The 71,131-nt window shown below is 45.5% G+C and overlaps 3 protein-coding genes across 6 annotated transcripts; all 3 read right to left on the minus strand.

Moving 5' to 3' along the window:
- Positions 1 to 12,468: 12,468 nt before the first annotated feature.
- HMGN2 (high mobility group nucleosomal binding domain 2) lies at positions 12,469 to 18,204 on the minus strand. Its single transcript, XM_081087221.1, has 8 exons — positions 18,124 to 18,204; positions 16,706 to 17,973; positions 15,988 to 16,104; positions 14,992 to 15,036; positions 14,752 to 14,781; positions 14,403 to 14,453; positions 13,727 to 13,822; positions 12,469 to 13,324 (listed from the first exon to the last, which is right to left on the minus strand). The coding sequence occupies exons 3-8, from the start codon at positions 16,000 to 16,002 to the stop codon at positions 13,289 to 13,291; spliced, it is 273 nt and encodes a 90-aa protein (XP_080943347.1). The 5' UTR covers positions 16,003 to 16,104; positions 16,706 to 17,973; positions 18,124 to 18,204; the 3' UTR covers positions 12,469 to 13,288.
- DHDDS (dehydrodolichyl diphosphate synthase subunit) lies at positions 17,279 to 46,955 on the minus strand. 4 transcript variants are annotated; one of them, XR_013995731.1, is made up of 11 exons: positions 46,839 to 46,955; positions 46,240 to 46,357; positions 43,203 to 43,319; positions 40,379 to 40,521; positions 35,479 to 35,595; positions 33,730 to 33,831; positions 27,146 to 27,260; positions 24,744 to 24,851; positions 19,228 to 19,467; positions 18,124 to 18,204; positions 17,279 to 17,973 (listed from the first exon to the last, which is right to left on the minus strand). XR_013995731.1 is itself a non-coding variant. In XM_081087214.1 (9 exons), exons 2-9 carry the CDS (start codon positions 46,300 to 46,302, stop codon positions 19,228 to 19,230), a joined length of 1,002 nt encoding a protein of 333 aa, XP_080943340.1. In that variant the 5' UTR covers positions 46,303 to 46,357; positions 46,839 to 46,955; the 3' UTR covers positions 19,141 to 19,227. The 4 variants fall into 4 exon arrangements, 3 of the variants coding, with proteins under 3 accessions (XP_080943340.1, XP_080943339.1, XP_080943341.1); XM_081087214.1 differs by lacking the exons at positions 17,279 to 17,973; positions 18,124 to 18,204 and having other exon boundaries at positions 19,141 to 19,464; XM_081087213.1 differs by lacking the exons at positions 17,279 to 17,973; positions 18,124 to 18,204 and having other exon boundaries at positions 19,141 to 19,467.
- A 5,341-nt stretch (positions 46,956 to 52,296) lies between these two features.
- LIN28A (lin-28 homolog A) lies at positions 52,297 to 65,154 on the minus strand (the record flags this gene model as incomplete). Its single annotated transcript, XM_081087216.1, has 4 exons — positions 52,297 to 52,513; positions 53,978 to 54,162; positions 64,474 to 64,658; positions 65,124 to 65,154. The coding sequence occupies 4 exons, from the start codon at positions 65,152 to 65,154 to the stop codon at positions 52,297 to 52,299; spliced, it is 618 nt and encodes a 205-aa protein (XP_080943342.1).
- Between the last annotated feature and the right edge of the window lie 5,977 nt (positions 65,155 to 71,131).

The following is a 71,131-nucleotide window of genomic DNA, read 5'->3' on the forward strand; positions in this document are numbered from 1 at the left end:
AGGTACATGCCCTTGACCGGAATCGAACCTGGGACCCTTCGGTCCGCAGGCCGACGCTCTATCCACTGAGCCAAACCGGTTTCAGCTAATGTGCAAGTTTTATTTTTTGAAATAAATACGTACTACTTTAAAATATCTGGTCATATACCACTAAAACCATCACTAGAGACCCCAGTGGTGGTCCTACCCCATTGTGGAAAGGACTACCAGACGGAATTAGTGAAGTGCCTGGGCAGTAGTATGAGGCCACTGTTGAGCCAGGTTCATCTATGTCCCAAGTAAAGGGCTTGCTGCTTTTCATAATTCTTCTGACCCCTCAGACCTACCAGTGTATCTAATCTTATCTTTTCTGTTTGGCAATCCTTCTGTCTGGATGAAGAGTAAATGCCTTAATATGGCTTGCAAAGTCCTTTGGGACCCTAGGATTGGCCCACCATGGCCCAGTTAGATTGGTGAAGAAAGGAAGATGGGAGACAGGATTTCCTGGAAGAAGTGACATTTGAGCTGAAATCCAACAGATTTATGACAGAGAGCCAGATGATGGTGGTGAAGAGTTTTTCAGATAGAAGAAACAGATATGCAAAATTCCTGAGGCAGGAACAGTGTACATGTGAGCACCTGAGAGAGGCATGAGGCAGAGGCAGGGAGAGGAGCTTGTAGAGGCCAGTTCCTGCCTGTAGTCCCTGGAGGCCTCACAAGGTCTTAATTGCTTGCTGTGCCCTTTGGGGAGCCATTTAGAGTTTCAAGTATAGGAATGACTTCTAGTTAGTTATTCAAATAACAAGTACTCTTTGAGCACCTACTCTGTGCAGAAGGCTGGGAATTTTACAGTAATAAGACTCCTGGTCCCTGCCATCAGGAAGTTTATAGTCTTCTTTTATAAACAAAGTTAAACATACACATAGTTTAAAGAAATAACAAGTATAAGGTTTCCTGTGAAAACAAGGCAGTCCACGACCCTCTGCTCCCATTTCCATTTTCCCAGAAACACCTATTTTCAACTCTTTTAGCTGACTATATAGTTATTTCCATTATCTCTAAGTAACATGTTTTGCCATTTTTGATGTTTCTGTTTTAAGCACTACCTCTTGATTTTCTACTATGGGAGATAAAATTTTAACTCTCTTTCCCCATTACCTGTCCCACCATACACACAATCCCCACCTCCCCAAACTGCCAATATAATTTTGGTTAGTTCAGTAGTCATTGTTGACATGGCTATATGTAAGACACAATTACTTTCCTTTCCTGTACAACTTCTTGTTTCCTCAGAGTTAATAATTGTCCTGTTTTGTCACTTGCTTAATTTTTATGTACTCCATTCTCCACCAGTTATCTAAATCTCTTCTCAAGAAGTTCATACATGAGGTTGAAACGGCCCTGGTGAGGTCGGGACGGCTCCAGTGAGGTCGGGACGGCTCCAGTGAGGTTGGGACAGATAATGGGGACCAGTATAGACTGATGAAAAGGGGTAGATGCAGAGGCAGAGCAGCATTGAACGGACTGTCGAACTTCAGTGGGAAGCCTGGGGAGGGTTTGGGAGGGGGAAGATGATTAGGGGATCAACCCGGGAACTTGTATGCATGCATATGGGAGTAACCAATGGACACAAGACACTGGGGGGTGGGGGCCAGGGGAATGTCAGGGGGGGCGGGGAAAAGGGAGACATATGTAATACTCTTTGTAATACTTCAAGAAATAAAAATTATTTAAAAAAAAAAAAAAAGTTCATACAAGCCCTAACTGGTTTGGCTCAGTGGATAGAGCGTCCGCCTGCGGACTCAAGGGTCACAGGTTCGATTCCGGTCAAGGGCATGTACCTTGGTTACGGGCACATCCCCAGTAGGGAATGTGCAGGAAGCAGCTGACCGATGTCTCTCTCTCTCTCATCGATGTTTCTAACTCTCTATCCCTCTCCCTTCCTCTCTGTAAAAAATCAATAAAATATATTAAAAAAAAAAAGTTCATACAAATCGGGTGTCTCTGGAAGTGGACATGGAGATAAAGATGTTTATTAGGGATCAACACCTGTGAAAGGAATGGGTGAAAGCAGGACTGGGCAAAGGGAGAAGTCCAACTGCAATGAGGCCTGCCAAAGCCTCTGCCAACCTGGCAGAGAGCTCTGGAGCAAGCCTTGCCCATCAGAATGTCCTGAGCCCAGCTGACATGGCCAGGCCCTCGGATTCTGCCTGACTCAGTCACCCAGTGTAGGCTGCCCCAGGGGAGGGTGTGATGTTGGGGGGGGGGGTGTGATGTTGGGGAAGGCAGCTTTCTGCATCTGAGGCTATCCCTGAAGGAGCTGACAGCTGGAGGAGGCTGTCCAAACTCCCCAAGTGGGGCAGCAATCCTTTTTTTTTTTTTTTTTTAATGTATTTTTGTTGATTTCAGAGAGGAAGGGAGGGAGAGAGAGAGAGAGAAACATCAATGATGAGAGTCCTGCATGCCCCCAACTGGGGATCAAGCCCTCAACCCAGGCAGGTGCCCTTGACCGGAATCGAACCTGGAATCTTTCAGTCCCCAGGCCGACGCTCTATCCACTGATCCAAACCAGCCACAGCAGCAATCCTTTCTAATGGGGGCTCTCCATGACTACCACTTCATGTATTCTGTCAATTTCATTTTCTTGAAAAAACTTTTCTTGTTTTCCCTCTGCTCCAGGCTGGAGTGTTTGCTCTCTTTTATTTTTTAAAAAATATATTTTATTGATTTTTTACAGAGAGGAAGGGAGAGGGATAGAGAGTTAGAAACATCGATGAGAGAGAAACATCGATCAGCTGCCTCCTGCACATCCCCCACTGGGGATGTGCCTGCAACCCAGGTACATGCCCTTGACTGGAATCGAACCTGGGACCTTTCAGTCCGCAGGCCAACGCTCTATCCACTGAGCCAAACCGGTTTCGGCAAGTGTTTGTTCTTTATTATAGACAGGGAAACATCCAGATTTTGTTGGGTTTAAAGTTTGTACAAGTTGGGGGCCCTTAAAGAATACAAAATTAGGTATAATTTATTTAAATTGATAAAGCAATAAATTCCTGGAGATTCAGAGCCTTTGGAGTCTCAGGGCCTTTTCTTCTGAGATCTCATTAGGTAATCTGGCAGAAATGCTTTCTGGTTGACTTCTCCTACCCGCCAAGAACCACCTACAATCCCCAGCCCTCACAGGGGCGGGGCAAGTGCGGGAGCCTGAAGACCAGGCTGTAGGAGCTTCTCAAAAAGCCTGCCTCTGACCCTGGGGTCTTCTTCACAATCATCCTAGGGATTCCCCTCGCCTCGCTCCTATGTTGAATTGCCTTTTTCTTGATTTACTCCATCTTTTTGGTGGAGAATCTACTCTAATAGTTTCTTGGGGAAAAGGGTTGGGAAGGTGACTTTTTCCGTTTCTAGAGGAAAGGTGCGGGCATGCTCCTGGGAGGGAGAGCACGCCTTTGAGACTTTGCATGCCAGCAAATGCTCCCTTTTGGGATGGTTTCTCTTGCTGTTTATTTTGATGTAGTCCCATTTATTTACTTTCTCCTTAGTTTCCTTTGCTCTAGGTCCTAGAGTCTAACAGTGGTCGGCAAACTGCGGCTCTTTGGCCCCTCGAGTGTGGCTCTTCCTAAGCCTTAGGAGCACCCTAATTAAGTTAATAACAATGTACCTACCTATATAGTTTAAATTTAAAAAATTTGGCTCTCAAAAGAAATTTCAATCGTTGTACTGTTGATATTTGACTCTGTTGACTAATGAGTTTGCCGGCCACTGGTCTAGGAGATGTATCTGTAAGCAAATTGCTATGAGAGATGTTTGAGATTTTGCTGCCTATGGTTTCTTTTTGGATTTTTATGTTCTCATGACTTACATTTACATCTTTTATCCATTTTAAGTTTATTCTTGTGTATGGTATAAGTTGGTGGTCTAGTTTCATTTTTTTTTTTTTTTGCATGTATCTGTCCAATTTTTTCAACACTATTTTTTTTTTAATGTAAAGGTTTAACATTGCAATCTTTTTTTTTTAATCCTCACCCTACGACATTTTTCCATTGATTTTTAAAGAGAGTGGAAGAGAGGGGGAAAGACAGAGAGAAATATGGGTGAGAGAAACAAATCGATTGGTTGCCTCCTGGCCAAGGCCCATGCAGGGGAGGAGCCTACAACCAAGGTACATGCCCTTGACCAGATTCCAACCTAGGACCTTAGTCCAGCGGTCACCAACCTTTCAGACCTCACAGACTACCAGTGGTCTGCGGACCACCAGTTGGCAATCGCTGCTCCAAAGTTTTCCTTAAATCAGAGGTCACCAACCTTTTGGACCTCACGGACCAGCAGCTGGCGACCACTGCTTTAGTCCGCAAGCCGATGCTCTATCCACTGAGAAAACTGGCTAGGGCTCAGCACCATTTATTGAAGGGACTGTCTTGACTCCATTGAATGCTCTTGCCTCCTTTGTCAAATATTGAGTGTAATGGCTTGGGTCAATTTCTGGGCCTTCTGCTCTGTTCCATTGATCTATATGCCTGTTCTTGTGCCATTACCAGGCTGTTTTGATTACAGTGGCTTTGTAGTATAACTTGATATCTGGTTTTGTGATCCTTCCAATTTTGTTCTTTCTTAAGGTTGCTGCAGCTATTTGGGGTCTTTTTTGGTTTCATATACATTTTTAGAGTGTTTGTTTTAGATCCGTGAAATATGCTGTTATTTCAATAGGGATTGCATTGAACCTGTAGATTACTTTGGGTAATATGGACATTTTAATGATGTCAATTCTACCAATCCATGAACACGGTATATTCTTCCACTTGTTTATATCTTCCTCTCTCACTCTTTTAGTATTTTTTAATTGACTTCAGAGAGGAAGGAAGAGGGTGAGAGATAGAAACAACAATGATGACAGAGAATCAGATTGGCTGCCTCCTGCACACCCCACACTGGGAATCAAGCCTGCAACCCGGGCATGTGCTCCTGACCAGAATTGAACTCAGGACCCTTCAGTCCACAGGCCAATGCTCGATCCACCGAGTCAAACCTGCGAGGGCTTTTATTTTTCCAGCTAGGACTTTAAAAATATCCTATATAGAGGAGAACCAAGATGGCGGCATAAGTTAACGCCGGAGTTTGCTGCCTTGAACAACTACTTCAAAAGTGAAACTAAAAAACGGAACGGACATCACCCAGAATCACAGGAATGCTGGCTGAGTGGAAGTCCTACAACTAGGAGGAAAGAGAAACGCATACGGACACTCAGAGGAGGCCCAGTGCTGAAGTCAAATTCTGAGGTGCGGAGTGTGCGGAGCAGGCTGGCGGCAGAGGGCACGGTTGGCGTTTTCAATCGGGAGGGAGTCGCAGACTCTGAGCTCCAGATACGGGCGCGAGTCTTTAGGGACCCAGACTCAAACGGGAGAAGCGGGACTGTCTGGCTTCGGTCAGAGCGAGTGCAGCTTTCTCTCCGAGCTTTGCAGCAGGTGCTGGGACTCAGAGAGGCAGAGCCCCTGGGGACAGGACTGAGAGCCACCATAACTGCTCTCTCCGGCCCACCCTGTTGATCCTGTGGACCCGCCCCACCCAAGCCCTGCACAGAGGCATTTGCCGGATAGCCTCAGGCAAAGGCTAGATTAGCACCTCCCTAGAGGACAGAAGTTCTCTCACTGCAGACACAGCTGATTCTCATAGCCACTTGGCCTGGAGGTCAAACCCTCCCTGGTATTAACTACAACAATCAAGGTTTAACTATAAGACTGCACACAAGCCGAAACCGGTTTGGCTCGGTGGATAGAGCGTCGGCCTGCGGACTGGGAGGTCCCAGGTTCGATTCCGGTCAAGGGCATGTACCTGGGTTGCGGGCACATCCCCAGTGGGGGATGTGCAGGAGGCAGCTGATCGATGTTTCTCTCTCATCGATGTTTCTGACTCTCTATCTCTCTCCCTTTCTCTCTGTAAAAAATCAATAAAATATGGTTTGTTTAAAAAAAAAAAAAAAAAAAAAAGACTGCACACAAAGACCACTAGGGGGTGCATATCCTACCTCTGTGCACCGAAAAGGCTAGAAACACGACCAACAGCAGCAATGGGCATTCCAAATTCTAGATTTTGGTATCGCAATGCCATTCACGACTACAAGAAACCAGGCACCAGGCCCGGCAACCCCCCCCCCCGCCCCCCCCCCCCCCCCCCCCCCCCCCCCGCTCCTTCCAAATAGTCGACTCCAGATCTGGAGCAGGAAGTGTACAAAGTAAGTAAGGAACATCCTATCATACCTGATAGCAAGGAAGTTACCAAGTACAAAAGGGTTGTATCAAAAGGACTCAGAAGCCAACTTGAAGAGGCCTCCACTGGACAAAAATAAGGACAACTTGAGCATCATTAAATTTTATGACTACAATGAACTAAAAAACAGGATAAAGTTAATTCAGTGATCATGAACACACTAAACACACTAAAAACCCATCCACTGGTCACTTTGGAGGATGCTAGTAAACCAACTTATTACTTTGAAAACTGGCAAAAGACGTGGGCATTTATCTTTCCCAGTAAACTGTAACTCTGGATAAAAATAACAGATGAGTGAAAGTTTCTCTTTTATAGGTATTTCAGGTATTATATGAAGAAGGAATGGAATATTTAAAAGATCACATTTTGCAACCTTTGATTAATGGATCTAGGCATTTAGCTTCAAAGGCTGCAACATATAAAAAGAGACAGACATCATGTGTCTCCTGATGAAAACATACAACACTATAAAGTTTTGCCACTAAATCGGAGTGCAATTACATCTATCTTCTTAATGAACAGAAATACAAAGGATAGAGAAACGTGTTAAATGACACTGTAGAGATATAACAGCAAAATCCAGACTGGGAAAGAGATGAAGCTCAAAGAGATTCCAAGAAACATGCCAACCACTTGCATTATTACTATTTCTTAATTTTTACTGAATGTATTGGGGTGACAATGGTGACTAGCATTTGCATTATTTAGAGCCTGTTTGAATTAAACTTGAGTATTTCATATTAAGGAATATTAATTTTTTGAGTATGCTAATGCTATTGTATATGTGTGTGTGTGTATATATATTGATTTCAGAGAGGAAGGGAGAGGGAGAGATAGAAACATCAGTGATGAGAATCATTGATCGGCTGCCTCCTGCACGCCCCCACTGGGGATCGAGCCCACACCTGGGCATGTGCCCTTGGCATATTTGACCCCGGGACCTTTGTCTGCAGGCCGATGCTCTATCCACTGAGCCAAACCAGCTAGGGCTGTAATTGTTTTCTAAAGGTCCATATATAGTCCTGGCCGGGTAGCTCAGTTGGTTAGAGCATTGTCCCAACACACCAAGGTTGTGGGTTCAATCTCCGGTTAGGGCACAGGTAAAGAGGCAACCAATGAATGCATAAATAAGTGCAACAATTGATGTTTCTCTCTCTCAAATCAATAAAAAACAAAAAACTCAATATAAATAAACATTTATGGATGAAATATGGCAGGTTAAAGGTTTGCCTGGCCTATGTGGCTCAGTGGTTGTGTCCACCTATAAATCAGGTCAGATTTTTTTTTATTGGTTTCAGAGAGGCAGAGAAACATCAGTGATGACAGAGAATCATTGATAGGCTGCCTCCTGCATGCCCCCTGGGATCAAACCCACAGGCAACCCGGGCACATGCCCTTGACCAGAATCAAACATGGGACCCTTCAGTCTGCAGCCCGACACTTGATCCGCGGAGCCAAACCAGCTGGGGCAATACAAATATTTTTAAGAAATTAAATGAAGTTGGCCATGAGTTGGTAATTGCTGAGGCTGTGATACATGGAGGTTCATATTCTTTTCATTCCCCCCCCCCCCCAAGTCAACATGATTTAGGCATTCACTAGAGATGTGTGATCATGAAAAACAAGGTATCTGGGGTAACTTTCAGGTTTCTTGCTTGAGGGATGGAATGGTGCCGAGGAGTGAGGATATTTTTTCCATTGATTTTTGGGAGTGAAGAAGAGAGAGAAACATTGACATTAGAAAGACACATTGATTGGTTGCCTCCTGCTTGCACCTTGGCCAGGGTTGGGGAATTGAACCTGCAACTGAGGTATGTGCCCTTGACCAGAAATCAAACACGGGACCCTTCACTCTGCATGCTGATGCTCTAACCACTGTGCAACTGACTAGGGAGGTAGTGGTGCTTTTCACTAGATCTAGGAAAAGCAGAGAGGCAGATTTGTGAACAAGATGGGTTCCATTTTGGTCATGTTAAATTTGCGTGCTGAGGTGTTAAATTTAAGGTTGGTAGAAATACTGAACTCAAGATGTGGGCAGGAGATGAAAATGTTGTCAATGAGTGACATCACAGGGAGAATCTGTTGAGAAGGGGGTCTCAAAGGGATTTGAGGAAAGATCACAGAGCCTAAAAGTAGACAAATGATGTCTTAGAAAGTGGAAGGCCCAGAAAGCAGTCTAGAACAGTTTTTTTAAAAATACTTTTTATTTTTATTGATTTCGGAGACAAAGGGAGAAGGAGATAGAAACATCCATGATGAGAATCATTGATCGGCTGCCTCCTGCATGCCCTCTACTGGGGATCAAGCCCACAACCCGGGCATGTGGCCTTGACTGGAATCAAACCCAGAACCCTTCAGTCTGCAGGCTGATGCTCTATCCACTGAGCCAAACCGGCTAGGACTAGAACAGTTTATAACAGGAGGAAATGCTTGGAGTCCTACTGCATACCACATAAAAAAACTAATTCAAAATGGTTCAAAGACTTAAATTTAAAAGCTAGTTATTTAAAACTCTTCGAAGACATAGGTATAAATTGTTATGACCCTGGGATAGGCAATGGATTTAGATATGACACCAAAGCACAAGCAACAAAAAATTAAATAAACTGGATTTCATCAAAATTAAAAATTGGCCTGGCCGGTGAGGCTCAGTGGTTGGGTGTTGACCCATGCACCATGAGGTCACTGGTTCGATTCCCAGTTTGGGTACAGGCCTGGGTTGGGGGATTGATCCTCAGTAGGGGGGAATGCAGGAGGCAACTAATCGATGTATCTCTTCTCTTATTGATGTTTTAACTCCCCCTCTCCCTTCCTCTCTGAAATCAATAAAATCATATAAAAAATTAAGAATTGTTGAGTCAAAGGACACTATCAAATTAAGTGAAGAAAACTCACAGAATGGGTGAAAACACTTGAAAATCATATATTTGATAAGGAACTAGTATCCAGAACATATAAAGAACTCCTGTACCTCAACAATAAAAATAACCCAATTTAAACATGAGCAAGGAATTTGATAGTTCTAAAAAAAAAAAAAAAAAGATATACAAATGGTCAATAAGCATATGGTAAGTTGCCCAACATCCAAGTCATTAAGGAAATACAAATCAATACCACAATGAAATATTACTAATAAAAAAACAGGAGAGAAAATGTGTCTCTATGACAGGAAGAAATTAGAACCCTCATATATCGCTGGTGGGAATATAAAATGATATGGAAAAATGGCCTGGCAGTTTCTCAAAATTTAAACACATAAGTACTCTGTTACCCAGCAATTCCACTCTGAGGTCTATGACCACAGGAATTGAAATATGTCCACATGAAAATTATATGTAATACTCATAGTATTTATAAATGTCCCAAAAAGTAGAAATGACTCAAATATCCATCACCTAACTGATCAATGAGTAAATGAAATATTATCCATATTACCAGGCATTTGGCAATAAAAGGAATACATAGTATGACATGGATGAGAAAACATTATGCTAAATCAAAGAAGCCACTTACAAGACTACATATTGTATTTAGATGAAATGTCTAGAAAAGGCCAGTCTATAATAGATTTAATGGCCTAGGATTGGGGGGAGGGACAAGAGTGACTTTTTTAAAAAAAAATTAAGTATATATTTTTATTGACTTCAGAGAAGGCACATGTGATTTCAGAGAAACAAAACCCGGGCATGTGCCCTGACCAGGAATTGAACCTGGGACCCTTCAATCCACCGCTCTATCCAGTGAGCCAAAGCGGCTAGGGCAAGTGACTTTCTTTTTGTGTGGGATTTCTTTTTGGAGTGATGACAATATCCTGGAATTAGTAGTGATACTAAAAACCACTCAACTGTTTGCTTTAAAAGTGAATTTTATGGTGTGAATTATAGCTCAATTTTTAAAAAGGGTGGGGCTTGTGCTCAGCAGTGGGAAAAGAAGCTGAACAAGGTGAGGCCTGGAGAGAGCATGGGATCCAAGCATGGCAGGAAGACTGTCCACTCCGTCAGGGTTAAGATAGCCCTTTCCCTCCTTTATTTAATTCCAATAGCTGAACCCTAAACACTCTGCTTTCATCCCTTTGGCCACGATTGGTTTAGGAGTACACAGGCAACTCAGTTCTGCCCACTGAAACTTGGGTGGCCAAGGGGCTTTTCGGAAATAATTATTTTTTTATTAAGATTTTTAAAATTGCTTTTTAGGGAGGGAGGGAAACATTGATGGGCTGTGGGGCATGTGCCCTGATGGGGAACTAAACCAGCAACCTTTCAGTGCAGAATGACACCCAATGGAGCCACACCGGGCAGGGTTCACTATTCTTGAGAAAAAAAAGTAGAAGTCTTCTGCCTCTGGACATTTTTTGTCAAGCTGAGGCCTGAAGCAGCGGACTTGGTGAGGTGGTTGGACATATTGAGGGCAGCAGAGGACACAGGCTGTAAAGACCCGTAGAACAACCCTACCTCAGAACTTGTCTTGAGATAAATCCTCATTAAGTCTTTCCCCCCCAAAGCATCCTAATGTAGGTTACTGGTGACTCTTCCTGAGATGGGTAAGAATGGGCTTGAGACAGGGCTCAGGGGAAGGGAGTCCACTTTTACAGACAGTCAAATCAGTAAACATTTTCCAGGAAGTGAAAACAAAAAATTAAGCTCAGCCCAGCTGACGTGGCTCAGTGGTTGAGCGTCAACCTATGAACCAGGTCACGGTTCGATTCCCGGTCAGGACACATGCCTGGGTTGTGGGCTTGATCCCGCGTGGAACATGCAGGAAGCAGCTGATCAATGATTCTCTCATCGTTGATGTTTCTCTCTCTCTCCCTTCCTCTCTGTAATCAATAAAAAAAAATATTAAAAAAATTAAGCTCACCCTACCTATCCTAATTTCTAGGTAACAGAAAAAGAGGGTTACTAATGAGTTTAACCTCAGCCAATTATGAGTCTGGTTCTTAATTATAAAATGAGGATAATCTATATAGGACTGACCTAAACATTAAATGAGCACGTAGCAGAGCTTCTAACATAGTCCACAGGCTCACCACGTTTTACTGAATCTGAACTCATACAGATATTGATAAAGTAACCCCCATTTCCTCAAATACCAAGCTATTGAACCCCTACTCCTAACAGCTGTAATGGTTCCACTCTGGAAGATACCCCCTCCCCCAATAAAAATTAATCATTACAACCTGGAACTATTTCAAGAATGAAGGCAAATGGCTAAAAATTACTTAAGTGGACAAATTATACTTTATACAAAAGGGGCCTCCCAAGAAGAAGTCAGAAATTTTTGACACAATTGGGGGTTTGAATCCTGACTACTCATGAGATGTACACATAACCGCTACTCTTTAGATGTACACATAACCTTGAACAAGTTTCTTCATCCGAGCCCGTTTCCTCATCCATAAAAATGGTGTTAACTTACATTACACAATTGTCCCAAGACTGAAGATCAGATAGAAAACCTACCAAGGAAGAGCTTAACTGGTATGACAGTTTTGACTAAGCAGATAAAAAAAAACAACTCAGCAATGTCAAGGTGTTTTTCCCCCCCCCGGTAATGTCCAATTTACTTAATTCCCTCAAAAAAAGAGGCGATTTGTGATGAATTTATTACAAGCTCTATTTCCTAATAGATTAACTTCCTATTTCCCTGGAGGAAAGGGGCTCTCTGCAGAATCTCCAAACTAAAGCAATCAAAGTCTCCATTAATGGCTTCATTTTTGGAGCTACAATTCACCAGTAAGGACAAGAGTTTAATCAATTCACAGAAGACTCTAAGGTCTGCTTGAAAGCAGACTGCCATCTGCCTTCATCTTATGGTCAAGTGTATACAGACACAGAAGCACTTTCTCCTGACACAAGGACTATAATTGGATCTATTAACGTTAATTTTACAGAAATCTTACATGTGAACTGTAGAGGCTATTTTGCTGTTAACTATCAGGCTGAAATCTTAGATCTACCAAGAAAGTACACTGCAGATAATGCTGCACGACCAAGTACAAAAACCACGTCTGGGCTCCCAGCCTTGCACTACTTGTCTACTTACTGCTTCCGGGATCTTCCTAACTCCACCTCAAACTGTATTATCAATAGGACAGAGCTGTTCACTATTACAGATTGACTGTACATGGAACCTTTACACCTCACACCAGAATGGTCCTGTCCTTAGACTTGGAGAAACCAGGCTCCCCCACTAATGGGAAAAGATTAGAGGCAGCATTCCAAGCCAAACTGTATCCAGCTTTATTAAAGATACTTTTCATAAACAATCATGGTATTTCAGGCAGGACATGGGCAGACAATCGTTAACAGTATACAACAACTTCAAACTCCCTTCTTCAATGAACTACCAAAATCAGAAAGCCACTATAAAACCCAATGAAGTCTTCATCTGATGCTCTGAACAGGGAAAGTTTAGAGTGAGGGTTGACATTTCACATTAAGCATGTTGTTTAACAACTTTTCACAAGCCGACCCTGACTTTCAGGAAATGAAATGAAAATGGCAGAGAATATCAATCTGTAGATCCACAATCTAAAAAGGAACTGCTGCTCTTTTGAGGGATGCCATCTCAATAGTGACACTGGAAAGTCCAGATTGCCCAACATACTGGAAATAAATTTTTTTGGGTCAGGTCCCAATAGGTCTCTGGGCTTAAGAGAGCCAAAGTCTATGCTTAAAGTGGAGAGGGAGAAAAGGACATAAAAATGAATTTTAGTTTTCCCACACGACAAGGTGTTTGTGCCACGATGGCTAATGTGTGTCAACATCAAGAGATCCCTCCTCCCAGGAACCAAGAGGAAGTTTCTCAAAACTAGAAGGGAAAGGTATTTCCCCCCCATGTCAGTCCAGCTTTGGAGATATTCTATTAGTACTATATGTCCTTCCCCCCAAAAATAACAATGAAGTGTTCTGTGTGCTAACAACATAGCTTTAAAAAAAAAAAAAAAAGTAAAACAAAATTCTGCATTTTTATAAAACTTGATAAAAAATAGTATTTCAAACTGTACAGTCACCAGAAATACACAGTTATCAAAAATGCACACACTTCACTTGGCATCTCCAGCACCTTCAGCTTTCTGTGCCTAAAAGAAAAATAGACAGATTAGTACAACACATAAGAGTTTGAGACTATCTTCACCCACATCCCATATATAACATTATTTTGCTCCTGGGCCAGCCAAAGCTCAGGTTTCAGATACTCTGAAACTGAGACTTAGTACTTCTTTTGAGAATGGCTTGGTAGGAAACTTTGCTAAAATCAGGGTAGGGAACAAATCAGCATTAGAAGATCTGAGGTTATTCTCAGCTTCAAAACTCCATAACAGTGATGGCGAACCTATGACACGTGTCAGAAGGGACACGCGAACTCATATTTTGGTTGATTTTTCTTTGTTAAATGGCATTTAAATATATAAAATAAATATCAAAAATATAAGTCTTCGTTTTACTATGGTTGCAAATATCAAATGAGGTAGCAGTTGTACCTGGTCTGTTTTGGCATCTCCATTTTCTGCAGGATTATTCCCATCTTTGCCAGCATCAGCTTTCCCCTTTTTCCCTTTCGGTACCTTCTCTCCCTTCTAAAAGACGGGAGAAAGAAAAAAGCTGTTTCTCCTAATTTCATATTACCAATGTGTGGCCTACAAAGTTCTGTACAAGGCAGGATTGTTTATAAAAGATAACATACAAACTATAAACCCTCTCCCACTGATAAAACAATTGATCAAAACTAGGCCAAATGATCTATAATATTCTGTGGTCCTAAGTATATAGAATTTTTTATCTGAGTATAAATAGGATAGAATAAGATAGCTTAAAACTTGGGAGGTTAAATACTGAAGAAGTGCAATTTTTCTAAACTAATGATAGTTCTTGATATACAAATCTCAGGGATAAGTCAAGCTATCAAAACAATTCAGAATATCCATTAATGGAGTCACCATTATTATGCTGCATTAAGATACTGAAGGACAGTTTTCATTTTTGTGAAAGTGAACAATTAGGGCATAATTATAAGGCCCAGTCCTGTTAACTTTGTCATATATCTCAACTTTGTGCCAACAGATGAAGTTATTATATAGCAGATCTCCCGTGAACAACATGAAATCCTGCTCAGCCTTATGCGACTCCTAGAAACACCTTGTCCCCAGTCCCACTCACCTTTGCAGGGGCCTTTTTAGGCTTGGGCTCTGGCTTTGGAGGAGCAGGTTTCTTTTATTTGGAGGAGAGAGGGGAAGACAACATTAGTATGATGAGCCAAAGAAAACAAACTACAACCAAATTTTCCATACTTCATAAAGATTTTGTGGCTGACTTCCCATTAAAATGTCCAATCTTCAGAAGTAACAAGCAGGAGTGTTCCACTTTGACTATAAGCCATGAAAATTTCCCAACCAGTGAATCTCGAATGGGTGAGAGTCCACAGCTCATTAAAACCAGCCACCGACCATCACTCATGGGAAGCTAGTTTCAGGAATAAAGGTGAAAATTTAAAAGCAGACATACTTACAGCTGATAACCTGGCGGATCTTCTCTGTGGCTATTTTAAAAAATAGAAAAATGAGACAGTTAGAAATAAAATAGTCCAACCACTTAAGAAAAACAAGAGTCTTAGTGCCAATGTTTTCTGGACTATAGGATGTGAAGAGAGCTTACTTAGGCAAATTCAGGAATAAGGGTATGGTTAATTACCACCAGAGAAGCCCAAAGCTCTGTAAGACTTCAAAAGAAGAGAATAAAAAAGACTTACTTCGTCCTTCACCTTGGCTTTATCTCCTTTAGCATCCCCTTCAGCCTATAAAAAACAAAACAGAAACTCAGTAATTTTTAATGACTCACTAAGCTTAACACAGTCCAAAGGAAAAAAATTAAAAGTAGTCTTACACACAACTTCTGTAGGATACACAAATCGTCAGTGTTTAGCACCCGCGCCTTCTATGCAAATACCCGAAGTGCTTAGGAACTGTGGGCGTGCTTATTTGTGTACACATCATGCCAAATCCAGCCCAAAGCTCGCAGGGTGTCGGAACCTCAGCCTTCCCAGTCTCGGCCAAGCGGCCCCAGGGAAACGCGCTGAGCTGGAGCGCGGAGTGCAGTGCAGGGCCGCGCAGCCTGCGCCGCCGCACCAGCAGCAGCAGAAGCAACAGCTGCAGCGGGTGCAAACAAACCCGTCCGGAGGCGGGGCCCGAGCGCCGTTGCTATGGCAGCCGTCGAGGGCGGGAGACGTGAGGCTCGCGCGCAGCCCGGGGAATTCGTGGGCGGCAGCGTAGCGAGTCCCGTGCGCCCGGGCCCTGGGAGGAGGCGGGGCCTCGCGGTGTAGCCCCGCCTCCTCTCGGCGGCGGTTTTTTTGGCGGCAGCGCGTTACCCCGCCCGCCAACCCCAAGCACCGCCTTCCCGCCTTTTCGCGTTTGAATTGCCCGCCCGCGGGGAGGGGGGGTGCCGATGGGGGAGGGGGCGCGGGGCGGGCACGTCTAGCCCGAGGGGAGCGGGGTAAACAGCCACCAACATGGCTCCTCCCGCCGCGGCCGCCGCTCCTCCAATATGGCCTCTGGCGCCCGCGGGCAGCCGAGACGCGCAGGGTTACCCGGGGGCCACCTGACACCGTCTCGAGTGCCGGCGGTAGGGGCAGAGCCTGCTCCAGCCCAGCGCCGAGCCTCGCGCCCCAAAGCCGGGCAAGCGGCGGCGGCGACAGCGGTGAAGGCGGCGGTAGTGGCAGCCCGGCGCCTGGGGCCCTCGCGCCACGTACCTTTCTCTTGGGCATGATGGCGATGGTGGCGGGACGTCCGAGCGGGACGCGGGGATGCAGCAGCGCGCGAGCCTTGCTCGGTCCGGGGGTCGATCTCGTCTCCTCACACTGCTAGGGCTCCGGGGGGTTTATAAAGTTTTTATAGCGCTGGGAGCCCCGGACCGGTTAGAACCGGATTTCACCTCCCGCCGCCGCTCATTGGCCCAGCTGGGGTCACGTGGGCGGGGTTTAAACTCACCTCCTCTGGAGGGAGTGAGGAGGGGGGTGTAGGGGGAGGGCGCGCGAGACGGTGGCGCGCTTTGGGGGTGGGGGCGCAGTGGGGGAGGCGCGCGTCGAAGGCAATAAATGGGGGGGTTGGGTGCCAGCCCGCGGGCTCTGGATTTCGGTATCTCAAGAGCCGGCTTTTGCAAACTACCAAGTTCCTTCCACCTTATGCAACCGAGCTACCCACTTCTCCAAGCTGTGCGCCACTTAGAGCCATCTCAGCCGCTTTCCTTCCTGTTCCCGCTGGGGGCCCCAGAAGAAGGGTTTTCAAGGCCTGGCCGCACCGCCCGTCTCCGCCGGAGGCGGGAGAAAGCGCGCGGCTTGGAGGCACAGGCTGCAGTTCCCAAGGCCAAAGCTAACGCCGAAGTGGGAAAGAGCGGGGAAGCCAGCTTGGCGCAGCCGTACGTGCATCGTTCCAAGCTGCCACTCGGAGGAAGCTTTCCGTGCATCTCACCTGGAAGGCAGCCCACCAACAGGGGACTGGAGGTGGAGTGGGAGTTCGGAGGGAGACTACACGGAGAGGTTACTTTCGGGCGCAGTGGGGCAGGTAGGAGCTGTCCTTTCAGCACCCGTTGTCCTGCAGCCTCCCCAAATATCAACGAAGCCCCCCGCCAAAGCCTCGGGTAGCTCTTAGAGGTTCCAGGATTCTCGACCTCAGGACCCTGTCACCGAGTGATGGAGATCCGCCGCCAGCTACCAGCACTCCCCTCCCCCTACGCTCCACCCGCTTCGGAGACGAGCTCAGCTGCCCCCACCCGACGCGGCCACCAAGCCTGGGCGCTGCAAACGCAGCTGGCGAAATCCCTCCTTCCACACTGGCAGGCTGGCTTCCTTTCACTTGCGCGAGGAAAGGAGGGTGGAGGAAAGCGTCCGGGGATTAGGAAACAAGTAGAGGAACAGGTGGTGTGATGGCAAAAGGGTTCTTCCATTGGCTCCCCTACCCCACACGCCCCCAAAGCTAGGGATCCTGGAGGTAGCCAGGTGCACCTGAGGAAGGTAGACAATTGCAGCAGCAAAACAAGTTGTTCTGTCGCACTGTTAGCAAGCAAGTCTTACATCTAAGAGTTCTTAAATTCCTATGTGACACCCGGGGGAGCACAAGAACACGATCAATATCCTCAAGTGGGGGCTTGGCTCACGGGTGGGAGGATATCTAAGTAGGTCCCACCTAATTTATTGAGGCAAGGCTTGGAGCTGGTTGGTACAAATATCTGCAGAAAGCAACCACAATGCGGCCAAAGCAACTATCTGCATCCCCTGCTTCTGGGCAGCAGAGGCCTGCCTCTTCTTCCCACCTCTACAGTGCTCCTGGGGCTCCCTGCCCATCCCACTCTGCCTACCTTTCCCAGCATACAGGACCTCAGGCCAGAGAGAGATACCAGCCTCATTAATCACTTCTGCACCCCAATCATATTAGGGGAAACCCAGAAGAGACAAGACTCGGCCATGCTCACAGGGCAGATTCCGCTTGCTGCCTCCAGTCCCATTCCCTTAATTGTAGGGCTCTGCGTTATAGCCCCATAATTCATGCCTCCCTAATTAAGGCTGTCAACTGCCCCATTGTCAAGATGCAAAATGCACAGCACCTGCTCTCTGGGAACCCTGTGCCAGGTGTGAGGGAGGCTTGCCAGAGGGTGCATCAATCCACTTCTCAATCGCAGTGTCTGCCATTCCAACTTGATTCTCTTGTACCACGTATTTAGGCAGAGGAAGGTAGGGAGACTAGAGTATAGGAAAGTCAGGGGTTAAAGAGTATACTGGCAGCACTGCTTGCAAGACCCCATCCCTCCCCTAGAGGGAGGTGCTGGAGAAACAGTTTGCAGAAAGTAAAATGGGAAGACTGAAGAGTAGCCATTGGTTGGTATTACTGACCGGTGCTTGCTGCTCTGGGCACCTGAAGCAGAGTTGCCCCCTTCAAAGGCATGAATCCTCTCAGCATCTCTGCAGTGAGGCCTGGCAGGAGAGGTAAGGGAAAGGACACAGCTCTTGACTCAACCCTCTTCTTCCTTATGGGCAGCCACGGCCCTCACAAGCTGACACTCTGACATGCTAAGAATAAATGGTCTCAGGGCCTACTTAGGAAGCCAGGCCTCCAAACTCTGAGGAGGTGGGAGACGGAGTCTGAGATGGTGAGGGCAGGAGGCAGTCGGTTGGGAAGTGTTCTTTCCGTGTTCTTGGTTCTGATGTGTTTCAGGGAAGAGGCCTGTGCTGGACTAGATTCACCAGGGCCTATAAGGCCCTTCTTTTACCCTGGAGCCTGGCCCGAGCCCCGTAGGAGGAGGAGGAAAGCTTGTGTGGGCTGAGTCGACAATAGGTAATTGGATTGTAATCACCCGCCAGGCTTCTGTGCCATTGGGGGCGCTGAGCCTTTCAGTGAGCAATCAGCACTGCATGGTGGGAGGGGGTAGAGATTCAATAGCAAATCCCAGGTGGAGAGCCAAGGGGGAGGACCAGCAGATGGGCAAATTTTCTTTCCATCTCTCCTTCTTCCTTGCCCAAATGACGCCGGCTGCCTATTAGCTATTTACCAGCAGATCTGAGATGGAGCCAAATCTTTTGTGAAAGTCGGATGGAAAGCTAAGATGGATGGGTAAAGGGTGAGGGTCTGGGGAGACCTCTTCCCCACAACTGGGTGGTGAAGGATGTGCTGGGGGGTGGGGGGAAGTGAAGTGCATCTAGAAGCACAGGTAGAGGTGGCAAAGGCGGAAGGAGCAGGCAGCAGAAGATCTGGGGCTCCCTGCTTTCCAAACCTATTGGTGGAGCTAAATTTAGTGTATTTGTTGGAGACTCACCCTCAACACTCCCAAGGGGCCACTGTCCCAGGCAACCCAAAGGTATCTATGGCCACCATAAACTGGGCTCCCTGCCAAGCAAAAGGAACACAATTCATCAGGAGGGAGGTACCCTTCAAGAAAAGAATAGGAGTGGGGCCCTAGAGGTGGAGGGCAGGGCAAAGTAGCAGGAGGCCAGCCTCACTCAGGCTGATGCAGTGCCCAGACGTGCCAGCCAATCAGCCCGCTTGAGTTCCAAGGCCTGCAGGAAACCTTGGACTCGCTCTTCCCGTCTGGCTGATAGTTTGTGCAAGCGTGTCCGTCGGAGCTGGGCGTCCCCACTGGCCTGGAGCCCCTCTTGCAGCAGCTGCTCTGTCACTGCAGCCTGGTCCCTCTCCAGCTGCTGCCTCTTCCGCTCCTCTGCATACATGTCTCGGGCCTTCTGCTAAAGAAAAGTGGGAGTTGGGGGAGATCACTGGAGATCATTTTTAGGTGTGGGTGGGGCACAGGGCAGGCCAAGTTAAGTAGAACACTGGGGAAATTGTATGAGATTTGGAAAGGTCAGGCAGTAGGTGTGTGATGGGTGGTGCCCATGTTGACATGGGGCAGTGGAAGTTCTGGGTCCATCTTGGTTTGTTTTGGGTGGAAGCATCTGTATTTCTTAAAATTCTCAGGTTTGCACTTAGGGAACCAGCGAGTATGGATAGATCTGATTTCTGGTTCCCCCATCTAGCTTTGTGGCTTTGAGTAAATCCTCTCCTAACCTCATTTCTTCATCTGTAAAGTGGGGGTTGTGCCTACCTTGAAGAGTGATTTTAAGGATTAGAGCTAATACATGCAAAACCCTCTCTAGCATATTAGCAGGCTTTCAAACAAACAGCAATTTTAACGTTATATTATCTACTGTAAAGGAAGGTTCTATTTCCTGTTTGGGACACATCCATGGCATCATTGCCTTTGGTTTCCCAGGTCACCCTAAGGGTGCCATTCTCCTAATTTTTTAAGCTATTTTTTCAGAGTTAGGCTCCAGACTTGCCTACCTACCGTATGGGGACCAGCTGATTCTTCCAGCAAATGATCTTTCTGCTCAGCACTCTTAAGCCACTTATTGATTTCTGCCAGTAGAATAAGTCTTAATGTCCACAGTCCACAATCTACTTTTCCTGTTAGAAAATAAGCCCTTGAAGGTTCCACTGAGCCCTCAGGGCCCCTGGAACTCGCTCTGACGTCAGGTGGGCGATCATACGCCCAGCAGCACTTCTTATACCCTGTGTATATCTCCAGACAAATAAGTCATAAACTCTTAGAGGGCAGAAATTGTGGCTTTTCCTCTGGCACTTGGGGCATCCTGTATGTGTGAAATACTCAACTGACTGACCATGTGCTCCCAGGAGGGCAGGGAGGATGCTCGTGGGGAGGGGAAATCCCTTTGGAGCAGAACCAAGGCCCTCTGTTCCTCACTGATGCATTCTGCTCCTGCCACTTTAACGGGCTGTACGTCGTGCCAAAGCCAAGTGAGAAACTGCTTTGCTCCCAACTTGGTATCCTATACTCTGGTGACTCTTACCACATAACTCCACCTATATAACTGTCTTTTTGTACATGTCTCTGTTCTACTCAGCCTGTAAACCTCTGGATTGCTGTCTTCATCCTTTAAGGAATACAGTTACACCTCAGGTCTCAAATGCCTCCCATCTTGAATAATTTGTTCATGAAAGAAATGTCTTGGTTGTTGAACAAAACTTGGATTTCAACCTGACAGCCTTTTCATGCTGACATCTGTATGATTACTCACAGTTTTCTTATGCAACAAACAAAAGAGAGAATTCAAGAGTATGAGTCAGTTTACCACTAAACCTCGTGCTGTTAACATCTTAGGAAATTGTGCTGGGAATATTTTCGTATCATTTTTTGTTGCTGCTTATTATTATTAAATACATACAGTAAGTCACCATGCGTCCTAAGAAGTTTAGTGATAGCAGCAACGTGAAAAAGAAAGTTGTGAGAACAACGATAGAGCTTATAAAAGGAAGTAATCCCGGCTAGTGTGGCTCAGTGGTTGAGTGTCGACCCATAAACCAAGAAGTCACTGGTTTGATTCCCCATGAGGGTACATGCCCAGATTAGGGGATCGATCACTGGTGGGGGGTGTACAGGAGGCAGCTGATCGATGTTGATGTTTCTCTCTCATGGATGTTTCTATCTTTCTCTTTCTCTTCCTTCCTCTCTCTCTAAAATCAATAAAAACATATTTAAAAAGAAAAGAAGTAATTATAAAGTATGATAGAGGTATTCCCATGTTTAATCTAGCTACTGAGTTTGGCATGGCAAAACTGACAATTAGAACAATTTTAAAACATTAAGAGGCCATCATGAGTGCTGATGTTGCTAAGGCAGTGAAAGTGCTCACAAAACAATGATCAAAAGCAATTGAGATAGGTTAAAATGGAATCATTTGAGGGACTAGAATGGATTATTTCAATTTACATTATTTCTAATGGGAACTATATTCAGTTTTCAAACAAACTGCTTCTTGAACAGCCTTCCGGATCGAATTAAGTTCAAGAACCAAGGTACCACTGTATCTTCCATGTGCACAAGCACTTGACCCTTGCATTTGACTCTTGCAACGAAGCTAGGAAGGTTCTTTCTGTTGGAGACAGACATGGGGGTTGAGAATAGGAAAGTGATTTGCTAAGGCCTCTCAGTAATAAAAGTTTACTGCATAAATGAAAATTCTGGAATATTCTCCTCTAGGTATTCAAGGGTACTCTTCTGCTATGTAATGAACTCATACATAGAGCTATGAAGACTAAAACAGGCTTGAGAGTTGCCTTGGTCAGGAGAAACCATGGGTCCTATGTACATGACCTTATGTGGGGATAGGGAGATGCTCAGGATACAGTGTAAGCAACCCATGTGCTTACAGGCTGATTAGGACACAGATCTCTACACAAAGTCCCATACTATAGGTAGAATGTAGTAAGGCCATCAAGGAGGCAAGAGAAAAGGCCATGCAGCCCAGAGGAGAGAAAAATTATGGCTATGAAGGTCAAGAAGCAGTGAAACCTCATGGACAGGCAATGTTTGAGCTGGGCTTTAACCAATGGGGAGGACTTGGATAAAGGTGAAGTGTGTACGGTTAGGGGAGAATATTAGGTAATGGAATAATTGATCAGGCCAGAGTGAGTCCTCCTGGAGCTCTGGGATTCAAGAAGTTCCTATCCAAAGAACTCTCACCTCTCTAAGCCTAATTCTTTTTTTATTTTAATTAATTAATTTATTTATTATATACTTTATTGTTTTTTTTTTTACAGAGAGGAAGGAAGAGAGATAGAGAGTTAGATACATCAATGAGAGAGAAACATCGATCAGCTGCCTCCTGCACACTCCCTACTAGGGATGTGCCCGCAACCAAGGTACATGCCCTTGACTGGAATGGAACCTGGGACCCTTGAGTCTGCAGGCCGATGCTCTATCCATTAAGCCAAACTGGTTAGGCTCTAATTCTTTTTATTTTATTTTTTTTAATTTTTTAAATATATTTCTTTATTGATTTCAGAGAGGAAGGGATAAGGAGAGAGACAGAAACATCAATGATGAGAAAGAATCATTGATTGGCTGCCTCCTGCACACCCCACACTGGGAATGGAGCCCGCAATCCAGGCATGTGCCCTTGGCTGGAATCGAACCTGGGACACTTCAGTCCACAGGCCGATGCTCTATCCACTGAGCCAAGCCAGCTATGGCTAATTCTTTTTATAAAAAATATTTTTATAAGAGTTTTATTTGAGCCAAATGCTTCAGTCTAAGCCTAATTCTTTTTTTCAATATATTTTATTGATTTTTTATTTTATTTTTTTAAAATATATTTTATTGATTTTTTTAGAGAGGAAGGGAGAGGGTCAGAGAGCTAGAAACATCGATGAGAGAGACATCGATCAGCCGCCTCCCACATACCCCCCACTGGGGGTGTGCCCACAACCAAGGCACATGCCCCTGACCGGAATTGAACCCGGGACCCCCCAGTCCGCAGGCCAACACTCTATCCACTGAGCCAAACCAGTTAGGGCTAAGCCTAATTCTTAATCTACAAAATGGGGATGACAGTATCCACCTCACAGGGTGGTTTGAGGAAAAATGAGATAATATAGGTCCAACCTGGTGCCTGCTGTTAATGTTTAGCTGTTCTTTGTCAGTACCACTTGTGGCTATGACTAAATAAGCTATGTTCTGGCAGGACAGAAAGGATGTGGCCACCCAGCCACAGAGGGAAGGAATACAGAGCTGGTTAAAGTTGCTCTATGAAGTTCAGACTTCTTCCAAATAGCAGAGCAGCCCCAGACTGAGTGCTGGGCAGGGAGGCTCCAGCCAAGGCAAAGCCTGACCCCTATGTGCCAGGAACCAGCAAATCAATGTTAGGATGATGGAGTCAGGGGAGATCCTAAAGGATCACTTCAGACAAGGACACCAAAGGCTGAAGGGACTGGGCCTAGGTCACACGGTGGCTTCTTGAGAAGGGTTAAATAAGAAAACTCACATGAAAACACCTAAGCAGACCTTCAATATGTTAGCTGCCACCACCACACACACTGCCATTATTACTGAGAATCCTAGTCAGATGCAGGTGACTCGGCCTCCTAATGAAACCTGTTTCAAGATCTGGTGATCAAAGCTAATACCTTCAGGGAATAATGGCCTATCTCTCTGAGAAGTCTTCCCTGGGTTGCTGTAGTAAAGAGATTAAAGACTTGTAATTTGAATCTAAGTTCTATCTCTTATTGGTTGTGTTCTTAATAAAATAATTTTGATTTATACATTTGCACAAATGGGGCTAATAATACCTATCTCATTGGGTTCTTGGGAGTATTAAATGAAATAGTGCATATAAAATATTCAGAGTGCCTGACACATAGTAAATACACAGTAAGTAAAAGCTACTATCATCATTATTAACATACCTATTAGCAGGTGTGTGGAATATATCTAGTATATGGTCAATGCATGCTCACCTTTTCCTCCATCCCCTCCATCAGGCCAGCTCTGAAGCATGCTTTGGTTCCTCTAGAACAGTGGTCAGCAAACTGCGGCTCGCGAGCCACATACGGCTCTTTAGCCCCTTGACTGTGGCTCTTCCACAAAATACTGACTTCTGCGCATGGGCCACGAAGTTTCAATCGCACTGTACATGCGCGCCCGCACATGGTATTTGTGGAAGAGCCACACACTCTAGAACAGTGGTTGGCAAACTCATTAGTCAACAGAGCCAAATATCAACAGTACAAAGATTGAAATTTCTTTTGAGAGCCAAATTTTTTAAACTTAAATTATATAGGTAGGTACATTGTTATTAACTTAATTAGGGCTCCTAAGGCTTAGGAAGAGCCACACTCAAGGGGCCAAAGAGCTGCATGTGGCTCTCGAGCCACAGTTTGCGGACCACGGCTCTAGAACAGTGGTTCTCAACCTTGGCTGCACATTAGAATCACCTGGGAATCTTTTTAAAATCCTGATTTCTGGGCCTCATCCTCTGGAAATTCTGTTTCTTTGTTATGGGGTGGGGCCACAACATTAGTAACAAAGAAACAGAATTTCTGGAGGATGAGGCCCAGAAATCAGGATTTTAAAAAGATTCCCAGGTGATTCTAATGTGCAGCCAAGGTTGAGAACCACTGCTCTAGAATCATACCTGATGAATGCTATGGTTCACCTGGAACTAACCTGAAGCATGCTATGGTTCATCTGGAACTGCAGGATGGCTTCACAGAGGTTCCAAAACATGTATTCTGGCCACAGAACAGGCTGGAACACCAGGCAGGAGTGGGAGGTCTGGAAAAAGGGAGGAGGAAGATAATTTAGTAACATGTTGCTGGACATATCCCTGGGCAGGGTTCCAAAGGAGGGGGAGGCTGAGCAGGAACAAGAAACCCAGAGATGAGATCGCACAGGCATCCTGAGATGCAGCTGCTGCCACCAGCCCTAATAGGGGGCACTCATCTGAGGCAGTTAGATCACCTGCCTGTAGCAAGACTGAACTAAAATACCAGACTGACATTTTCACCGGGATTTTTCTAGGAGCCAAATTTAGGACTATGAAATAACATCTGGATTATGTTATTTTGGCTCTTGGTCCTTAGAGGTCATCTGGGAAACACACGTAAAGTCAGTGGTGAACAATTGGTAGCTGCCATTGTTATTTTTTTAAAATATTTGTTTGTTAATCCTCACCCAAGGATATTTTTCCATTGATTTTTAGAGAGAGTGGAAGGGAGGGGGGAGAGAGAGAGAAATGTCGACGTGAGAGAGGCATTGGTTGCCTCCTGCACGCGCCCCAACCAGGGCTGGGGATCAAGCCTGCAACTGAGCCCTTGACCGGAACTGAACCCAGGACCCTTTACTCCACAGGCCGATATTCTATCCACTGAAACAAACCAGCTAGGACTGCCATTGTTATTTTTAAGAAGCAGAATGTGGCACAGTGGTTAAGAGCATGAGCTCTGGGGCCAGACTACCTGGCTCTCCCATTTACCTTCTATTTTGACTTGAGGCAAGTTACTTAACCTCTCTGGGACTCAGTTCTTTCAACTGTAAAACTGGGTAATAAATATATCTGGTTTTTATGCATCTATTGACAAACCTGGAGCAGTTACTGTCTGCTGCAAAGGTTTAAAAAAAAAAAATCTGGTTTTTAAAGTACTATGAAAATTAAACAAGTGAATGTACAGAAAGCAGTCAGAGCACAGAGCTGGATGAACTTTAATAACCTCCACTGATGTGAGAGTCCCTTTGGAACATTCTTGACAGCATCTGCGGGGGGACTGTTAGGGTACCCAGGAATTCAGTGCCTCGGGGGATAACTTTAGTTGTCGGATAGCTTGTGATGCTAAACCAATGCCACCTCCCCTGAAACTTCTACCATGGTCTCAGATCTTTTCTCTGGAACAAGTTTGCTGCTTCTTCAAAGTGACATTCTTTCAAATATCTGAAGGCCAAGTTAGAGCGGCCTATTATCTGTTGCCAAGGTTGTAATGACTTGTTCACTTTGTTTTTGCCAACAAACTATACATTTTAGGACAGTAGGGATTATTTCTGACTTGGTCACTGTAACATTCCCAGCACAAAGCAGGAACTCAATATTTCTTTTCCCCAAGGGAAAAAACTGTCACCATGCTTCCCTTTTCCAGACCACTATCCTTCACTCATTCTTTATAAGATGTGAGTTCTAGATTCCTTGCCATCCAGGTTGGCCTCTTCTGGTAAGACCTCTAAGTTTACCAAGAAGTCTCTTCAATCTCAGTGTCCAGAAATAAACTTTCCAGACATGATCTGACCAGCAGAGTAGGCCACAGGACCATAAGCGGCACACTATACGTCATTCAATATAGCCAAACACTGAAAGTATCTTCAGTAGCTAAATCTTGTTATTTCACTTTTAAGACTATGGTCCATTAGAATTTCTAGAATTTTATCATGTGAATTGCTTCCAAGCTGAGACTCTCCCTCCAACCTCTCCATAAACAAAGACTTTCCCTGTGATGTGTACCCAGAAGCCAAGGTAACAAATGATAGAGACTTTTGAGCAAAGACAAACTTATTTGACTCTGAGCTTTTGGGGGACTATCTACACTGGGGGAACTGGGCTGAGAGACAGTGACCCCTAAGAAAGAGTTTGCATTTAGCTTATATCCCTTGTGGACTGTGCTTGAATAGATGCAGCCCTTTATTCTGAAGGAGACAAACAAGTAACTGCAAAGCAAGGTTCTATCCCAGAGGAGCTGGGATACCTGGTAGGTTACCAGGGCAGAAGATTATACTCAGGGACAAAAGTCAGAAGTCCAATTCCTTGAACATGGGCACAGGTGAAGTTTTCATCGCAGCGGACTAGCCTTGATGTTTGTCCTCTAGGAACGTTAGAGAGTAAGAACCACACAGGTTCTCATAGCCAGGGATAGATAAGAAAGGGATAGCAAACACTGACATTTCTCCAGATTTTAGGTCTTCTCCCCCACAAGGTTCTCTGTGCCTGCATGGCTGGAAGTGGGGATGAGCCACTCTAATCCATTCTGTGGGTGCAATGCAGTTTTTAGCTAACATGAACAGAATGGTGGTTAGAAACTACCTACCTGCCAGAGCAGGAAGTCGCTGAGCCTCACTTCCCCAGAAGTCCGTATCAAGATGTCGGGATTGGGAGAGTGGTTGGTATAGAGGCACTTATCAAGCAGAGACTCAGAGACATCGCTAAAGTGAGTGGAGAAGAGACAAAGGTAAGAACACATCTCTTTTTGGATTTTTCTCATGGTGACATAAGGCTTCCCAGATTACAGAATACCATCGAATATATTAGTCAATACTACCTAGTACACAGAGGCCCTCAAAACATGCTTAATAAATTAATTAAGGTACGTGAGGCTCAAACAAGATGATTAGTTTGCCCAAAGTCATTTAGCCAAAGACCTAAACCAAATGCACCCACTAGAATGTGCTGTTTTCACTTAAAGCATCTTGTTTTTGCCTGGCCAGTGTGGCCCAGTGGTTGAGCGTCAACCCAGGAACCAAGAGGTTGCCCGTTCAATTCCTAGTCAGGGTGCATGCCCGGGCTGTGGGCTCGATCCCCAGTAGGGGGTATGCAGGAGGCAGCTGATAGATGTTTCTCTCTCATTGATGTCTCTATCTCTCTATCCCTCTCCCTCCCCCTCTCTCTAAAAATCAATAAAAACAGATTTTAGAAATACTTCATTTGTGATCCAGTAGAATAGTGATAATTGACAAAGTATAGTAAGTACTTTCATTTTTTTTAATCTTGTTTTTTTTTTAAAATTTAAAATACTAGAGGCCCAGTGCACAAAATTCGTGCAGGGGGGGGGTAATCCCTCAGCCCAGCCTGCACCCTCTCCAATCTGGGACCCTTTGGAGGATGTCCAACTCACAATCAGGGCTGCTGGCTCCTAACTGCTCGCCTGCCTGATTGCCCCTAACCGCTTCTGCCTGCTGACCTGATCGCCTCCTAATCGCTCCCCTGCCAGCCTGATTGACGCCTAACTGCTCCCCTGCCGGCCTGATCGCCCCCAACTGCCCTCCCCTGCCGGCTTGATCGCCCCCAACTGCCCTGCCCTGTAGGCCTAATTGTCCACAACTGCCCTCCCCTGCTAGCCATCTTGTGGTGACCATCTTGTGGTAGCCATCTTGTGATGACAGTGCACGACGCCACCTAGGCTTTTATTATATAGGATATTTTTATTGATTTCAGAGAGGAAGAGAGAGGGAGAGAAACATCAATGATGAGAAAGAATCATTGATTGGCTGCTTCCTGCTTGCCCCCCACCAGGGACTGAACCCACAACCTGGGCATGTGTCCTAACTGAGAATTGAAATGGCAACCTCTTGGTTCCTGAGTCAACGCTCAACTGCTGAGCCACAGTGGCAGGGCGAAACATCTTGTTTTTTAAAATACACATAACAAAGAGGCAGCCAACCAAATAGGAGATGATATTTACAAACAGTAGCTCCGACAAAGGTTTAATTTCCAAAATATATTAAGAACTCATAAAACTCAACACCAAACAAAGAAACAAACAACCCAATCAAAAAATTGGCAGACACGCCCTAGCCGGTTTGGCTTGGCTAAGTGGATAGAATGTCGGCCTGTGGACTAAAGGGTCCCAGGTTCGATTCCGGCCAAGGGCACATGCCTGGGTTGACAGCTCAATTCCCAGTAGGGGGCATGCAGGGGCAGCCGGTCAATGATTCTCTCTCATCATTGATGTTTCTATCTCTCTAGCCCTCTCCCTCCTTTTCTGAAATCAATAAAAAACATTAAAAAAAAATGGACAGACGACCTGAACAGACACCTCTCCCAAGAAGACATATGAACAGCCAACAGATATTTGAAAAGATATTCAACCTCACTAGCAAGTAGAGAAAGGCAAATCAAAATTATAATGAGATACCACCTCACACCTGTTAGATAAGAGCATTGTTGATCAGTTGCTTTCTACATGCCCCACACTGGGGATCGAGCCCGCAACCCCAGCATGTGCCCTGATCTAGAATCAAACGAACTGTGACCTCCTGGTTCATAGGTCGACACTCAACCACTGAGCCATGCTGGCTGGGCTGTTTTGTGTTTTTAATGTTCTTTTAAAAAAATTTATTGGGGTGACATTGGTTAATATGACAAGTAATAACCAAGTAATAACAAGTGTTGTAGAGGTTGTGCAGAAAAGGGGACCCTCATTAACTGCTGGTGGGAATGCAGACTAGTACAATCACTATGGAAAACAGTCTGGTGATTCCTCAAAAAAGAATAGAGTTACCATACCACCCAGCAACCCCTCTCCTGGGTATATACCTGAAAAACTTGAAAACATGTACTTTCAAAGATATATGCATCCCTATGTTCACTGCAGCCTTATTCATAGTAGCCAAGGCATGGAAACAACCTAAGTATCCTGTGATAGAGGACTGGATAAAGAAGATGTGGTACATACACACAATGGATGCTACTCAGCCATAAGAAAGGATGAAATACTGCCATTTGCAATAACACGGATGGACCTTGAAAATATTATGCTAAGTGAAATAGGCCAGTCGGAAAAAGCTAAGAACCATCTGATTTCACTCATCTGTGGGATATAAAACTGAAACTTGTGGACACAAACAGCAGTGTAGTGGCTGTCAGAGAGAAGGGGTGAGGGGTGAAGGGATCCTAATACACGGTGACGGGAGAAGATTTGACTTTTGGTGGTGGGCACACAGTGCAATATACAGATCTTGTGACATAGAAACCCACACTGAAACCTGTATGATCCTATTAACCAATGTCACCCCAATATATTTTTAAAAAAATAAAACAAAACAGCCCAGCCAATGTGGCTCAGTGGTTGAGCACTGACCTATGAACCAGGAGGTTACAGTTCATTCAGTTCCCAGTCAGGGCACACGCCCAGTTGCAGAGCACACGCCCAGTTGCAGACTCAATCCCCAGTGTGGGGCATGCAGGAGGCAGCTGATCTATGATTCTATCATCATTGATGTTTTTATCTCTCCCCACCTCTCCCTTTCTCTGAAACGAATAAAAACTATTTAAAAAAACAAACACAACATAGACTTTGGAGGTAGATACACTTAACTGGAGTCCAGGCTGTTTCATTTAACAGCATACATTACTTTGGGTGGGTCAACTAACCTTTTTAAACCTTAGTTAATTGAACTTACAAAATGGGGCAAATAATAGTCACTACCTTATATGAAAATGAAATGAGAATATGTGTAATAAACTCTTAGTCTAGTACCTACCGTATAATAAGATCCAATAAATATTAGTCAGTAACTTTTATTTTTATACTGTATTTTTGTTCACGTCAACCTTCCTATATATGGCACTCTAAGTATTCCATCTATATATATAAAAGGCTAAGCGACCGTCTGACCGGTAGCTATGATGCACACTGACCACCAGGGAGCAGACACTCAACGCAGGAGCTGCCGAGCTGCGGTGACTTGGCAGCGGCGGGTTCGGAACCAGAGAGGAGGGAGCCTGATTCTAGGGTGTGTCACTTGAGAACCGCCCTCTCACAATCCGGGACCCCTCGGGGGATGTTGGAGAGCAGGTTTGGGCCTGATCCCTGCAGGCCAGGATGAGGGACCACACCGGTGCACCACGCTTCTAGTAGTGAATGAAAGAACAAGGCCCTGGAGCCAGGTTGAAATCCTGGCACCAAGCTTTGCCAACTAGGTGGGCCTGAACAAGTTACTTAACTTCCTTGTGTCTCAATATTCTCATCTTAAAAATGGGGATAAGAACAGTATCTACCTTATAGCCTCTATGTGTTAAGTAAAATAAACATATATGGAGTACCTGGCAGATGCCTGGCAAAGAGTAAATGCTCAGTAAATGTTAGCAATTATTAGTATTATTAACACTATTGTTTTAAGAGAAACACAGAGACCTACAGTGGGTCAAGTGACCTGTTCAAGGTAACTCAGTGAAAAAGAGTTTATTAACTATCCTTTATGCTCAACTTAATCCCTTTTCTGTAATTCCAGACTCAAAATCCAATCTAACATTAATATATTTGAAAAATATATACCTTGGAAGAAAGGAAAATGAGGAGCTGGATGATGGTAATGAGAATAGAAAAGTTATAGCTATTGGAAGGGTAGAGCCTAACTGTAATTAACTCATTGACTTTGTAATAAATGCAGATTTGTCTAAATTTGAATAATGTAAAGAGCACTGCCTCAGGTCCTGATTAGACCAGTCTTAGCTGAACACCAAGCTTCCTGAGCTGGTGGGTGGAGACATCAGACTCCTTACAGTGGTGACCCTGCCCAACCTACACCATGTCTGCATGACTAACCCCCTCATAGTCAAGTTAGTAAACCATGCAGGGCAGAGAAAATGGATATGGGAAAACTTGTTGGACAAGAAGCAGAAAGAAGATAAAGGTCAGTAGTTATTGGAATGTGGTATGAGTATAAAGTGCACTGAATTTAGGAGTCAAGATCAGAAAGCTAGTCCTAGGCATGAATGCATATTACAGCTGCTTGCTAAATAGCTTTCTTTCTAGCATAAACATTTGTCCCTTACTATTTTTTATACATCCTTTATTATTTTAAGTATATATATATATATATTTTATTGATTTCAGAGAGGAAGGGAGAGATAGAAAAATCAGTGATGAGAGAGAATAATTGATTGGCTGCCTCCTGTACACCCCCTACTGGGGATTGAGCTCGAAATCCAGGCATGTGCCCTGACCAGGAATCGAACCATGACCTCCTGGCTTATAGACTGACGTTCAACCACTGAGCCACACCAGCCATGTATCCCTTACAGATTCCACATATAAGTAGACCTGCATAGTTCAAACTCGTGTTGCTTAAGGGTCAATTGTATTTTCAAACCATGGTTAGGAATCCAAGGTTGCAGAGGGCTAACTGTAATTATATACGGATTTTCAACTATATGGGTGGTAGATGGCCCTAACCCCCCAACACATTGTTGAAAGATCAACTGTATTATTTCACTCACACAAAAGACTATATGAAACGTCAATTATAAAACACAATATTATAGCCGAAACCGGTTTGGCTCAGTGGATAGAGCGTCGGCCTGCGGACTGAGAGGTCCCAGGTTCGATTCCGGTCAAGGGCATGTACCTGGGTTGCGGGCATATCCCCAGTAGGAGATGTGCAGGAGGCAGCTGATTGATGATTCTCTCTCATCAATGTTTCTAACTCTCTATCCCTCTCCCTTCCTCTCTGTAAAAAATCAATAAAATATATTTAAAAAAAAATAATAAAATAAATAAAACACAATATTATAATGAATAATTATGAAATCATCCCCCCCCCCCCCACGCCAAGAATTAGAAAATTACCAGTAACTTGTTTCTACTTACATATCTCATCTTCCTGCCTGGTCCCAACCCTAACAACTTACTCACTATCTCAATTTTTCCCCCAACAGTTCATTTTAATTTCTTTTAAAAAAAATTTATTGATTGATTTTAGGAGAGAGAGAAAGAGAGAGAAACATTGATTTGTTGTTCACTTATTTATGCATCATTGGTTGATCCTTATCTGTGCCCTGACAGGGGATCAAATCTACAATCTTGGCATACTGGGATGATGCTGTAATCAACACCAATTGAACTACCCGGCCAGGCTGAGTAGTTAATTTTCAAACCACATCTTAACTGATTTCCTTACAGTATTTGAGTTTTTCCCACCAGTGCCCAGGCCCCTCCTGACCCACACCTGACCCTCTTTTCTTGGCTTCTGCAATACTGATTGCTTGGCTTTTCTTTCTACCTTTCTCTCTCTCTAAAAATCAATGGAAACATATCTCGAATGAGGATTAACAAAAAAACAACAAAAAAGTCTCCTTTCCTTCTTATCTAAATCCATTCCCACTGAGCAACTTCTATATTTTTTATTTTGTTTCTCAGGTAAATTGAATTATACCTCAGAAGGGAATCAGAAAATTCCTCGGTCCCAAGATTCCATATAACAGAGGTAAAGGACAAGAACTCTGGAATCAGACAGCTTTAGATCTGAGTCCTGGCTCTGGCATTTATTAGCAGAATGACCTTGGGGAAATAATTTCAATGCTGAGCTCAATTTTCTCATCTATTACACGGAGAAAAGACTCAAGTCTCTCACATATGAGATTAATGACTCAATAAAATACAAATAACAGATTGACTGGGTTATTTGTTGTTACCATTATTTTACTATTGCTCTTATTAGTTTAATAATATGAAAGGAACTGAGTAGCCAGGTAGCTTCTAAAGTCTCTCCGAGCTCTAATAATTAGGATTCCATTATGTTGCTAATGATGGGCAATTTTCTTTTTGCAAAAGTATCTGAATCTTGCATAAAACTGTAACACGAGAGACCCAAGAGATTATTTCCCTGACAAACTGCATTCCTGAAAAACAACTTTGAAAAAACACTGCCAAAGAGCCAGGAGGATATCATTTTTTATCGAATACCACAGAGTTCTACCATTTTTCTGGAGCTTCCTGGTGTGCAGTGAACACAGAGAAATTCTGAAGCAAGGGGACCTCCCTCTCCTCGCCCCCCGATCTTTCCACATGCTTGCCTGATTTGACTTCTGGCCCATGTACCCGACTTAGGAGGGATTTCATGGTTTGGTGCATGACTGGTTTCCCTATCAGTGACCATGCTAAACTAGGGATACCTGGGATCCAGCAGACCCTGCTCCACTCCCCAGGCCATCTCTCTCACGGCATTGCTGATCTCATGACGGGACGTGTATGCAAAGCAAACGTTCAGGAAACACCTGAGAAGGAAGAACAGAATAATTTACCAAAACAGGACAGAGACTAAGGATTGGAACCACTTATTCCAGAGCATCCTTTCCCTGGAACAAAACACACCACCAAATGTTAACTGTAGACACCTCTGAAAGATCAGATTATGAATTTTAAAAATATATATATATTTTATTGATTTCAGAGAGGAAGGGAAAGACAGAGAGAAACATAATGATGAGAGAGAATCACTGATCAGCTGCCTCCTGCATGCCCCCGACTGCGGATCAAGCCCGCAATCCGGGCCTGTGCCCTTAATTGGAATTGAACCCAGGACCCTTCAGTCCACAAACCGACGTTCTATCCACTGAGCCAAACCAGCTAGGGCAGATTATGAATTTTTTTTTTAAAATATATTTTATTGATTTTTTACAGAGAGGAAGAGAGAGAGATAGAGAGTCAGAAACATCAATGGGAAAGAAACATCGATCAGCCGCCTCCTGCACATCTCCCACTGGGGATGTGCCCGCAGCCCAGGTACATGCCCTTGACCAGAATCGAACCTGGGACCCCTCAGTCCGCAGGCCGACACTCTATCCACTGAGCCAAACCGGCTTCGGCAGATTATGAATTTTTTATCATTTAATTTATTGGGGTGACAATGGTTAACAAAATTATACAGGTTTAGGTGCACACATCCACATCATATCATTTGTACACTGTACTGTGTTTACCACCCCAAGTCAAGTTTCCTTCTATCACCATTCATTCCCCCTATAACCACCTCCTCCTCACCCCCAAGATTATGAATTTTTCCCCAAGTTTTCTTGAAATAACCATGTTACTAGCTTTGTAATAAAACAAGTATAAAATGACTCTTATTACCCTTCTAATCCTCTCCCCCTTCTATTACCAACCAGCTCTCAGAGGAAGAGAATCCACTGTGATATTAGCTGTCAAGGGCACGTACCACAAACAAGGAGATCAGAAAGGAAATGTGATGCAAAACAAATCCACTGCCAAGCATACACTATATTCCAAAGCCACACAAAATGAAGTTTGGATTTTTAAACTCTGTTCCCCTCTGCATCTGCACCACCTCCCAAGGTCATCCTATCCGTGGTTAAAGGAGTGGGACAAAAAAAGAATTTCTTGAAAGGAATTGTCTTCAGAGACAGAGATAAGGCTTGCTGCTTTCCCACCCCATCCCTTGGAGGGGGCTGGGGGAGAGAGGTATATGAAATGAAGGAGGAAGATGGTAAACTGTACGAGTTGGTATACACACATACAACAGAGTACTGCAGAATCGTCTCTGGTCTGCCTTGCAGATGGAGGAGGTCTCTAAGTATCCAAAACCACCCCCTCATTGTCTCTGACCAAAGATGCCTCCCAAAAGAGCAGTGGTTCTCAACCTTCCTAATGCCGCGACCCTTTAATACAGTTCCTCATGTTGTGGTGACCCCAATTTCATTGTTACAAATTGAACATAATTAAAGCATAGTGATTAATCACAAAAACAATATGTAATTATATATGTGTTTTCTGATGGTCTTAGGCGACCCCTGTGAAAAGGTCGTTCGACCCCCAAAGGGGTCTCGACCCACAGGTTGAGAACCGCTGCAGTAGAGGGAGTCAAAGACTAATTCAGGCCCCCAAGGGGAAATCCAAAAACTTACTGGTTGTAGTTCTTGGTGGCCTGCACAGCTTGTGCAATCAGCTCCTGGAGATCCAAGGGCAACAAATGCAGATCACCAAGGACCCGGATACATACTCCATGCTTCTGCAATTTCTCCCTGATTGGGGAAAAGGAGGCAGGGTTGGGACACAGCACCTGCTAAGCTAGAGAGAGCAGGGTGCTTAGATGACACTCAATTAGCAGTTTTTGAGTGCTTTCCTGCGTGTCAGGCACTGTCCTACATGTATTATTTCACTGCATCCCCCCCCCGCCCCCCCGGCCCAAGAACTCTGAAAGGAGTTCACCACATTCCCCATGCTACAGAGGGAAACTGACGCTCAGATAGGATAGTCAGACAGAGACTGCCCAAGATCATACAGACATCAGTGTTGTGTCAAAACTGAAACCTAGGTCTGTTTGATTTGAAAATCCAAACTCCTTTTAAAAAAAGAAATGTTTGTTTTTTAATTTATTTCAGAGATGGGAAGAGATAGAGAGATAGAGAGAGAGACATCAATGATGAGAAAGAATCATCCATTGGCTGCCTTCTGCATGCCCCCTACTAGGGATTGGACCCAAAACCCAGGCATGCGCCCTGACTGGGAATCTAACCATGACCTCCTGATTCATGGATCCACGCTCAACCATTGAGCCACACCAACCAGCCCAAAATACCAAGTCTTTACCACACAGGACATCGCCTAATGTGTCCTTGTTGGTAAGTTGCATTTGACATATTCTGTGCTATGTTTGTCCCATTTTTTTTTAAATATATTTTTATTGATTTCAGTGAGTGGAAAGGAGAGGGAGAGAGAGATTGAAATATCAATGATGAGAGAGAATCATTGATTGGCTGCCTCCTGCACACCCCCTCCTGGGGATTGAGCCCGCAACCTGGGCATGTGCCCCTGACTGGAATCGAACCCGGGACTCTTCAGTCTGCAGGCCGATGCTCTATCCACTGAGCCAAACCAGCTAGGGCTGTTTGTCCTATTTTGACAACTAAATAAACTCCTCAAGGGCAGGAGCTGTACTATTGGTTACTTTTGTATCTTCTGGCAAAATATAATAATCGTGACATCTAAAATACTTATATGTTTACTAAGTGCCAGTCAATGGTCTAACCGCTTTTCAGACATCTGCACCATCCATCCTTACACCAACCCTGGAGGCAGATATCATTATCATTTCCCTTTTACAGATGATGACACTAAGGCACAGGGAGGTTGGGTGATTTGCTCAAAATCAGAAGCTGGTGAGTGGAAAGCCAGAATTTGAACCGAGGGAGTCTGGTTCCAGAGCCTGTCCTCCTCATCTTGCCATTACACTGCCTCTATACAGCAACTCCCAAAAGGCAGTGAGCATGAACTCACTGTCACCCAACCAGCTTCCCTACCGGGAAGGCTATGGAGAAACTGAACAACTAATGTTTGGGAAATGGAAACTTAATAACAAGACGTATACTGTAGAGTGGGGGTTTCCGGCAGGTCCTGGAGAACACTGATCCAGAGCTGAAGGCCACATCCACAGCCAATGCATCCTTTAACCCTCAACCACATTTCTTTAAAGGTAAAACAAGATCTAATCACCTATTTTTGAGAACCCACTGGAGCTACAGTAGACAAATGTATGCACAATCAAAGCAAAACATAAATAAGAATACCTAGCCCTAGCTGGTTTGGCTCAGTGGATAGAGTGTCAGACTGTGGACCAAAGGGTCCCGGGTTCGATTCCGATCAAGGGCACATGCCTCAATCCCCAGTTGGGGGGTGTGCAGGAGGGAGCCAATCAATGATTCTCTCTCATCATTGATGTTTCTATCTCTCTTTCCCTCTCCCTTCCTCGCTGAAATTTAAATATATATATATATATACAGAATACCTAGATTTAAGTCTTAGTGCCAATACTTATTAGCGACCTTGCATAACCACTTAGCCTCTCTGAGCCCAAGTTTCCCTCACCCTGGAAACTGGGATAACCATTCCTGCCATAGTCTCAGCATTGGCTTGTGTTAAGAGGTGCATGACTTGAGCAAGGCCTATAAAGTAGAGGTTACTGCAGTCTGGCCGAAGTGATTCAATTGGTTGGGCATCGTCCTGTGCACAGAAAGGTTGCCGATTCGATTCTAGGTCAGGGCACAGACCTGGGTTGTGGGTTCAATCCCTGATTGGGGCACACACAGAAGGCAACCGATGGATGTTTCTCTCTCACATCAATGTCTGTCTGTCTATTTCTCTCTCTCTCTTCCTCTAAGCATGTCCTTGTGTGAGGATTTAGCAAGCCTTTCTCTTCTCTTCACTAGGGTTTAGCTTCCTAACTGATGAAGCTGAACTAGGTCAGTGGTGTTCCAACCTTCTTTTAGCCAAGGGGTGGGGAACCTTTTTTCTGCCAAGGGCCATTTAGACATTTATAACATCACTAGAGGCCCGGTGCACAACATTTGTGCATTGTGGGGGGGTGGGGGTGGGCAGGCCTCAGCCCAGCCTGCACCCTTTAGCAGTCTGGGAGCCCTCAGGGGATGTCCGACTGACGGGTTAGGCCCGCTTCCCCGGGGAGTGGGCCTAAGCCCCAGTCGGACATCCTTAGTGCTGCCGCGGAAGCGGGAGCTGTCACTGCCGCTGCGCTCGCCAGCCATCAGCCTGGCTTGTGGCTGAGTGGGGGAGTGCACTGACCACCAGGGGGTAGCTCCTGCGTTGAGCGTCTGCCTCTTGATGGTCAGTGCACATCATAGCAACTGGTCATTCTGCTATTTGGTCAATTTGCATATTAATCTTTTATTATATGGGATTTGCTTACTATAATTCACTTAATATTAATTTATGTGGAAAAAAGCTCCTAGATTTATTGAATTTCGAGTCTGACCTGTAGTTGCCTAGGCAGGGTCAGGCCAAAATGATTTCATGAGTCTTATACAACCTGTAGGCCGGATGTTCCCCACCCCTATTTTAGCCAAAGTACTCTTTCTTCAAATCAAATCATAAACAGAACCAAACCAGCACCCATACCCCATTTTCTCTGGGTTCTTTGCACACCCACTCCTAGAACTCTGGGGTTCTATCTCACATTGTTGGAAAGCCACCACTAGGGTTTCTTCTTGCTCTGTCCAGGATTTCATAACCTAAGACTGTTTGTTCTACTACTGACTGATTAGAGTAATCTCAGCAGCACCTCTACCACCGTGCATTTTATCTTTCAGGAACTGTAAGATTGCCTCCTAACTCTCAGGCTACAGAGTTGTAGACAACAGCTCAGAGCTGGAGTCAGAAAGATCCTGTCTTGGCTCTGCCTGTCCGATAGCTGTGTGACTCAGGATACACACCTAAACTTCTCCAGTCTTTACTTCCCTCCTCTTTACAATTGGGGTGATATCTTTCTCACAGGGTAATGTGAATATTAAATGAGAATACATGTTAGGTTCAAGGCCTATCCTATATAATAAAAGCCTAATATGCTAAGTGTCCGGTCGTCTGGTTGGCCATTCAACCAATCAAAGCATAATATGCTAATGATATGCTAAGGCAGCTCAACCACTCACTATGATGTGCACTGACCACCAGGGGGCAGAGGCTCTGACTGGTAAGTTAGCTTGCTGCTGGGGTCTAGCCAATCAAGACTGAGTGAGACAGGCTGGACATGCCCTGAAGCCCTCCCGTGGCCCCTCCCCAGCTGGCCAACCTCCTGCGTCCCTCCCCGGCCCCGACCGTGCACCGGGCTGAGGGACCCTCCCACCCAATACACGAATTTTGTGCACCAGGCCTCTAGTGAGTACTTTAAAAAGCTAAGATTAGTGTGTAGTACAGAAAAATTTGAACACCTGGAATATGCCCCCATGCCTCCATCCCCAGCCCCTGAGTGTGAACTCTGAGCCACAGGGACTCTGCTGAGAAGCAGGGAGCAACGTCTGTGGCCCAGAGTCTCACCAACCCAAAATGGACAGAGAGAAGCCTGGCTTCTCTCCCCAGCACACCGACTCACAGGGACAGAAAAGACAGAAGTGTCCTTGGCCCAGCTCCACTGGAGCTCTAGGCTCTCCGTTCTCTCACTGTCCTGGACTGGTATGGGAAGGAGCTGGGCAGAGAATGATTGTAATGAAGACTTCTGGGCAGTCTGGCTGGAAAGGGCTCCATACTCTAAAGCAAACAAACTCTCTCAATCTTCTGTGTCCCTTTCTGGCTTTGCTCCCTAAGCTTAAACTTAATGACAGCTAACAGTGGTAGCAAAGCTTCTCCATAAAGACCTCTTATGGATCATTCCAGGCCTCCCAAGAGAATATAGTAACTTTTTGGAGATGACTGCACAGCAGAAAATGACTTTTTCAATGTCTTTCTCACTCTACTCCCCTGGCCATAGCTTATTGGTCTTGAGGTGGAAATTTGATCTAAGGTGGGCTCATGAAAGGATCTAGTTCATTCTGGGCTATTCTGTGAAGCAGGGAAAGCAGGTTTGTAGAGAGAAGGAAATGTATAAAGAGGCGCTACCTAATGGATATCAATCCTGGTTTCAGTTTTACTTAAGGCTGGTTTTACTTGTCCTTGCATTCTGTTAAATACCTCTATATCCTCAAGTAAATGCTCGCTTTGAAAAAAAGAAAAGAAAAACTAGCTTGTCATATTTGCCACTCTAGAGATCTGACTAACATTGAAAGGGTGCAAAGTTCCTTAAATAAGCTTCAGATAAGAGAGCTGAGGAATGTTAGCATAATCAATGGACACAGATACTGGGGCGGTGGGGGCTTGTCCTGGGGGGTGACAGGGGCCTTGGGGGTCAATCGGGAAAAAGGAGACATCTGTAATACTTTAAACAAAACAAAAAAGAGAGAGAGAGAGCGCGCGCACGAGAGAGTGCTGAGGGTTAGGCTGGAGATCCTGAAAGAATACCCTCCCTCTCTGACAGCATCTTACTGCTCTTCCAGCAAACGGCGAAACTTCTGCCGGGCCATCTCCATTAGCCCGTCCACTTCACTTTTGGAACGTTTGAAGTTCTCAATGCTGAACGCGTACACCGTCACCTCTCGGATGCCCAGGGCCAAACACCAGTGCAGAGTCTGAGAAGGGAGAAGACAAGGAGCTAGGGTGTAAGGAAGTGTAGAAAGGGAAATAAGAGATGCCTCGGCCCCGACTCAGAAAAGCATCAAGCTAGGATAACACCAATGCTTCTGTCAGAATAATGATCTAAATATGCAGAAAGCCATCACTTGAGAACCGAAAAATGTGAACTTAATGAGTACTAGGCTGATGCGACTGTGGTCTACTGGAAAGAACTCTCCACTGAGAGAATAAAAAACCAGGTTCTAGTCCTTGGCTCCATCATGCACTTATTATGTGACTATAGGCGAATCATTTAACATCCCTGGGCCTAAGTCTCCTTGTCTGTAAAAAGAGCCCGGCTAGCCCTAGCTGGTTTGGCTCAGTGGATAGAGCATCGGCCTGCGGACTGAAGGGTCCCAAGTTTGATTCCAGTTGAGGGCACATGCCCAGGTTGCAGGCTCCATCCCCAGTAGGGAGCATGCAAGAGGCAGCCAATCAATGATTCTCATCATTGATGTTTCTATCTCTCCCTTTCCCTTTCTCTCTGAATTCAATAAAAATGTATATGTTAAAAAAAAAAAAAGAACCCAGCTGGTGTGGCTCAGTGATTGAGCGTCAACCTATGAATCAGGAGGTCACAGTTTGATTCCCAGTCAGGGTACATGCCCAGGTTGCAGGCTCGATACCCAGTATAGGGCATGCAAGAGGCGGCTGACCAATTATTCTTTCCCATCATTGATGTTTCTCTCTCTCCCTCTCCCTTCCTCTCTGAAATCAATAAAAATATATTAAAAAAATAAAAATGCAAATAAAAAGAGATTACAATCCATCCCTCACAAAGTAGCTAATAAACAGTATAAAAACACAAGGTATTATTACTCACAATGTAACTTCATTATTCTGGTAGACAGAGAGGCCAACAGGTTATAAGAAAAAAAGCACCATTTGAGTCTGCATTTCACATATGCTATTTCAACTGATTCTTTTTTTTTTTTTTTTTTTCAACTGATTCTTCAAACAACCCCTTGAGACTGGCATTATTGTTTTCATACCTACTGTAAAGACGATGAAACTGAGGCTCAGAGAGTTGAAGAAATGTGTCAAAAAGTCCACAGTGAATCCATTATATGAAGTTCTAAAACACAAAAACTAATGTATAGCGATACCTCTTCCGCTTTGTTTCTCTAGTTCTGTTTAAATGTCTTCAAACCTCTACCTTTAACCTCAAAGTTCCCTGTCTTAACACTAATCCCTTCACAGACATACCCACAAACCAACTCATTATCACCTGAGGAAGATTACCAGTGAGAACCCTGACACTTGAAGAGGGTCAAGCTATAGACCTTACAGGGTCTTCGCTGGTACACCTGGTTGGTATCCACCACTGACCTCACTCAGAAGAGATGTCAAAAGGCCGCTTGCCTGTGGAGTAGCCACTCTGTCTCAGCGCTTCACTAATAAACTCTCTTTCACTTAAAAAAAAAAAAAAAAAAAAAGCAAAAAAGATGCCAATAGCAACAGCTTCCATTTTTTGAGCACCTCCCTTATGCCACGTTCTGTGCCATCTTTTCATTTTACCATCTTGTTTAATCCTCACATAATCTCCTGAGGTAGAGGTTATTGCTATCCCCAATTTGCAGATCAAGAAACCAGGGTAAGAAAAATGGAACGACGTAACTCGCTGCAGGTCAGAGAGCCAGGAAGTGGCAGAGCAGGAGTGCCAATGAGTTCTGAGTGACTCCAGAGCTTCAGCTCCTAAGCACCAGGCAAAACTATCTCTTAATGAGTCACAAAAGAGAAGCTGGATTCAACAAATCTAAAGACCTCCACACAATATTAAAGAGAACCCCACAGCCACTTGCTCAAGGCAAAAAAATACCACTGCTCTAGCATCAGGCCATGTTCTTGTGCCAGGAAGCTAGAGGCCATGTTTCTACTCTTCTTAAAGTTAGTTTCACAAGAATTAACATATTCTGATCTCACTGTGAGCCTTAATGTTTTCCAATCTGCAGCATATATTAAGAACCATAAAATATTCATGACCTTTGCTTAAAGTGATGTCCCAGTTTGGCACTTTTCCCAGTTTAAGCACTGAAAGAATTGTGTCCTGGGAAACCCTCAGACTCAGGCAAACTAGGAAGAGCAGTCACTTTACTATTGCTCCAGAAATGTCACTTCTTAGAATTTATTCTCAAATAGTACTATTTATCATGTCCAATAATAGTGGAGCAGCTAAACAAATTGTCAGCTCTTTATGATGATAAAAGGCTCTACAGTCATTAAAAAGTGTAGTTAGAAAGTATATATATATCAACCTAGAAAAATACTTGCCAAAATGTCAAGTAAAAACAAGGTTATTGAAGCTATAGATGGAATTTTATAAATGTTAGGTCATGTTAGAACAAGTTACAAGGACTCGGATCAGGCACAGAAAAAATAAACTGTTGATGGGTTAAAGGTGGTGAGAGATGGCAATTTTGTTCTTATTTCTAATATTTTGTGATGTGTCTGGATGACTCAGTTTTTTATTAATGTTGATATAAGACCAATAGCTAGCAAGCAAGCGATAAAACAAACAGCTATACAAAACAATAAATAAAAAGAAAAAAAATACTCTCACACCACAGCAAACTCAGGTTTTCTAGCTATAATCCAATTTTCCGCACTGTTCACCTTGGGCTCTGCCACCCATACCTACCTCAGCCAGCTTGTTGAAGCCCTGTGAGTGGCCCTCATGATGCTCCACTTGGCACTTCTTGGCATAGCGACGGTTCCCATCCATTATAAATGCAACGTGTTTGGGTATTGGGCCTGCCTGTGAAGTGAGAAGACAAATGGTGAACACATCACATACTCTTCAAAGATAAAGGAAGACATCACACCCTGAGCCGAGAGGCTTGAGCTAGATGACAAAAGCCCTGAGGAAGGGAATTGGGTATTAAGCAATTTACTTATTATTTGTTTATTTGTTTAAAGATTGATTTTAGACAGGGAAGAGGGGGGTCAGGGAGAGAGATGGAAGAGAAAGAGAGAGAGAAACATCGATGTTAAGAGAAATACATGAATCAGTTGCCTCCCGTATGCACCCAGACAGGGGATTGAACCCACAAAGTAGATATGTTCCCTGACCAGGAATCAAACCCACAATCTTCCGGCACACGGGACAATGTTCCAACCAACTGTGCCACACTGACCAAGGCTACTTGTTATTTTTAAAAGATATATATTTTTATTAATTTTAGAGAGGGAGAAAGAGAAGGAAACATCAATGAAGAGACAATCATTGATCAGCTGCCGCCTGCCTGCCCCAGTAGCCCGCAACCTGGGCATGTTCTGACCGGGAATGGAATCGTGACCTCCTGGTTCACAGGTAGATGCTCAATCACTGAGCCACGCCAGCTGGACCAAGGTGACTTATTTTTATTTATGTGTTTATTAAGCACTTATTACATGCCAAGCACTATTCTGGCTTTCTGTACCTCACCTTAGTCTTTTTATCATACAAATCTATAAAGAATAGAGTATTAGCTTCATTTTACAGGCGAAAAAACTGAGGCTCAGAGCGGTCAAGTACCTTGCACAAGTCACACAGCTAAAAGGCAAGGTGGGGATTTAAACTCAGGTTTTGTCTTTTAACCATATGTTTTTAACCACCACTTTGATTTCATTAGTCTCCAACTGGAAGGCCCAGAAAGGACATTGACAGTGTGGTTGAATGGAGGGGGCATTCTCCACATAAAAGAGACATTCACTCCTGAGCGCTATCTGATTGCTGACACACAGAAATGGGACCTAATATTGTTGGATCTTCTAATTTTACAAAAGATGCCATATATCAGGAGTTTTATAAAAAAAATTCGTGCAAGGGGCTCAGCCCTCACAGCCCCAGCTGCCTCAGCCGGCCCTTCACAGCCTCGGCCGGCCCTGGCAGCCCCAGCTTCATCTGGAAGGTCATCCAGAAGGATGTCTGGACGGTCATTCTGCTGTTCAGTCTAATTAGCATATTAGCTCTTTATTATATAGGATTAAAAGTCAGGAGTCACTTCAAAACAAACAAATGACATTTTGGGGGCCGAAGAAAACTTGGTATCTGGTTCACAGCGGCCTTTTGTTGTCTACCACAGCAAAAATCACTCCGTAGCCTATTTCCGTCACGGGAAGGGCTCTTTACAAACTGCTTCCCCCACACCTCTCTGTCATTTTCTACTTTTGTCTCCACATGCAGCCCTTTTTTATTTTTTCAGTAACATTTTATTTATTTATTTATTTTTACTCTTGACTTTATTTTAAATTTTGTTTTATTGCTTAAAGTATTACAAAGAGTATTACATATGTCTCCTTTCCCCAACTCCCCCTCCCTGCCTTGACATTCCCCCGGCCTCCCCTATGCCCCAGTGTCTTAAGTCCATTGGTTATGCTTACATGCATGCATACAAATCCTTCGGTTGATCTCTTACCCCCTCCTCCCACCCCTGCAGCACTTTTTTTAAAAAAATGTTTTTATTGATATCAGAGAAAGGGAGAGAGATGGAAATATCAATGATGAGAAGGAATCATCAATCGGCTGCCTTCCGTTCGCCCCCTCCTGGGGATCAAGCCCACAACCCTGGCATGTACCCCAACTGAGAATCAAACTGTGACCCCCTGATTCATGGGTCACACCAGTGAGCCACACTGGCTGGGATCCACACGCAGCCTTTAAAAGAAATGCCAATCATCTCTTGTTCTTCCCAAACATGACTGCAGTGGTTGCCTGAGGAGATATTTCCATATCTTGGCCTGCCTGAGTAACCTTGGTATTTGTGTGCTAGTGTGTGAGTGGGTATAAAGCTTACTGACTCATAAATTCATTGCTACCCACGACTTGACAGTCTGTGGCTGAAAAACAAATCCAAGCTGACTAGCTTCCCTCTCAAACCTATCACATGCAGAGGATATAACATTGTTGTGAATCTTAAGAGAACAAGCGGAGGGAAGGTTGAGAAAAGCAAGGGGGAGTATAGGAAATAGAGGGATTGCAGTCTTCAAATGGCTGAAAGTCGGCCCCTGTAATAGTAGTAATTAAGAACTGCTATAGGCTCTCTCCCTCTCGGGAACAGGCCCACACCTTTCCATCCAAGTCTTCCTCCCGACAGGCGCAGTACCTTTACCCTTCTCTCTCCTAAGCTCCAAGGACCCGCACTTTTGCCTCCAGAACTTCTTTCCTGAGCCCATTTCTTCTACTGCTCACTTCTACCTCCGTGACTTTCCAAATAAACTTTCTTACAGTTTGAAAAAACACATGCACCTACTAGACATTGAGTTTAAATGCTGTCTATGTATGCTTCACTTAATCCTCAAAAAAAAAAACCACATAAAGTCACATGGTTCTTAAAATGATAGACTAGGCCTTCTGTTGTTCTGTCTGTCCCCAAAGCTAAAACTCAATCATTACAAAGAAAGATTAGTTATTTTCTCTAAATCCAGAGGATAGCATTAGGAATAATAGTTAAAAGTTTCAGGGAAATAAATTTCACTTCTCCATAAGGAAAACCTAATAGTCTATGCTGCCCAATGATATTAGGACGTGGATTTCCTGAAAATGTGAGTTAGGACAATAATCTGGCAGAAATGCAGACCTAGAAGTTACCCTGAATTGCTAAACTCGACTCAGCATCGTGGATTACTCAATCCGAATAACAGGTTATGATACAAGATGACACAACTGACCAGGTCAACTGGTGCTGTGGGCTCACCTTTATGATGTTGGCACAGAACCGCTCCCACAGCGACAACTCTCCTTCTTTGATCCATGACATAGTTCTTGCCCGAGCGGAAGATAAGCCCAGAATAAGAAGATATCAACTGGGCAACCTTGGATAAACAGAAAGAGAAACAGAAGCCACCAAGGCTTGCAAACAGCTACGGCTGACGTGCAGGGACCCAGCGGGCAGTGGAGAGCAGCCAGCATTAGAGTCCAAAGACTGGCCAAGCCTCCCATCTTTCCGCCCGGAATCGACAAAGAAGCCAACGAATGGGACCTGCGGGGCTGCGGTCTTTCCCTGCTTCTCCTGGATGGGGGACCTTCTTCCCTTCCCCTTTCCTCGGCGAGGGCACTGGCTTTTCCCGAACCTCTAAGTCTGCTTCCTGCCGCATCAGTGCCTCCACTCGACCCTTCCCCGCTTCTCCCTTCTCCATCTTCCCCCAGGCCGTTTCCCGCTCCCGCTCCCGCTCCCGCGTACGAATCCCTTCGACTGTCATCCCCGTTCCCTCCTACCTCAGGGGTCTCCCAATTATTTATCCCCTCGCTAGTCTGTCCCCTCGCATTCCTGCGGCTGCCTCCCCGTCCAGTCACCTCTCCTCTCGTGAACCGCTAGGACACAGAACCTGCTCGGCTCTGCCGGCGCCTTCCAACTGCCCAGAGGACCCACAGGCACTTCCTCACGACGTGGCGCTGGAAGATGACGTCATCACCGATCGACGGGATACGCCCCTCGGTAGGCGTGGTCCTGCCCGGCGCCAATAAGCTCGGAGGCGGAGCCGCCGCTCGCGCTCCGCGGGAGCCCAGAGGAATGCGCGCTCACGTGACCGCGTGGGGGGGGCGGCCGGGCTGCAGGCCGCGCGCCGGGGGAGGCGGGGTCGAGGCCCCGCGGGGAGCGGAGAGGTGGTTGGATCTACATTGGAGGCCGCCAGGGGGCTCCGCTCCCCGGCGAGGATTCCGGGTTCCTCAGCTGCCGGTGGCCTTGGGGCCTGGGAAGTGGTGGAAGGCAGCGCCCTGCTCGCCGGGAGACCTCGGGCGGCCGCAGAACTGCGCTTTAGGGCCCCTTGTCCGGGTCTTAGCGGGCTGCATCGTTTGGGAAGTTCCCAGCCCTCGTCAACCGCACACTCGCACTTTGTACCAGTGCGTTTGTGCTGAGGTGGGCACTCAGTTTCCAGGCTGTGCAGCCTCAGGACCTACACGAAGGAAAACAGTTTGGAAACCAGAAAGCGCGCTACTTTAAGGGCTCTGCTATGAAACAGCAGAGCGGCCATCGGCTAACCCTAATAGAAAAATCAAGGGCATTCGCTCTGTACCAAACCTTTCCGGGAAACTGTTGCCATAATTTGAGGCACTGCAATTCTCTCAAAATTAAAAAAGCAGCCAAAAAAATAAATAAAGTAAAGAAAAGAAAAAAGCAGCCAAAAGAAACCTTTGCAATTTTCAAAGAACCTTCTTGTAGTTTCTCTCACCAAGGAATCAAGGCAAGAAATACTGCGCTAGTAACCCCAGTTCACTGTGCCTTCCACTCTTTCTGATGAGTTACTTCTACCAGGTCCTCCAGATGAGTAACCCACCCGTGAACAGTAGTATTTTCAGTTGTTGTTAATCCTCACCCGACCATATATTTCCATTGATTTTTAAAGAAAGTGGGAAGAGGGAAAAATTGATGAAACTGTCCTGGGCTGCATATCTGGCGCTTCGGCCAGACGGGTCATGCTGTGCTGTCTGTTCCTAAAAGGCCGATAGGAAGGTACTGACATCAGGCCAGGCCTTGAGATACGGTCTCATGGCCCCTTCCCAGCATGCAGGCCTAAAAGGCCCGGAAGTCTCATTCCAAATTTGGGAGACAAAGGACTGGAAAAAGTATAAACAAAGAGAGTTTCCTCCGTATTGGGAGGCCCAGAATTTGAAAGACACATTTTCTCTGGGCCTCCACAAAATTTAATAATAAAATGTAACTCCTGTGGTCAGCGCTGCAGTTCAGCCTCTGCTTCGGCAGGGTGCTGTAACTGTAGTCAGCTGGCCAGCTTGATAAAGGCTCTTAAATTTAAATTCTGAGTCGGTGGTCTATCTCCGGTGGTCTATCTCGCTGAGTGAACCCATAACAAAACACATCGATTGGCTGCCTCCTTCACGGCCAGACTAGGGTCGGGCCTGGGAGGAGCCTGAAACCAAGGTAGGAACTGGGGACCAGCAGGCCAACGCCCTATCCATTGAGCCAAACGGGCTAGGGCAATAGTTGTATTTTCCATCCTTCCTGCTTTGCTTCAGGCTCAGGGGTGGCCAAACTTTTTGACTCGAGGGCCACAATAGGTTCTTAAACTGGAAACTGGACCGGAGGGCCGGAACAAAAGGATGGATGGAGTGTTTGTGTGAACTAATATAAATTCAAAGTAAACATCATTACATAAAAGGGTACGGTCTTTTTTTTTTTTTAGTTTTATTCATTTCAAACTGGGCCAGGGCCGGGCCGTCGTTTGCCCAGGGCTGGCTAGCTGTTTCAACAGCCTGTTTTAAGACTTTTGGTACAGCCCTGGCCGGTTTTCTCAGTGGTTAGAGCATCGGCCCACAGACCAAAGGGTCGCAGGTTCTATTCCCCGGTGAAGGGCATGTACATTGGTTGCAGGTTCCCCAGTCTCGCCACCCCCCCCCCACTTACCCCCGCCCCCGTAGGAGTGGGTGTGGAGGCAACCAATTGAGGTTTCTCTCTCCCTGTCCCTTTCACTCTCTAGAAATCAATGGCAAAAATATCAAGTGAGGGTTAACAAAAAAATAAGACTGTTGCTACAAGGTCCCTGGAGTGGATGTATAAAACTTCTTACCCTTGTTCTTGTTTCTGTGCACTTTCAGTAGTAGATGGTATGCCCTCAAGTAAAATATCTCTTTTTAAATTCTCTTTCCGTTGGGGAAAGGCTAGATGTTTAAAAAGCATTGTTCATTAGTGAGCTAGCAAACTTGGGCTCAAATACAATGTTAACGTGTTTTCCTATGGCCTCAATTTCCCCAGTTCCACATTATTTGCCTCCCTGGGGTGCTTCAGGGGGTTAATTAATTAAGATTTGTAAAGGGATTTGAAGAGCAAGGGACAAGGTATTATTAGGGTCTCATGCCCCAAGGCATGGCCTCATCCTTTCATCCCAGCCAGTGGCATAGACAAACCCATTCTTGTGCATGCCAGGCTCCTAATCCCCTCTTGAATGTGGCCACTTCCAAAGGAAAGGACAAGAGGCCTAACTAGAAACAAAAATCCACTGTAATGAGGTGCTAAGAGGACTGAACTTTCAAGATGCATTCCTATCAAAATGACTGAACAGAAAACTTAATGGTTCTTCTGTGACTTCTGAGTCCCAATCCAAGGAGGTGAGAATTATGGGAGGAGAAAAGCACCTTAAATATCTTAACAAGGAGATGACAGTTTCAGTAGCAATAAGTCTTTATTCACTCATTTTATTTTCCCAGGGAAAAGAGGGGAAGGGAAAAAGTAAGCATGTGTTTTACAAAATGACAGCAAGTGGAAGTACCCGGCACAGCAAAATCAACCATCAAATAAACAGTCCCCAGTGATGGAGGTCACCAAAGCCCACGGGGCTCAGTCCCCTGCAGTTTAGAAATGAGAAGGAATCAGGGAAAGAACAGACAGGTACATGCTTTCCTACCCTCCCTCCCTCCCACCCCATAAATTCAAGATTTCACACAAAGCTTTGGTTTCTAGCAGTAAACATGGAGTTACATTCGTCCGTCTCCTATTAAACAATCGTGTGGCTACTTTGACATAAGTTTTTTTTACACCGGCATAAAAGTTCCTGAGTGACGTGGATATACATTCATCGTCCCTTTTTTGGTGTCCCAACCCCACTTTTAAAATGAAAGGTCCCCTCATTGCTGCTCTCTACCCTAGGATTAGAAATTAAAACATAGCGATCTGAATGTTTGGCATGAATTCCCTATCAAGGAATGGTCTTCACTCAGGATATTGGGAAGAAAGGATGGAGTATTCTTCTTCAGGATTTTTGCACAAATCATTGAAGAGATGGGGTGACACCCCACACATTAAATGTATACGCATGTGGGTAAATGGGCTTTCTGGGGTGAGGCTGGAAGAGGGTCTGAGTCAAATTTTAAGAACAGAAGATCTGGTCCAAAATAGGAAATAGGGGAAGAGAAAACAAAAGAAAGGATGGTTCAAGACCCCCACTTCAAGAAGAGGTGTTCCCAAGGTTATGTTTCAGATCCTTTATGCCTGGTGCAGAACCTTTTGTCAAAGATGCTTTGGCTATTTTTCGCAATACAAAAAAGAAGTTTGTAAACAATAAAACCCCAAAAGAACATGGAGAAAGACCAACACATTTACACAAACTAGGCCACCTAGCAATCACCAAATGAGCTACTGTGAAGTCCTACAAAGCCCAGACAAACACAATAACTAGAGGGGGCAGCAATTGGGGGACAAGAACCCAGGATCAGACACACATCATCCAATGCATCCTATTGCATTTGCCCCGTTTCAACATAGTGAGGTAGGTTTTCAGTGATCTCACAGCATGTTAATGAAACCCGCTTTTATCCTTTAGCTACTAAGACACTAATCGTTGCTGCATCAGGGAAGGACACTGGCTGAGCACCACAAAGAAGCCATTGCTTATGGTCTCTCTGGAAGCCAAAGAGAAAAAGCAAAGAGTTCTTAAAGGTTAAGGAATTTAGTCGTTGCTTCATATATCCACCCCTGGGCAGCTCAAGATGGGTAGAGAGGTAGTGTTCTTAAAAGCTCTACTTTATCAACACACACATACACCTTGTTGTGCCTGGTAGGCCTAGCCCAATCCAGTTAGGGATGGATCTGGTATGTTATGTTGACTCCCAAGCACCTGGGATTACAGGTATGGGGACAGGAATCCTTGGTTACACATATATAGACAACCTGCATCTAATCTTGGCTTCCCCCCTGTGCCTTTCACCTAGGCCCAGCCTCTCCTAACCTTTGCACCAACCACTGATTCCTGTTCAGACCAATTTCTAATCTTCTAGTAAGAGATCAAGTAATGAGGCTACCCCATTAAAATCTAGTCTTCCACAAAACATTGAAGGTGGAGGGGTTTCAAGAGGATATTATGGCAGAAAAGCCAGCTCTAATTGGCAAAAATGAGGTAGTTCAATAGACTGTACACTCCAAATAGGTGTTCTCCCTGATGATAAAACAAAGTATTCCTGCCGTGCAGACCCGGAGCTCCTGCCCACTTATCCCTGAGATTGCTCATGTACCTGAGAACACAGTGCAGGAATGAGGGCTGTAGATTAAAATACACAAAAATACAAACCCAGAATATTTATATTACGAAAAGAAAAAAAAAAGTCTAAATGCACAAGATACGTCATTCGCACACAGCTAGTGCAGCTGCATCCTGGAGAAAGTGGGACCAAGGTGCAGTTATCCAGGGACCAAATAAATACAATTGTATTGGTCCAGAAATGGGGTGGGAGTGAGCTTAGGAGCTGCAGGTCTGCAGCTGTTCCCCAACCATCCCTTTTGCGTATCGTCACCACCCATTGCTTGGGGACAATTCTCAAGAGTGGGTTACCGGGAGATAAGATGTGGAAAAACCCTGCCGTACCCCTGAGAGAGTCCCTCCCACAGAATGCAGTCGTTTGTGGTCTGGGTTCTGGTCTTATGTAAATCTTTTCACTTTGGCAGGGGAAATATTATTATCACATATCCTTCTTTAAAAGGAACACAACTTCCCTATCCAGGCCACTTTCAAAAGCTGGAGATTCTGGGGGTGGAGACTCAAAAAAGCATGTAGGGAGGGAGTTCCCCCAAAGCCCTCACATTCAATCCACAGGCGTTTGGATTGAATGCGGTTGGAGTTCCTTTGCTTCACCCCTTCCCCCCTGCCAAGAGGGAAGAGGGGGTGATGCTGTGGAACCTGGCCAGAGATACATGGCAGTGCCTGCTGCCCCCACCCACCCTGTCCCCACTTTCTCCGATCTGCCGATTGATGCCTGCTCCTTGAAACTTTCTGATCACAAAAACATAGCCCCCGGCACCCACTGTGGCTCAATTCTGGGCATCTGGGAGCAGGGCAGGGCTATGGATCTCTTCTTCTTCATCCCGAAAGTAGGCTGGCTTTCCCTGTGAGCTGGGAGCTTGCTGGGCCTTCAATGGACAGGAGGCCACCATGTGGCTGATGCTTTGGCAGAAGTGGCACTTCTTGGGCTGGGGTGGGAGCTTGCATTCCTTGGCGTGATGGTCTAGACCTCCACAGTTGTAGCACCTGGTAAAAAGCAGGATGGCAAAGTTGAGAAAGAAGTGAGAAGAGATCAGAAGCCTTTCTCTGAGGACACTTGGCTCTTCCCTTTAGGAGACCAATTTCTCCACTTCTAAAAGGAGAAATATGACTAGATACCTTTTTTTAAAAAAAATCCTCAACGAGGATATTTTTCCATTGATTTTTAGAGAGATGAAGAGAGAGAGGGAAAGACAGAGAGAAATATTGATGTAAGAGAAACACATCGATTGGTTGCTTCCTGCACATGCCCAGACCAGGGCCTGGGCCGGGGAGGAGCCTGCAACCGAGGTACATGCCCTTGACCAGAATCGAACCTGGGACCCTTCAGTCTGCAGGCCAATGCTCTATCCACTGAGCCAAACCAGCGAGAGCTCACTAGATATCTTGAAATCCTTTCCAAACCTGTAATTGTCTAGATCAGCGGTTCTCAACCTGTGGGTCACGACTCCTTTGGGGGTCGAACGACCCTTTCACAGGGGTCAACTAAGACCATTGGAAAACGCATACATAATTACATATTGCCTTTGTGATTAATCACTATGCTTTAATTATGTTCAATTTGTAACAATGAAAATACATCCTTCATATCAGATATTTACATGACGATTCATAACAGTAGCAAAATTACAGTTATGAAGTAGCAACGAAAATAATTTTATGATTGGGGGTCTCCACAACATGAGGAAGTGTATTAAAGGGTCTCGGCATTAAGAAGTTGAGAACCACTGGTCTAGATGATCTTCAGGTTCATGTTACCTTGAAAATACTGAAATACCAAGAATAGAAACCACAGACCCCCAACTAAGCACTGCTATTTGGGCGAAAGGTAAGACTCTAACATACCCTTAAAAAAACTAAGGAGTCAGATTATATGATCTGTTCGAGCACAAAGCTAAGATGAAGAGACCAGTCATATGGAGACCTGGTGAAGAAGCAACAAGTACAGACACATCTTCTTGTCTCCACAACTTCCACTTTCATATCAGTCTCCTTTAGTTCTAAAATAATCGTGTGAGGCTAATATCACTATTCCCACTTAGTAATTGAGGCTAGAGCTCACAGAGCAAAATTACTTCTCAAATGCTCTCCTCACATACTGCTCTCTTCTCATCTTCCACATCTATAGCAGGTACCCCAACCATCTAGATAGGCTTCATTTTATTTTATTTTATTTTTAAAAGTAGATTTTTATTGATTCAGAGAGGAAGGGAAAGGGAGAGATAAATAGAAACACCCGTGATAAAAGAGAATCATGGATCAGCTGCCTCTTGCATGCCCCGCACTGGGGATTGAGCTCAAAACCCAGGCATGTGCCCTAACTGGGTCGCACCGTGACCTCCTGGTTTATGGGTCGATGGCAACCTGGCCCAAGAGATGAGACAAGATCGAGAGAGCTCTCCCCATCCTTAGCATGTCTCTACCAGTCCACACAAGCCTTCCAATCCATACCTGTCTCCCTTTGATCTGCGCTTCTGCATGTTCTTCCCTTTTGGCCGCCTCTCACTCCCAATACAGAATACCCCACCAGGGCCAGTGACTCGGATAGATTCCAGGCCCTTGGCGGACTTCTTAAAGGTGAACTCCACTGCCTCACCCTCCTTTAGGCTCCGGAAGCCCTCCATGTGCAGTTTACTCTGCGGAAGGGGAACACGGTAGATTTTAATGTTAGTCTCCATCATTACACACACCCTCAACAGTAATATACATGTAATCCCTATTAATGCAGGAATCAGTGTGATAACACTCCCATTTTATCAGTAAAGAAAGAGAGTCAACACAATTAAGAACAAGAAATCTACATAACATTAACAAAGAACAATTGTTATATAAACAGATGCCATTACATTTTATATGGCTATTCTCATTTTAATTTCTAAGGAAAAAAATGTAAACATAGCATTTAAGAAATCAACAAGTATAAAAACCATAAAATAAAGCTTATATGGAAATTTTTAGTATTCTTGCAACCTCTTTCCAAGTTTGAAATTATATCAAATAACTAAAAGTTGAAAGAAACAGACAGTATGACCCAAACAGATGGATCAGAAGATTATAAGGGAAAGACCACTAGGAGAACCAAGCATATGGGGGGCAATCAATAGATGAGAAAAACAATTTAATAATGCTGTTGAGAACATTAGCTCTCTATTTGGAAATGAAGCCAGAATTCTACCCTTTATATCATATGCATACAAAATACATTCCAGAACTTAAATATCAAAATGCTAAAAAAAGGGACCAAAACTATAAAATCAAGACAGATAAAACTACAAAAAGCTACTAAAAATCAGAAAAAAAACCCACAGAACAGAATATAACTAGGCAATTTGAAGGACAGCATGACAATTTAATTGGTTTGAAAAACACAACACCCTGGCCGGTGAGCTCAGTGGTTAGAATGTCAGTACTGAAGAGTGGTGGGCTTGATTCCTGGTCAAGGTCAACAGCGAGCACCTGGGCTACAGGTTTGATCCCCAGCCCTGGGGCCGGGGGAGGGGGGGGGCATGCAGGAGGCAACCAAATGATGTTTCTCTTTCTTCCTTTCTTTTTACTCCCTTCCTTCCTCCCTCTCTCTCTTTCTGTCTATCTCTCCCTGCCTCCCTTCCCTTTGGGTGCCTCTCACTAAAAATCAATGGAAAAATTATCCTCAGGTGAGGATTAACAAAACAAAACAAAAAATTGGGAAAACAAAAAACCCAACCATGCAGCCATTTAAAAGAATGTCAAGTCGCCAAAACCGGTTTGGCTCAGCGGATAGAGCGTCAGCCTGCGGACTGAAGGGTCCCGGGTTCGATTCCGGTCAAGGGCATGTACCTGGGTTGCGGGCACATCCCCAGTACGGGGTGTGCAGGAGGCAGCTGATCGATGTTTCTCTCTCATCGATGTTTCTAACTCTCTATCTTTCTCCCTTCCTCTCTGTGAAAAATCAATAAAATATATTAAAAAAAAAAAAAAGAATTTCGAGTCCCTGTCTTTTTTTCTTTCTTTCTTTCTTTTTTTAATATATTTTATTGATTTTTTACAGAGAGGAAGGGAGAGAGATAGAGAGTTAGAAACATCGATGAGAGAGAAACATCGATCAGCTGCCTCCTGCACATCTCCCACTGGGGATATGCCCGCAACCCAGGTACATGCCCTTGACCGGAATCGAACCCGGGACCTTTCAGTCCGCAGGCTGACGCTCTATCCACTGAGCCAAACCGGTTTCAGCAAGTCCCTGTCTTGTTCATTGCTGCATTTTGCACATAAATAATGCCTCACACATTTTTGGATTAATGAACAAGAAGTAGATTTTAATTATTTGACTTGGAAAAATGACCAAATATTTTTTTTTCTTTTTTTACAGAGAGGAAGGGAGAGAGATAGAGAGTTAGAAACATCGATGAGAGAGAAACATTGATCAGCTGCCTCCTGCACACCCCCCACTGGGGATGTGCCGGCAACCAAGGTACATGCCCTTGACCGGAATCGAACCTGGGACCCTTCAGTCCAAAGGCCGACGCTCTATCCACTGAGCCAAACCAGTTATGGCAGACCAAATATTTTTAAAAGGAAAATTGATTTAGAATAACGTATGGAGCAATCCCATTAAGATACTGAATTTAAAAATATTGATACATGCAAAGAACCTAGCAGCCTTCAAAAAAAAAAAAAAGAAAGAAAGAAAGTGGGAGTTATTCCCACAGCTAGTTGAGTGGCAACACCGGTGTCAGAAGAACCTAGGGCTCCTGATTAGAAGCTCACAGCCCATTCCACCTTGCCACTTCCTGCTTAACAACAACACGTTACTGGAGGTGACATCCCTCCCAGACCCTCCCCAGAAGGGACTTCATTACACCTTCTTCCATTTACACTGACAAATGTCAACAAGGTGTAATCATCATAGAAAGCAAGGTTCAGAGAAGCAAAAGGAATCACTGTGCACCTTGTCCTGGGGCTGGAGGGAACATGATTAAGTAGCACGAGTCGTGTTTTATGCTGTTGGTGGTGGGGGTAGACTATTTCAAACTGGGTCTCAGGTGAAACATGCTCTTTAGTCAGATGGGATCCCCAGTCATCAGTTACTCACGTTTTTGTTTTAATCTACATGATATTGCTTAAGACGAAACTTCCATTGAAGTAATTTAGAAGTACCTATCTGATAAGAGAGGAATTCTTGCTTAAGAGCACAGGCTCAGGCCCCAGACACATCCTGGTTCATGAAATGCTGCTTCTACCAATATCTGGCAGAGTGTCCGTGGTCAACCATTCACCTCTGGGCCTCAGATCCTTGGCATCTGCTAGAAGGCTCTACCGTTGCACAGTGACTACCCTGAATTTGAAGTTAGATTTGACTTGTCTTTTGAGCTGGGACAAGCCAGAGTGAATCAGGAGGTACTGGAGGAGTTGAACCAAGAGCATTCTTGGCCCAGGCATTACCAGCTTCTCCTAGGCTGATACACCCCCAGCTCCGGCTGTGATTCAGCAGATAAGTGATTAAGAACATGTTTGGCCCTAACCGGTTTGGCTCGGTGGATAGAGCGTCGGCCTTCGGACAGAAAGGTCCCAGGTTCGATTCAGCTCAGGGGCATGTGCCTGGGTCGCGAGCACATCCCCAGTGGGAGATGTGCGGGAGGCAGCTGATCGATGTTTCTCTCTCATCGATGTTTCTCTCTCTCTCCCCCTTCCTCTCTGTAAAAAATCAATAAAATATATTTTAAAAAACAAACAAACAAAAAAAAAAACATGTTTGGAGTCTGAGGCCCTGTTTCCTCCTTTCTAACCTACAAAATGGAAGTAAATACTAATTTTATGGTAGTGCCGTGAGGTTCTATGCATGAGGATTATTTAACACATAAATCTCCACTGAGTAGCAATTATTATCAACCTCTTCAAACTGGATCAGGGTAGGGTAACAGTGGGAATCGAGTGTCACGAGACTGGGAATTTTAACTCTGGGTTTTTATCACTAACTAGCAGTGGAAATCCAGAAAACTATCTCCTCTGAGCTCAATTTACTGAGGACAACTCTCCTTATCTGTGCCTCATAGGCTTAAGGAGAGAACATAAATGGGGACTATATGAAATTGACTGGTCCTCTCAGGTCACCCACTCCATCACTGGAGGCTCTGAGGTCTATTTAAGACTTTGAAATAGTTGAAAACAGCAACAACAAAAAAAACCCTGCAGGCATCTCACCATAACCGGTCTTGGACTGGAGGTCTCCAGGGGTGGCTCCCTGCCCCCTCTGCCCCTTCCTAAAACACATACTTTGAATTCCTCTCTTATCAGATAGGTAACCAGCATGCAGCCCCACTGAGCCAGCCTCACAGGGCCTGCATCAGAAAGGAGCCAGAAATTCTTGCCACCACCCCCTCCCCGCCCCCAACCACACACAAAGCAGGGCCTGCCTCTCTCCCCAACCCCTCCAAAAAAGAGAAAAGGCTTGGGGGGAGGGGCAAGGCTGGAGCTCCCCCAATAGAGCCCAGCCCCAGGAAACAAAGAGTTGACACTGGTTGGTTCTGATGGTCAGATTCCTGGAGTTCCAGAGGCTGCAGATTCCACACATCACCCCCACCCCGACCCCCACGAGCCCCACCCACCACATTCATCGTTCCTTCCTTCCTCCTTCATGTAGGGGTTATGGTCACTGTGTGAGAAATGCATGTAGAGATACCTATCTTCCCCAGTCAATCTTGCTGGGTCTGCCAAAGTCACCACCAGCAGCCATCTTTCCTTCCCTCCAACCTGCCACCCCACACTTCCCGGGATGGAAATAAACAGGATCTGACTTCTTTCTCTCCCCTCTCCTCCCTTCCCCTCCCATTCAGTGCCTTCAGTCAAATCCTTTACACAGGAACCACAATTAGAGTTACTTATTCAGATAAATTATTTTATAAGTGATGGGGGGCGGGGGGAGGGGCAGGTCTCCAATCTTCCTTTCCCAATTTAACGAGGTTCCTGCCAGCTCTAACATAGCCCTCTTTTTGTCACACCATTCCTTTCTTATTTTTATTAATTTTTTAAATTAAAAAAAAATGGTTTTTTTAAATTGATTTCAGAGAGGGAGGGAGAGATAGAAACATCAATGATGAGAGAATCATTGATAGCTGCCTCCTGTGCGCCTCACACTGGGGTATCCTGTGGGGCATTGAGCCTGCTAGCCAGGACACGTGCCCTTGGACCGGAATCAAACCCAGGACCCTTTAGTCTGAGGCTGACACGCTATACACGGAGCCAAACCAGCTAGGGCACGCCACTCCTTTCTCCCTCAGTGGCAGAGCCAGGATTTAAGGATACTATCTTTGATCACAGGAATCAAAGCTGGGGTTCCCAGCTTTTCGTAACACCCACAGCATATTCCAGCTCAAGACTATCTAGGTGCCCAGCAGTGCACACACACATTTGTGTAATAAACGTAATTTGCTACTATCCAAAATTACTAATATTTACTAAGCAGTGTTTTAAGCACTTTACATGTTGTAGCACATGTTACTCACGCCAAGCCTGTGAGTTAGGTCTTACTATGATCCCCATTGAACAGCTGACATCATGAAGGCAGAGGGGTTAAGCACCTTGCCCAAATTCATAGTGAGGGGCACAGCTGGACTGACTGCAACTAGCCTGACTCTAGACCTAGCGCTATGCACTATAATGCAAGTCACATACACATGTTAAAACTTTCTAATAGCCAGGTTTAAAAAGTAAAGAGCAGCCCTGGCCGGCTTGGCTCAGTGGATAGAGCGTCAGCCTGCGGACCGATGGGTCCCGGGTTCGATTCCAGCCAAGGGCACATGCCAGTGGGGGGTGTGCAGGAGGCAGCCGATCAATGATTCTCTCTCATCATTGATGTTTCTATCTCTCTCTCCTCCCTTCCTCTCTAAAATCAATAAAGAAATATATTTAAAAAAAAAAAAAAAAGTAAAGAGCAGCCCGACCTGTGTGACTCAGTGGTTGAGCATCGACCAATGAACCAGGAGGCCACGGTTTGATTCCTGGTCAGTGTTTTGGGCTCAATCCCCAGTGGGGGGGCATGCAGGAGGCAGTTGATCAAGGATTCTCTCTCATCCTTAATGTTTCTATCTCTCCTTCTCCCTTCCTCTCTGAAATCAGTAAGTAAAAATATATTATTAAAAAAGTATAAAGCGCCCTGGCTGGTTTGGCTCAGTGGCTAGAGCGTCGGCCTACAGACTGAAGGGTCCCAGGTTTGATTCCCAGTCAGGGCATATGCCTGGGTTGCGGGCTCGATCCCCAGTACGGGGCGTGCAGGAGGCAGCCGATCAATGATTCTCATCGTTGATGTTTCTATCTCTCTCCCTATCCCTTCCTCTCTGAAATCAATAAAGTATTAAAAATAAATAAATAAGTAAAAAGCAGGTGCAATTTTATGACTCAGTCCTGTGGTGTTCTCAGAAATGGACCTGAGCTTCATTTCTGAAAGTAGAGGGTTTGGTGGGGCTAGAACAAACCAACTGGTTCTCTAGTTTGTTAGGGAGGATGAGAAAAGATCTGTCCAGAACCGCCCCCCCACCACACACACACACACACACACACACACACACACACACACACACACATCACTTCTGCTCAGACATAGTAGCCAGGACCACAGCTCCTGCCTGGAGTTCTCCACCAGATGGTGCTGCTCATCAGCCCATTGGTACAAAGGCAGCCAGAGGGAGACCAACAGCAGGAAGGAGTTGCCTGTGAACACAAGTGTTCGCCTAGATTTCTCTTCCCAGCAACTTTGGGTGCACATCTCTTCTGTCCTCAGGAAAACGGAGTTTCAAGGAGACTGAACTCAGATGAGGACCTGTCCAGGGTGAGTCCCGATTGGGCGGGGTGCTTACTCCTCACCCTGCCCCCATCCTCCCACTCAGAGCATCGAAGAGAGAATCTTGGAGTTTTAAGCCAGTAACCCTGCTCCTGTGCCACTTACAAAAAGCCATTAACTTGGATTTCGGATTCCTATCTAAATTACACTAACTCCAAGCTGAGATCATTTAAAATTAGTCTGTATTAATTATGTACTATTCTTTAAAGCTTTCTCTTCCTCCTCCACCACCTTCTTTGACCTCCCAAGACTTAACACATAGTAATTAAGCAATTACCATTCATGCCCACAGGAAGGAGGGGTAGAGGTTTTCCCTCCACCCCACCCCCAAATTTAACCCAGAAGGATGGGAATTCCAGAAGGATGGGCGTTATGCTTTGATTAAGAATGTTCCAGAATCTATCTGCCCTGGAGGAAGTCACTGAAAATGACATACAGGGCAAGTAGTAATGTCACCAAATACAAGTTCTAAATTTGTCATAGTGGAAGCTTTGCTCAGGATGGTGGTTGAGCCTTTACTGGGGACATTGTGTAGTAAGCATGTCTCCTCAGAAAGAAAAGGATCCAAGTAACCCAGGTACTTCTCTACCGACTTCCTTGAAAGTCAAAGTGATTCATTCTTTCTTAATGTTTTACCCTATTAAGATGGAAATAACTAATGAATGACCGCCAACCAGAGAGCAGCCAACAGTGAACACTCCCTCCCCATTTCCAGGCTTTTGCTCCTGAGGAAGGCTTCTGCTGACAAGGCCCCCAAACTGTTTGTGTATCAGATTCCTCAGGAGTCCCATGCTTCTTCGCATTCATTCCTTCTGCCTACCAACTGTGAGCTAGACAGCTAGCTGGTCCCTCTCTTTGAAGAGCTTACAGGTTAGGCGAGGGGATAAGACAAGTACATCACTGACCCAGATATGAGGTGAGTAATCAGAGGCACCAGAAATGTTATAAACCAGGTGAAAAATCTCTTTACACACATACTACCCCCACCCCCAACCCAAACTCAGTCCCTAGGTCAAATTAGGGCTCTTCTTTTGCCTTCAAGTCTTCTAATAGAGCCCTTTAGCCAGAAAGCTACTTCTTAAATATTTGGGCCCTGGCCGGTGTGGCTCAGTTGGTTGGAGCATCATCCCTTACACCAAAAGGTGGTGGGTTCGACCCCCAGTTGGGGCATGTGCAGGAGGCAGAATTCCAGATCCAAATACCTAGGGCTGCTTTATTTTTTTAAAGGCTAAGGCTGATTTTGTTTCTCACTCATTCATACCTGGGGGGCGTAAAGTGAGAGGGAGCATAAGAACAGTAGTGGTTAGGCACTAAATAGGCCCACTTGGAAAGGGAAAAGAAAATGTTAAATTGCTTTTCCCCCTTCCTCTCTCCTTAAAAAAGGGCTCCCAGACCGCCTCCCCTGGCAGATGTTTCCTTAGAACAATTATATCCTTCTCACCACCTGTACCCCAGCTCCAGGGCACCCAGCAGCAGCAGCCAAAGAAGGGGTGGTTTTCTTCTTAAAGAGAAATGTCTTATCCTTCCTTCCTCCACTTTGGGAACACTTTCCTCCCCCAGGACAATATTTAGGGATCATCCTACAACGACTTGATTCCTCTCTACTAGATTTCCAAAAAAAAAAAAAAATAATTCAAATTTCTCAAGTGCAGGGACTGAAATCTTAGTTTAACTTACTGCTACGACAGGGTTTGAGGATTAATGCAAGCCCAGGCAGTGTGCCATCAAGACCTATCAAGTAAGGCTCAGTCACTGTCCCATGACTGTTGGTCATAAATTCTTGATTCCTTATCCCAGCTCAACTCCCTCCAGATAACTTATTCAACTATACAATGTCCTTCCAAAACTCTGAAGTCCAGATCATCTCCGGGCTAACCCATCTGAAACGGATGGTGTGGGCGCCACTCCCCAAACCTGAAGGTTCCTGCTCTATGCCATCTAATATTCCCAGTTGCTTTCGATCCTAAGGTTAAGTGCCTTGAGGCATAGATCCATTTGCTCAGGAAAATCTTCCCCGGGCTTTGATTATCACTGTGGGAGTTCAGAACTAGTCACACCAAGATGTGCCTCTGTGGTATGTGGATTGTTTTCAAGAGAGACTTCTGCCCCCACCTATAAGAACTTGAATTAGGGGCCCTGTCCATAGTAAGAGTTTATCAGAGATGACCTCATTGACCTATCTACAGAGCAGGACAAACTTCTGTTTACTAAACATCTGCTCTTATTGCACTGCAATAACCCTTTGAAGCCCCCAGGGCACCGTACCCCATCCCTAGCTCAGAATGTCTTACACACCCATGTTCCCTTTATATTTTTATAATGTGCATGTGGGGTCTCTGACTCTCCTATATGTGGGGTTCCCAAACATATATATTAAATTCAGTTATTCTCTCTTACTAATCTGTCTAATGTCTACTGGATTCGAACAGCCAAAAGAACCTTGAGGGTAGAGGAAAGTTTCTTGATGGGGTTACATTCCCCTAAACCCCTCCCTATTTAGCAGCCTTAGGAATGAAAGCAAGAAAATGTTGGTTCTGACTCTTCCTCCAAGACTCCCAAAGTTGGGGCAGCTATCTAGTCCATCTCCAGACCAGGAAGGATTATAATCTCTTTGTGATCCGATAAATGGCAGTGGGGGGGCTGGCACCCTGCTGAGGAGGGCCATTCAAAGCTGGTTCCTGTAATAAAGTGATTTAATAGATCTAAAGAGGCCAATTCCCTTCTTTCTCCCACAATTACTTCCTGTGGTTATCAAACACATATGTAAATGAGACAGGAAAGGTGGCCATGTCACTAACTAGAACTAGTTGTCTAGTGATGTTCAAGCAGTCCAGTGACCCCAAGTCACCAGCATTAACTGGCAGGTCCCCATCTCCTTGCATCCTCTATCTCCCTTGTTGCTCTCACTCTACATCCTCGATGAGGACTTCCAACCAGTCCATCCAGCATCTCCCTTCTCCACCCCTCCCCCTCCAGAATACCATCCCTCAGGCTCCAACCCTTAATCCCCACATCCTCCTTTCCCCTCCCCCATGGCTCCTAAAGCCAACCTTCCCCAAGTAACCCCTCCCTGCCCGGCCTCAGTGCCAACCTACTTGGCCTGGGGTTAGCAAATTTCTTTTTCTCAGGCCCAACCCTAAACCTCCAAAAGTGAAAGGGACACAGGCAGCAACTTCCTCTCCACGTTATGGGGAGCTGGTGCCCCAGGACCACCGGAAGGTATTTAGGAAGAGGTGAGAGGGAGGCCAGGAAGGAGGAATCCTGAAGTCCCTGGCAACTTGTTTGAGGCTGGAAATGTTCGGACAGCATGAATGGCTGTCTGGGGCCATAAATGACAAGCTGAGAATAGGTCCAGAGGCTGGCCTCCCTCCACCCCATGCCCTGCGACCCTGAATTTCACCCCCACCGTGCTGCTTTGCTTTAACTGAGAACTTGGGGTTGCGACCTAACTCCCTCCCAGCCTGGCTCAGGAATCTAAGGCCTGGGCTCCTTAAGCTTCCCTTTCTGGTAGGAACTGGACAGCAAAAAAACCCGCTTGGTGAACTGTATGCGAGACTGGTCGTTTGGACAAGCTTTCAAGCCCCCAGATAGACCCTTTAAGGATCTGACAAACGCACCTAGGCCGCAGGGATTGAGTTTTAGGAGATCGGACGGACTTCGTAGCTTTACCCCCGCTTGGATCCCAGAGAGGTTTCCTTCCCTCTCCCCGCGGGGAGCTCCACTCACAAGTTAGTGAAAAGCGCTGGGCGCTGAGGGCCCCGCTATGGCCGGGCATGTGCTTCCTTGGCCGGCCTGCTCGCCCTCCCCCCACCGGCAAGCACAATACAACCTTAGTTTCTGCCACATGGGGTCACCTCCTTGCCCCTGCCTCCTTCCCAGGGGAAAGAGGTAACAAACACGTGGTGAGCCAGAAGGGCTCCCGGAAGGGGGTGGGAGGTGCTGATAATGGCTCGCCGCTCGCTCTCGTCCTGTAGGAGTTACCAGGACTCAGGTCCGGGGCTCTACCGCGCAGATGGGGACGCACAATGAGGGTCCTGGAGCTCTCTCAGCCCAGTGGCCCCGCGTGGCCGCCCACCCCTGAATATGCGCGCCCACACCCCCTTCCCGCTAAAGTTACCAGAACCGGTCTCACCTGGTGCACAAAGACATCCACGGGTGGGTCGAGCGCGACCCCCGCGCGGGCGGTCATGGACAGGAAGCCGAACCCCATGCGCACGTTGAACCACTTACAGATGCCGGCTCCGTGCAGCAGCTGCGGCTCCTCCGCCGCCCCGGCAGCGTCCTCCCGCGCCTCCTCTGGCGCCTTGGCGCAGCCACCTGGAAACGGGGAGGGCGCTCAGCTGGGGGGCCACGGGGCTGGAGGACCCTCTCAGAGTCCCGGCTGGGACCCCGGACGGTCCAGCCCGTGGGTGCACACCCCGGAGGCTGCAGCTACCAAGCAGCCGGCGGTTAAAAACCTGTCCCGGCTGCCTCCCGCGCTCCCCAAGCTTACACGGTGGCCAGCGGTGCCCCGAAAGTTTTGTTCCTTTTCCCACAACACGTTGCCCGGGACAGACCGCCGGACAGGCCCCTCCCCTCCTCTCCCGCTGCCCCCGCAGCCTGTGTGTGCACGCCTCGGGGACACCAGCGCTCTTTGCTCCAGGGATGGCCCCCTGAAGCAGGAGGCCGCACAGACTTGGGGTCCTTCGGCCAGCCCGGAGGACACTTTCCCCTTTCCCTTTTACGTGGTTGCTGGGCGCCCCAGCAGCCTAGGGTGACCCCAGTTAAGTACCAAGCTCGAACCTGCAAACTGCTGGTTTGACACGGAGCCCATGGTAGTCGGCTAGGCCCGCGGCCCGGGCCCCAGGTCGGGCGGCTGCTGGCCCCAGAGAAGTCCGGAGGCAAAGGGGTGGCTCTGAGAAGAGGCTGCTACATCTTCCCCAGCACAATAGCGGTGGGAGGGCCCACGGCTTTTCAAAGGCTCCCAAATTCTAAAAGACAATGACCCAACCCCCCGCGGGCAGCCCCCTCCCCTCTCCTCCCTCGTCTTTCCCCTCCCTCTCCCTCCGACTCCAGCTCCTGCCCTCCCCCACTCTGCGTCCTCTGACACCTCTGGGGTGTCCCTTCTCAGAACCTGGAGGTTTGACACCCCCTGCCCACACACATCTGGAAATAGGGGCCGTCAGCCCTACAAGTATTGAGTACGCGGAATTTGAAATCCTTCACTTTAAGGACTCATTGGGGTGGGGGTCCCCAAAGCAGCATACAGGTGAGGGTACTGTGTGTGTGTGTGTGTGCCTGTGTGTGTATGTGGGGGTAGTTTTAAAACCATGTGACTGCTCCCACACACACTCACACACCACCCCCACCCCCCGCGCAGATAATTATACATTCCAGAGAGTTGGGGGAGGGAGGTGTGAGCCTGGCAGCGCTGGCCAATCAGAGACACAAACCACCTGTCAAGGGAGAAATGGATGAGCCCTCCCCCTCCCCCAGCCCTCCAGCGCCCCTCCCCCTCCCTTCCCCTTCGGGCCTCGGAGCTGACCCGGCTGCTCGGCGCTGACCCGCTCTCACCCCCCACCCCTGTGTGCTTAGATAGACCTGGAGTTCACGATACTAGGAAGCCTGGGATGGGGAAGCCGGGGAGGGGGGGGGGGCAGGGAATGGGGGGCGGGGAAGACTGGAGACCCCGAAGAACTGATCTCCAGTCCAGACCAAGGCGCTGCCTCTCAAAGTCTGTTCGTCTCTGAGTGTCTCTGCTTCCCTGAGTTACCGACTGAGTTTTTCTGAGTGTCTCAGAGCGCTCCTAATTGATTCTGTGTAAAGAATCCTTGCTTCTTCCCTTCCAAATCTGTGTCTAAAGTTGACCCAACGTGGAGCTTTCTGACAGAGCAGGAGGAGGAACCCAAAGAGGCTTGAAGCGCGTTCCTCTCTCCACCAGCGGCCCGCGTGCTCCCCCCATCCCCATCCTCTCCCTAGCAGTTGCTCGGAGAGGAACTAGGTGGGTACGTGGGTCCAGGCATTTCCTCCAGCCTCCGGACACTCAGGCTCCCAGACCATCCGCGTTTCAGTCCCACCCTAAAGCGTGCTCCCTCCCCACCGTGGGGTTGGTGGGAAAACTAGAGTTGGGGCTCTCCTGGTTTTAAGAAGCAGCCTCCCCTTGTAGGAGATAAAGCGGCTTGGCCAAGGGGGTGGCTATTGCCCTGGTCGGAGATGGACAATGGCCCGGGGCTCAGTGCACGGCCCTGGCCCTGCCCCTTCACTTCCGGTGCTCAGTTCAAACTGGACAATGCCAGCTCCGGCCAGTTCCCCTCCCCCACTGCTGCAACCCATTTAAAGGGACAGAGCCTGCTTTCGGGGGCTTCCGCTTGCTCTGAATTCAATTTTCTCCACCAAGTGTGCAAACACTCAACTGCTTTTCACCCTGCGCCCTTGTGCTCGCGCGCACGAATGCATTTGGGAAAGAGAAAGGAGATGAGTGGTGGTAGGGAAGGGGTAGGTGGCGAGGAGAGCAAGGGGCCGTGGACAGATTATTTCTCTTTCCTACATGGGGTGCTGCCCAAGAGATAAAACTCGAGTGTAAGAGATGGGGGAAGGATTGGGTGACAAAAACAACAACGGTGGCCCTTTGTTATTCAGCCTAAAAAATACAGACCATTAACCCCCCGCTCTCAGCTGAGAATCCTAATTGAGATCTTGCAAGAGTTTTCTGAGAACATCAGCCAGTCTTTTCTATTTACTTACTCCTCCCCACCTAACAGTCTTGTCTCCTCCGGTTACTAGCGCCCTTAAAAAATATGTTCACTCCCTGTACCTCTGTTCCTAAAATTCAGGAGTGATTGAGGTCGGGTAACTGAAGAGTGGCTGAAGAAAAGAGACTCTGAGAGTAGGGAGTTTCGTGTTCTGGTTTCCCTTGATCCGCTCTCACGTGAGATGCGTTCTCCCGGCAGTCGCCACTAGTTTCTCTGTCCAGGGTCCTGAAGACCCCGGGAGCTCTGTCCACGGTGCTGAAGTAAGCCTCGCTCTGCTGGCTCCCAGCTTTGAGAATGCCTTCTTGGGTCTCCACCTCCAAATCCTTCCCAGAAAACCTGATTCTTCTCATCCCCCACCCCACCCCACCCCCTGTGACTCTGATAGACTTGAGACGAATGAAGGGTTTCTCCTGAATGCTAAAGAGGACATTTCCATCAATACATGATCCCATGAGGGCAGTACAGGTATCTCAAGCTCCCCTCCAGAAAAATGGGTATAACTTTGAACATGGCCATGAGGGTGAGGAAAGAGGCGATATTTTCTGATTCAAAGTAAACTAGAATATAAAAAACTAATCCTGTTTTCAAGTTATTTCCCTAACTATTAGCACTTTTCATAGGAGCACAGGCATTGAAGTCATCTTGCCCATGTTAGTGATCAGCTTTACTATTTACAGCTCTGTGACATGGAGTAACTTCCTTGACTTCTACATGCCTCCATTTACTCCTCTGTCCAATGGGGATAATAAAATATTTTACTCTCAGAATTACTATAAGGATAAAGATAGATTGTGTAGCCCAGCTGGTGTGGCTCAGTGGTTGAGCATCAACCCAGGAACCAAGAGGTCACCGGTTAATTCCAGATCAGGGCATATGCCTAGGTTTTGGGCTCAACCCCCGGTAGGAGGCACATAGGAGGCAGCTGATCTCTATCCCTCTCCTTTCCTCTCTCTTTAAAAATCAATTTTTTAAAAAAATAGATCTTGTGGATAAAGCTTTTAAAATAGTGCTTGACATATAGTTACATCTTTTAAAATAGTTTTTATTGATTTTAGAGAGGGAGGGAGAGAGAGATAGAGACATCAATGATGAGAGAGAACCATTGGTCAGTTGCCTCCCGCAAGTCTCACACCCAAGACCAAACCTGAAACCCCCTGATTCATTGGTTGATGCTCATTTACACCTTAATAATGTAAATAATTACTATTATTATAGCTGTTGTGCACATACTTGTCTCTATGATCTAGGACCTGCTGGATCATTTGTTCCCTGAGGACTGGGACCATGCATGTGTTATGTCTTTCTGCATCATCTCCCACATCTTTACTGGTACCTAGTACAGTGCCTGGCCCACAGAAGGTACCCAAGAAGTGTTTCCTGAATAGGCTTTAATTGAAATAATAAACATTATTACAATAGTCATAATACTTATTTTTTTCTTAGGCTGCTTCTCATGAGTCTGAACAATACAAACCCAGCAGGGGGTCAGGACCTCATAAATTGCATATGTAGAGGCAGAGAATTCTTCAGGAAGGAAGACATGGTTCCCAACACAATTGATTCTTTATCCCCAATGGATTGTTTCCATGTGGGAGATGAGAACTCCTGACCAAACCTTCTGCCTCTCTTGGGTCCCTGTCTCAGTGAAAACTTGTTAAGAACCCACTGTTATCCAGCCATTGTGTGATCTCACAAGTTTGGTGGAGGAATCAGATAAATAATATGTGTTAAGTAGCATAATGTCAAAAATTTACCCCCAAATAAGTAAAGAAGAAACATTCTCTGCCTTCCAAGAAGTTACAGTTTATTTAAGAAGACAAGACCTGATATAGTTTAGCATTGCAAGTTCTTGTGTATTTTTTTCTAGGTAATATCTAGGTAAGGGAGGGGGGACACTTTTTAGACAAGAAAAGGTGTCTAATATCAACACAAAGAATATCTCCTCTTAAAGTACTTGGCCAAGTTCCTCTTGTGTAGGTTTATACCTTCATAAAAGAAAGAGATAAAAGAGGTCTTAGTTGCCGAAACCGGTTTGGCTCAGTGGATAGAGCATCGGCCTGCGGACTGGGAGGTCCCGGGTTCGATTCCGGTCAAGGGCATGTACCTGGGTTGCGAGCACATCCCCAGTAGGAGTGTGCAGGAGGCGGCTGATCGATGTTTCTCTCCCATCGATGTTTCTAACTCTGTATCTCTCTCTCCCTTCCTCTCTGTAAAAAAATCAATAAAATATATTTTTAAAAAAAAAGAGGTCTTAGTAATAATAATTACTCACTCAACTCATTGAGCACTTTCTCTGTGGCAGACAATGTTCTAAACGTTGGGAATACATCAAAAAACAATACATCCCGAGGACAGTATGTGTGGGGGGTAAGGGCAGAGGGTGGGGTGGGAACCGGGTGGAGGGGAACTATGGGGGGGAAAAAAAGGAACAACTATAATAATCTGAACAATAAAGATTTAATTAAAAAAACAACAACAATACAGCCCAGCTGGTGTGGCTCAGTGGTTAAGCATCAACCCATGAATCAACAGATCACTGGTTTGATTCCCAGTCAGGGCACATGTCCGGGCTATGGGCTTGATCCTCAATAGGGAGTGAGTGGAAGACAGCCGATTGATGATATTTTTCTCTCTTGGATGTTTCTATCTCTCTACTCCTTTTCCTTCCTCTCTCTCTCTCTCTCTCTCTCTAAAAAAAAAAAAATCAATTAAAAAACATTTTAAAAAATACAAACACAAATTCCACCTTTGTGAAGCTTATGTTCTGTAAGTAATAATAATAGCAACTATTTATCAAGAATACAGGCACTTTTCTGATCACATTCAAGGCTGTCAATAACTCTGAGTGATAGGTATTAATATTCTCACCTTACAGGAGAGGAATAGGAAGCTTAATGAATCAATGTAGTTTTCTTAGTATAGTTCAGCTAATACATGGCAGAGGCAGATTTGAACACACATGTGCTGACATTGTTTCCACAGTTCAACTATGTTGTTATCATTACTGGCGCTGTCCCTGTTTTACCAATGAGGAAAAGATGTGTGCAAGCAAAAAGACTATAGAGGGAAACCATGTATTCAATATGGTTAGTAAAGCTTTTGATTCCTCTTCCCTGGGCCAAAGATTTAGTCTGCCATTTCTATAGATCACCTTCTCAAAAACTCCTTGGCTTTTTTTTTTTTTTTTAAATATATTTTATTGATTTTTTTTTACAGAGAGGAAGGGAGAGAGATAGAGAGTTAGAAACATCGATCAGCTGCCTCCTGCACATCTCCTACTGGGGATATGCCTGCAACCCAGGTACATGCCCTTGACCAGAATCGAACCTGGGACCTTTCAGTCCGCAAGCCGACGCTCTATCCACTGAGCCAAACTGGTTTCGGCAACTCTCCTTGGCTTTTTAAATCAAAGAGCTGGCTCTAGCTGGTTTTCTCAGTGGTTAGAGCGCTGGCCTGTGGACTGAAGGCTCTCAGGTTCAATTCTGATCAAGGTCATATACCTTGGTTGAAGGCTCGATCCCTGGCTGTGTGGGAGGCAACCAGTGGATGTGTCTGTCTTTCTTGCATCGATGTTTCTCTCTCTCTGTCTCTCACCCTTCCTTCCATTCTCTCTCTCTCTCAAAACAAACAAACAAACAAACAAAAAAACACAATGAAAAAAATATCCGAATGTGAGGATTAAATAATTAAATTCATACATGCATATATTAATTACTTAATTAATTAATCAATCAATTGATTAATTAAAGAGCTGGTCAGAGCCATAGCAGGTGCTCCTGGAGCAATCATCCACACCCAGCTCACATTTATGAAGTGTTTTGAGAACTCTGTGGTGGGGTCCAGAGTGGTTATTTGGAGTTAAAACCCTAACCATCTGCTCACATAAATGATGATGTGTATTTAAGAAAACTATTGCCCACAATGTGTCCCTCAGAATACTAATTCCATGGGATGATTAATACATCTCACCATTTTTTAAATAGTTTCTATAGAGAAATAATTTGGGAAATGGTGAGTTAACTAAGTTTTCTCTGCAGGACTTTTGAAAGTCTTTAGTAT

This window comes from Myotis nattereri (assembly GCF_964212035.1).
Source record: "Myotis nattereri genome assembly, chromosome: 3".
Classification (NCBI taxonomy): Eukaryota; Metazoa; Chordata; class Mammalia; order Chiroptera; family Vespertilionidae; genus Myotis; species Myotis nattereri.

Coding starts and splice junctions, on each gene's coding strand:
- HMGN2 (XM_081087221.1), bottom strand. Junction 14,782..14,991: donor AAGCCAAGGTGAAGGACGAA/GTAAGTCTTTTT, acceptor TTTTTAAAATAG/CCACAGAGAAGATCCGCCAG. Junction 13,325..13,726: donor GAGATGCCAAAACAGACCAG/GTACAACTGCTA, acceptor TTTTTCTTTTAG/GCACAGAAAGCTGAAGGTGC.
- DHDDS (XM_081087213.1), bottom strand. CDS start 46,302: ATGTCATGGATCAAAGAAGGAGAGTTGTCGCTGTGGGAGCGGTTCTGT. Junction 27,261..33,729: donor CAGGGTCTGCTGGATCCCAG/GTATCCCTAGTT, acceptor CACTCACTTTAG/CGATGTCTCTGAGTCTCTGC. Junction 19,468..24,743: donor TGAACCATAGCATGCTTCAG/GTTAGTTCCAGG, acceptor ACTTTTCTTTAG/CAGAAGGCCCGAGACATGTA.